Genomic DNA, 72,089 nt, shown 5'->3' with positions numbered 1-72,089 from the left:
CAAAAAGAATGAGTGTTATTGAAAAGGTAACAATGTTTCTATTTACAATGGCAGTTGCGGTGTTAAATCAGGAAGTGGAGGAGAGATTTTAACATTGAGGTCAAACCGTTAGTAGATGTATAAAAGAAGTCCTTAAATCCTTATATTTATTTGTTGTAGAAGTCATAAAACTAGTAGATCCACAATTTACGAACACACCAAGAGATATTGCAATGAATCCAAGATATATGTTACATTTCAAGGTAAGACAATTTGTTTTTAATGTTGTTTAAATGAATATCAAATATTTTATTAATGTAATGATGACTTACAATATTATTATTTTTCCTGTAGAATTATATCGGTGCAATTGATGACACACATGTTCATGCATGTATATCATCTGATAATCAAATTCCATTTATTGGAAAAAAAGGTGTACCGACATAAAATGTTATAGTTGCTTGTAGTTTCGACATGCAGTTTATCTTTGTGTAGGCAAGATAGGAAGGCAATGCACACGATATGCGTGCTTTTCTTGAAGCTATTGACAATAGTAGTATTAAATTTCCAAAACCACCGGAAGGTTGTGATTTGAAGTAAATTGAAGAGCTGGTAATTGAAGTCATATAATATTCTTTTTTAGTTATTGAAAAAAATTAGCATGTTGTTCTTATTTGCGGGCAAATAGTATTTGGTTGAAGATGGATATCCCAATGAGTATGGGTATTTATGTCACTATAAAGGTGAGAGGTATCATTTACAAGAATTTAGACGTCATGGGCAACTAAGTGGTCGGGAAGAAGTGTTTAATCATACACACTCATTACTACGTAACGTGATAGAGCGTTCTTTTGGGTTATGGAAACAGAGGTGGAGAATTTTGCAAAACATGTCTGCTTATCCATATAAAATACAAGTTCATATTGTAGTTGCATCAATGGCACTACATAACTATTGTAAATCGCAAGATGATAAGGTTTTTGCAGAATATGATCGTAATCTCAATTTAATTTTGGATGACTTCTTACCTGATATTGTAGCTCGTTCTGATTTTCAAGGATTGTAGAGGCCTTCACGTATGGATTTTGTACGCAATGGAATTGTAAATAGTTTGATAGGACAATAAAAGAGAACCATAATGTACAAGGATTTGGTCATTTCATTATGTATGTATGTATGTCCTTGTCCTTTTAAGTAATTTCACAATCAAACTTGATACAAAAAACATATTAATCAAACACATGAAACTTTTTTGTTAAACCTCAATTTCAATCACAGTTTTAACCAAACACTTAAATTTTTTAAATAAACCTCAACAAAAAAGATTTTTATGAAACTATTTTTTTTAAATCACAACCACAGAAGCAACCATAGTACCAAACACACCCTAACTTGGCCTATCTATAGCAATAACCCATAATCTCTAAGGGATGGATATGAGATCTCCTTAGAGCAATAGTCCTACAACTCTCTAAGGAAAAGGTCTTAGGCTTCCCTGATGCAATGACACTAACCTTTAGATGATGTTTAAGGGCCTCTTACCAATTCGTTGAGGATATGTTTACAAGACATCCATATTAAAGTAGCAAGATCTCCTGAAGAAAGGCATACATGCAACCTAGATTTCTTCTCGGTTCCAAGCACGTAGCGAGTCCTACAAAGGTTAAGCAAAGTTCAAATCATACCAAAATTCAAAGGCAAGATTTTGAAAAATTTTCTACTTATAAGTGTTGGACTCATACAACCTGCCTAGAAGATTTCCTCCGGAATATTTTTATAGATATGGGCTTTTGAAGATTTTTCTAAGTATGGGCGTTTAAACCATACAAATTGCATAGAGGATTTCCTCCTAAATATTTTTCTAAGTATAGGCATTGGACTCATCCAGATTAAACAACTTTACCAAATATTTCTCAAGAAAAGCATGAAAATGAAAGAGCATTTTTTATAAAACTCTAGTATATTACAAAATGACAAACCTCGCAAGACCAAGGTTCTTTACAAGGCTAAAGAAAGTTAGGGGGTTAAGGCTTAAATATCCATGCCAAACTTCTTAGCCAAGTATTCTCTATGTTGGATAATTGTAGCCCTAGTAAGGAAGACATCTACAGAGTAGGGCACAAGGACTCAATGGAAAGCAACGTTGATGTCCACTTGCATTCCTCTTGACTATTGAAAAAATATAAATTGGACATGACAAATAATATATTGTCCCTAATTATCCCATACAATGTTGTAGACTTTAAAAAACTCATGGAACTCCTCATAAAAGTTCCTCGGAGCCTCCAACCGCGCACAAGAGCACTAAGCTTATTCCCTAGTAGTAAGGAGCTTAACTCTCATAGCATCTTGGGATGTTTTCCTCTTAATTATCCCCTACTTCGGGGAGTCCACTTCATTATAAGGCAAACAAAACTACTTTTTTATGAAGCCCAGCTGAAGGATAACACCTCTCATATCATCCTTCAACATCGTATAAACTACTTTGAGGTTCTTTAGTTCAGACTTCACTGTAGCCTTTTCATCCCTTAGAATTTGAAGGGCAGTCTAGTATGTCATGTGCTTAGCAATGGCCTCCTTCACCTATCTTCTCCCAATCGTCCATCACCTCTTAGAATTAGTACACATCATGAAAGTCTGCTAAAAATGATTGATAGAAATAATAGTTATAAAACTAAAATAATGAGGTTAGATAAGAGAGTTTCTTACATTAAAGATTATTTATCAAGTTAGGGCTAGATGATGATTGTAACTTTCATCATTCATTATCAGGATGTTTGAAGGAATGGCCAAAACCCTCTTCGGGTGCTTAACCACATCTAGGTCATTCTCTCTTAGGCCAGACCTCCTACCAATAACAACCTTAATTACCTACCTTTCTTCCTCAATTAAGGTGGGAAAAACATAGGGTGTTCGACCAAGGACAAGGTTGGTAAAGACATTCTCAAACCCAGGTTGTCTAGCTTTCTAAAAAGCACCTTAAATAAAGGTCCCAACAACCAAAGAAGTCTCTACAACAGAAATCAAAGGTGAGGACATTAGGATTGTCATGACAGGAAAGACCTTTACAGCTAAGGCTACAACGCTAAACTTCACAGGGATGGAGACCTTTTTTCTCTTAAACCAAGTAGCAACACTTACAATCACTTTAAGAGGGGTCAACTGAAGGGGAGTAGTGGCTCCCCTCATTTCTACAAGAGTAGTGGTTCTCATTATTGTTTCCTTAAGAACATTGTCCTTGGGAATAGAAAACTCATCTATGTTGATGGGGTCATGTTCCATCTATACTTTAGTCTAAGCTCCACTTAAGTCAAAAGGATGAAGACCTTTTCCTCAATCCAGATAAGCTCTCCCCTACAAACCTTGCTGAAGTTTCTCCTCTCTCAGCTATTAACTTTGCATAAAAAAAAGTTAGAAATGAGTATTTAGATGTATAAAAACAAGTGATAAAAAGGTTGTATACTTTGCAACAAGGCATGGTAATGCGTTTTATCCATCTTATTGATGTTGTACTCAATTAAGGTCAAGGCCAACGCAACACATGTTTTTTCCTCATCCGAGATCAGACAGGGCTTATTGTTCATCTCAAGAGAAGCTACTCTCTAATAGTGGGCATAACCCTATATTTTACATCCCATCCTATTATATCTCACTACCAGCCACTTTCCCTTTCACTTCTTAACATGTGCAAGCTTGCCCTGCAATGTCCTCTTCATGGATTCATAAGCCCAAACAGATATAGGTCTAGTGAGTTGCAAGACCCAATATTCTTGGTTTAGTTACACACTAAGCCTAATCAGACATGGGTCTGGCAAGCTGTTAGATTCAATATTATTAGGTTCAATTACGCACTGAGTTTAAGTACATATGGATTTGACAACCTGTCAAACCCAATATCTTTGGGTTTAGCTACATACTGGGCTCAAGTATATGTGGATCTGACAAGCTGTTAAACCTAACTTTGGGTTCAGCTACATGCTAAACTCAAATGGATATAGGTTCGGTGAGCTGCCAGACCCAACAACCTTGGGTTCAACTACTAACTGAGCTCATGTAGACATAGACCTAGCGAGATTTCAGACCCAACCTCTTTGAATTCAGCTACATGTTGAGCCCAAGTAAACATAGGTCTAGAAAACTATTAGGCTTAACATCTTTGAGTTTAGCTACACATTGAGCCTAAATGGCATGGATCTGATAAGTTATTAAGCCCAACATCTTTGGATTCGGCTATATGATGAGCCAAAATGGACATGGGTTTAGCAAGCTTCTAGGCTTGACCTCTTTAGGTTTAGCAATGTGTTGAGCCTAAATAGGCCTAACGTTTATGAGTTCAACTATATGTTGAACTTAAGTAGATATAGGATTGGCAAATTGCCAAACCCAATATCTTTTAAGTTTAGCTACGCACTAAATCCAAATACATATAAGGGTTTGACAAGCTACCAAACCCATCAATTGTGAGCTTGGCTTCATGTCAAGTTCAAGTAGGTATAAGCTTGATGATTATTATAAACCCCATGTTGGGCCTGACGATCATTATAGATCCTATGTTTGGCCACTAGACTTCATTGTTTTTTATTCATGTGACTTTTAACATAAAATGTTAATGTAAAAAATACTTTTATCTCAACGCTCCTAGGTGTATATAAGTCTTTTAAGGGCCTACTATATTTTCATCAACAATAATATTGTGTAAGAGATATTTATTCCTCATTAATATTGCATAGGAGATATTTATCTATCATTGATGTTATCATGAGAAAATTACATTTATAACTCCTTCATTCAAGCAACATGACAAGTTTCAAATGCTATAAATACCTCTAGAACCAACCAAGTAAAGGGTTCACAATTTTTCTCTTCAAAATATTCATATTTTAATTCTCAAAGCATTTATCATATAAAAACAAGAACAAAAACTTTTGTTCTTGAAATTTAAAACTCATTCTCTTATTTATTGCAATCTTTTACTAAAAAGTCATTAATTTTATTGTTTAAGGTCCTTAAACCCCACCAAAAGATATTGTTTTGTAGGTTTTGGACTTTTTACCACCAATAATTTACTTTCTAAGTTTCAGATAAAAGAAAATTGACATGAATTAATAATTAATCACTATTCAAACACTAAATAATTTTATTCTTGAGTATATTAGATTTCGAAACATTATCACTTTCCTCTCGAAAACTAATGATGATAATTTTGAAAAAAAATCTTTCAATAATTCTATTGGTGAAGAACACTCATATGGTGGTGAATGAACATGCCTATGTAACCAAGAATTACTTAATAAGTGTGTTTATGGATTGAGAAACTGTCAGTTACAACATCTTCCAAGATACACATATACACTTAACTAGGGTGTGATTAAACATCCCATGAAGAATACGAAGACTGATTTAGTTCAAGTTAAAATAGCATTCTCTTGCAAGTAAACTCATAAATAGCCTGAAAGAAGCTTTTTGGTGCTTCCTCTTCCGGCAACCTAAGAAGGTGAGCTACTTTGGAAAATCCTGCATGTTGCTTAAGATAGGACTCGTCCTCGATCCCTTCATGGTGCATCTCTTCTTTAAAGTCCTTAGGTTTTGATAAAGCCCACTGCATTGCCCATATGGCTAAAGGTCGCATGTAGCAAAGAGACCGATATTGATCATTCATGTCCCAACTTTCTGGAATCTGGAATGAATAACTGTAACCAAAAACAACTACTGTGACCAAAGTATTTGGAAAATGAATGTTAGTGTAAGGAGTATAACACCAAAAACACTATGTTTGGAAGAGAAGTAACTAAAAGAAAATATAGATAGAGCGAGTCAACTCAATTAAAGATGCGATCATATATAGTTATGTGAAGTGTGCCGGTGAGCTATGACTCAACTGGCTTCAGTGTCCTCTCACCATTCAAGAGGTCTGGAGGTCTCGAGCTCGAACTTCTTCCTTGTGTCCAGAAAATAGTTAGGTGCAGTGCGTATGCTAGATATTACCTGACGAATCTATAGGTTACATCGATCAGATTGGTAAGCAAATAGAAAAGATCACTTCATTTCCGTAAAAATCTTTTGTTTTAACTGGTTCCTAAAATGTGGAAGGACTTGTCTAGTTCCGGACCGGCTAAGCAATGTGCATTCTATGAATATACAATAAACTCGATTTATGGCTTGGACTCAATAGCAGACACACCTGCACAGTTGTTTCTGGAGATGAATATTGCAAGAAGGCAAGAGCTCTTTGATAAGGAAAAATGCTGTCTCATCTACGTTGAAAAGTTAAAGAAAATGGTATAAAGAGGAAAACTTACCCAAGACCTTCTTCGGACCATGCTGCTTTGTAGATACCAACTGCAGTCTGAAAAGCCATCTCCTCCATTCCCTCTTGAATCATAGAAGCAGAAAGAGCGTAAGTAACACCAGGCCATATTTCTTTCGTTTGCATTGCCGTCAGATCAACTCTTCCATCTGGTAGCATCCCGTTCACAGCCCCACGCGTTCCTCCTTTCACCTTCAAGACATTGAACTCGTAAATCTTCTCCAATGCCTTCTTGGCTTTGTCCCCATCGACGACCGGTGAAAGGCCACACGCTCTAGCATACCTGTGACATAACCAAGCACTAGTCACGTAAATGGTCCAGTGAAACAAGATCGTGTGCCACTTCAAAGTTATGCACCATTAACCTCGTATCATTTCTGATTGTAGCTCAGATCACATAACTTCATTGAAAAAATCCAGACTTTGACGTTCTTGCGATGCTTAGAAAGCGATACTAGTTTGATTACAAGTCACTTCACATTCTTGTCAATTATTTTCAATTTGCATGTTTTGCGTAGGTGTTCAAGATTAAAATGCAAGATCAGAAGGAGAACCAGAATAGTATTTCCACAACATACTTTTGCTAAGTACCAAACAAGAGAAATCATAAAACAAGCAAGGAAGTTTTGGTAAAAGTAAATTATAAGAACCCTTATGCGTGATAACGATCAACTCAATAACAGCATAAAGTGTTAGCACGCAGGATAGCTTATAGACCAAATGTGAACGTTATTAATTGAATAACAGCAAAGCTAAGGAAATAAAAGACAGAATAGCTAGCAAAGAAGACTGAGATGGAGCCCTGGTAATGCTGACGCAGAAGAAAGTGAACGATTGAGTAATATGCTGCCGAAAGATACCCCACTAGTTGTAAAATATCACAAGAAGAAAAAACAAAAGAGAGTTGTATAATTTGCTGACAGGGGAAAGTGAAGAAAGCAATTAGCCATAAAGCATGTAGAAGACATGAAGATAGTATAGCAAGAAGACATTAAAATCTTAGTTATATATGAACAGTTGGCCTTTCCAGTTAATATAAGTCAGTTTCCCTAATATGCTATCAACTACTTTGAATTTTTGATGCACAAAGTAGAAACTCGATGATTTGTGCTCACCATTGCCCAGCCAATTGATCAGCTTGTATAGACTTATTACCACTGCTGTCGTAGTTGAAGTAGGAACCATTCCATAACTTGCCATAAACAGTTTTTGCCTTTTGATACTTAATCCAGAAATAATTAGCAGATCCATCATCACCAACTTCATGTGCCATGGCTGATGTAGCCTGGAGTGCTGCCACCCAAAGCCCACCACAGTATGCACTTACGCCAGTAACAGACCATGTATCATAGGTTTGATCAGGTATCCCCTCATTTTCAATCATTCCATCTCCATCCTTGTCAAATTGATCCATATAAGCCATTGCAACATATACTGAAGGCCAAACAGCTCGAGCAAAATCTTTATCACCAGTAGCAACCACATCCCTGTACACCTGGAGAACAAATTTACAGTTCAAGTCCTTCCACCTAGCTGTACTGAAAAGGTTATAGGCGTTTATTTCAAACCAGGGGTCATTAAGCCCAACATCATGAGGAACAGCACCAAGAACCTTTCGTGGAACCCACTTCCCATCACTCATAATTTGCATCCTACTAGGATCATGCATCAGTACTGCAGCTGCGAAGTCTCTTTGGAGATTGAGTTCAAGTTTTGGAAATAGCATTACAAGTGCAAAAGATGCATAGAAATGAACATCATAGGTATTCCACATTAGGTATTCAGTTCCTTCAAGATAAAGGAGCTGGCCGATATTTTCTTCTCCATTCTGAAGCAAATTTGCTCCAAAAACGGAATTTGATGATACCGGATTATGTAGTTGTTCATACGTGGATGCCATCCTTTCCAGAATTTCAATAGCCGTGTCATTCTTATGAGCAATACCGTTTACATTCTTGTAACCTGAACTTGACCTTTCAAGAGAAAATCTTCTTTCTCTAACAGCTGTTAAATTTTGCATTGGAGGTGATTCATCTGCAGAAAGTAACATAGGTCATTTTCATTGATCAACAAATCATATTTTTGCTTTTGTACATTAAGCTCAAACCCATGAGTACCTGTCCAAATTGTCCCTCCTGCATTGAGATAATAGAGCTCATTGAAGAGAGTGATAGGGTACCTAGGAAAAAATTCTCAGGTTCAATATTTTTTGAACTACATGGAAGATCTAGAATGCCCTACTTTCTAGCAGGAACTTCATCTAACTCACCATTCAGGAACCCTTTTGTCTTCAAGAATAGGCCTTTGCCATGCTTCTATCTGGGATTCCCAGTTAGCATGCTCTGTTTTCAAAAATAGTAGGAAGAAAGTATTTTATTAAATGTGTATTTTGGTTCCATCTACCTGCATTTTCAATAAACTACTGCTATTTTCATTTTTGTGACTGCACGTCAAACTTCCTTGACTACATTTCAAGATAAGATTCACATTCTCTTCACATCTAGACATTGATACGAAACTTAAGGCAGTATCAAAATTATCAAGAAAGCTGTAAGAATGACGTTCTGGTTCCTAATGTCATGTCAAGAAAGATACACATCTATTTGCGAAGTAGCTCAACTAGCAGAGAAAAATTTTGCATTCCATGAGGTTTTCAAACTATTTCAGAACACAAAAATATTATTATTATTCTCAGTAGATATTCGAGATGCTATCCGAAGACTTGGCTATTCCATAGGTAGATAGTATAACCATTACCAAGAATAGCATCACGTGCAATGTTGGCAGCTGCATCTCCTAGTGTGCCATAGAATTTTGTATAACGCCTGATATTGAGATGTTTTGTTAGTACAAATTACAAAACCATATTACTTCATGCTAAAGAGGTGTGTGCATAACACTAGTTATAGACAACTAAGGCAGTCCACCTGTGGTAACTTCTTTCACTAAATCTTATTTCTGGGATGTCCCATGATAATGAAAATGTGACGGTGCGGATAGAACCGGAAGGAACGGTCACAGAGGCTGCTATGGCTGCTCCAATAGATGATCCTGGTTCTGAAGGTGAAGTTTTATTACAACCAATCTGATCAAATGTCCCGTTCTGCAAGAAATAAAGTTAAGGGTAAATATCTTCAGAAAATTTCCAAGTAATGGACTAGTAAAAATGAATATCAGTCCATACAAAATTTGATTTCCCGAAACAGAAGGCAGTTTATATTTTACAGTTAAGAAGTCATGGAAGAATGAAATGCATATAAACAGTACTGTTGTTGGCTTCATATTAACCTGATAAGAAAAACTTGCATTGAAATGAAAAAATTAGAGAAATATTTCAACAACAAGAAGGCAACAAATTACTTTCTTTTTTCATTGAGAAGCAACGAATGGGAAAAACCAAACCTTTCTAATTACATCCCACATATCTTTTGCTGTGACACTGACATCCTGGGAATCTCCAGATATCAGGAAGCAAGGACATTCAGAAACATGAACATCAGCCGTCTCCTGTGCTGCAATGGCAAAGGTTACCGGAGGCTGTCTATTTGTCATTCTGAAGGAATTACACTTCCCATTAGATATACAAGGCTCAGCTATCAAATCAAATGCATATAAATAAGTGAAAGGGACTCACTTGTGGTGTAACGTGACTGCATGAACTCCATCTTTTGTCCTGGTAAGAGGTCATGATTGAACCAAATTAATAAAATTTTAAAATAAATTAGCAGCATTTAAGGTTACAAAATAAAAGAATAGCATCCACATTCCGGTAAATAAATTTATTCTTACATCATCTTTGAGTTGAAATGATGACCAGAAAGTCCAGAGACCCCACCCACAGAATTCTGAAACAGTCAAAAACAGGAAACTTTTGATTAGGATATGTTAGAAGAAACTTAATTTTTCAAGTTAACCTTGTTTTAACAATAAAAACATGGTGGACAATGCAACATTCTGAACTTACTGCCCATGTAAACATTACGGTGACATCAGCTGAAGTTTTTCCATGATTAGATAGCTGAAACAAGCAAAGGAATCACGTTAGGTTAAAACAATTTGAAGGCAGCTGACTATGACAAAATGGAGTTTCTTACGAGCCCTTTCCTACCGTGAAAGTAAAAACTGATACAGGGAAACTGCTCTCCTTATAGTTGTGGGGAATGAAAGGTGAAATTTGTCGAGAAACAATTGTAAGTTCTGGGTCAGGTGCACCTATTTTTATACAAGTGAGTAAACATACAATGAATGAACAATGGTATTGCAAATCCCAGTCTCAGTATTTGATTGTCCAAAATGTTACTGAAGCTATTACCGTCATAGATTGTCCAAGCCCTGGGAAAAAGAGCATGATATGTACATTTCTGGCCATTCAGATTCCAATCCCAAGATTCAATGCCTGAACCTGTGCTTTCTCTGCACAACACAGTTCTTGAGTCAATATAATTTTGTTGCGTGAGTACTCACGAGAGGTGATTTAAAAAATATTAAAAACAGCAAATGAAATCATAAAGGTGGCTTACTTGGGGATGTCTGGAGTCCTAGAGCATAATACAGAGGAAAACGTTTCACCACTCGGACGGGAAACAAAAGCCTGCATGAAGAGAGAGCATTTAGCTATTTTAATAGTTTTCAAGGAGATTGGGCAGCACAAACTTCACTTCAGAAACAGGAATCAAAGCAGCTATGCCTATGAATTCGAAAGCAACTGCATTGTTAGATTTAAAAGGCAAACACTACTTAGAAATGGTTTTAAGTTTGCCACGTTTTTATTTAAAGTTTGACACCATTTGAGAAAGATAACAGCAACTATTTTAGCAAACTATGATTGACAGGAAACTCATCCTTACAGAAAATTGACAAGGCAAAAGGTATCAAAAGATGAGAAGTAAACTTACGGAAAATTGATTTGCCAAAACTGGGCCTTCTTCACATATTCCAGGGAACAGTCTAAAGTGTTGAAACTCGCCTCTATAGCTTCTTCCAATGCTTCCTGCACTGAAATACTTTTTCCTTAATTAGATAGCCTGATGCTTTCGAATGCCATGGTCGCACTCACATCAGTGCAGATTCTTTGATATTTCTACATCAGAGACTGTCTATACTCTTTCTCTGAAATAATGTTAATCAAAACAAAAGACATTGAATATCAGAAATATGCAAAGAAAGCGATGTTGCGAGCCTACCCGATACCACCTAAAGGGATCCCATGATCACTTGAAAGAATGTGCTTCTTGGAAAAATCAAATATTGTTGCCTGAAATATATAAAGGAAAGGTCGTCTTTATCTGTAAAAGATATCGGAAACAGAGACGTCTTTAGATATATATTGAGAGAGGAGCATTACTCTTTCTTTTGCTGCTTCTTGCTTGATGTGACGCCACAGTCTCAGGCCCATTGGTAACTTTCAAAAAGCAAGAATCATATGAGATTTCATAATTACTATTTAGAATAATGAAGTTATGCACTTGTCTCCAGTAATTTCACATATTCCACTGTCTTTTTTAGCTGGGGATGACTCCAATTTCTACTCAATCAATCCAAGCTCCAATAACCATGATAAGTTTTACTTGTAAAATTGAAAACTTTATAGAAGCCAACAAAGCTTATCTTGGTTCTTCACTTATCATGTCAAAAGACAATCTATAGATAATTGTTCAAGTAGAAAGACAAGAAGCCCCAGAAAAAAAGTTGCAAGCATACCATATGTGATATTTCTCGGAAACTTAGACCGAACTGCACAGGGATTTTCCCATTGCTATTCAATTGCCTTTTCCATGTCAGTGAAGCAGGTTTTCCCGGATCGACCTAATGATAAACAGTAGGGGAAAAAACTAACATCACATATGAGGAAAAACATGTATAATACCAGCATATAGGGTTAGCTATCACCACTCAAAACCTTTTGCAAAGCAAAAGGCATACCTTCTGTGCATGGGTATCGGGAAAAAGCTTCTCTTCACCTTCAGCTGCTGCGAGACCATTCTCCATCGTGCCTCAGGACTAATGGAATATGGATATCTAAATAAACAAGAATTTAAGAATACAATGTTGAGTTCAAAGATCCCTTGCTAAGTTGTCCTTTTACAGGATGCATTTATGAGTAAAAGTTGTAAATTAATAGCAGAATTATCCTTCACTGGGTCAATGCACATGCTTGATCTCAATCTGAAAGTAGAGAACATCACAAGAACACACACAAACACTATTATCTTGAAATATATTTCCAGCAAAATTTGTATCTTCCAGTTTGATTTTTTTTCCTCTAATGCTATGGATTACTGGCCACGCCACTGAAACCCCAAGCAAACCTAATCTTTGAAACAAACTAAACGCCATGCCTGTTCCTTGGCACCTAATCCATCATATGTCCTCACTACTAGGGATGATAATGGAGCAAGTTTGAAAAATACACATTCAGTACCATGTCCGCCTCATGTTCGTTAGGTAATGTTAATGTTTTGATTAATGTTTTAGAATTGAAAAGACGTAGACACTCGAGATAAAAGGGATATGGCATCTCTGTATACTTTCTATTTTAAAAAATAAAAAATCATTTTAAAATTACAAGACATATTTATTTTTATTTTTATCTTTTTATCTTTTTAATTAAACATGTTTACGTATATTCTTTTAATTAAAAAATCTGCATATAGAAAAATCTAATCAGTTTTTTTTTAGAAATATATTAAAATAATATTTTTTATTTTTTATATTAATATATAAAAACTTTTCAAAAAAAAATTCAAAACTTTTTAAAAGCAAAATGTCTTCCCATCCTAATATCCGTCTCTTAGCCAGATGAGCCAGTGGTAGGGGTGAGTAGATATCACTTGGGAGCTGGTCAAGAAATAAGGATTTAAATAAAAAATAAAAAAAGAAAAAGTGTAAATTTTTCGAACCAAAATTTTTATATCATGTTTATTACAGTTATTTTAATTTAAACTAATTAACACGACACAATTAATGTATTTTTTTCACCTAAACAACACCACTATTTTAAAATTTAAGAAATATATCAAAATAACATTATCTAGAAATAAAAAATTATAATTTTAAATTGAGTTGTTGAAACATGGGCAACTTACTAGACCCATAACCTAAGTCTTGCATTCAGTTGACTCCCATGTCTTATTACTATGCTTTTAAGTAGATATAGTGTGTTTGTGAAAGCGATGTAATCATTATTTCATAAAATTTTAATTTTTATTATTATTTTAATATGCTGGTATCAAAATTAAATTTTTAAAAAATAAAAATATATTATTTTTATATATTTTTAAACGAAAAACATTTAGAGAAACAAACTTTATCATTGTCCCAAACACCCCTATAAAAAAAAAATTATAGTTAAGGTCAAGATTTGTGTATGAAACTCATTGAAAAAGCTATAAAAAACAAAACAAACTAGTTTTTATAATTGAATTTCATACATAATTGAGTTATAACTAGCCTTAACCTCAATCTCAATTATAACCAGGGCAGAGCAAGAAAAAAAAATTAGAAGGAGGCAAGAAAAATTTTTAATTACTTTTATTAAATATTTATAAGGGAAGGGTATTTCCTTGTAGAGACCAGACCCTTGCCAATCCCACCTCTCTCTGCCACTGATTATAATCACTAAAATTAACCATATTTTAGTTGATGAGATTGTGGTAATGGTTGCGGTTTAAAGTATTTTTTTATTTAAAAATACATTAATATGATATGTTTTTTTATTTTTTAAAATTATTATTGATATTAACACATAAAAAAAATTAAAAATACTAAAAAAATTTATTTTTTTAAAAAATCAAAGTTTAACATAGTTCCAGACTTCCAGCAACTACGATTGGAGGGACGGGAAGAGTAAAAACTAACAGCATTAAACGGATGCTACGTATCAAATTTCCGAGCATCATTAAGAGAGAATCACAAACCCAAGACTTTTATGCATAAGGAAGAGCTGTGCAGAATTTCTACACTGCATATATTGTAAGAGAGCATAAACAGGGCTCCCTGAACGGCAAGCGGCCGGATATGGTAACCACCGGAGCCATAATTAAGTATTGAAACGTTGTAATATTATGATAACAGGCCGGACGTGCATCAAAGCCAGAGGCGTTTACATGTTGAGAAGACTGACCTGGGAATGTAAACTTGCAGGGCTGCTACGGCACGTAGAGATACAGAGTGTCTGTATTGTTATTAGAGAGTCTCTCTTGATCAGTCCTCTGAGAGGGAGAGATAAAAGGTAGGAGAAAGATGATGGAGAAGGTGGTTGAGATGTGAGCTTTCGTTGATCTAAAATACAAGAAAAAAAATATCTACAGGAACAACGTCCATGTCTTTTGTTTGATCTGGTGGGCCGGGCCGGTTTAGAAAAGATTCGCACGAACAGTTTATGTATAGAAAGAGAAGGAGGAAGTTCACAGAAAATAATATTAAAATTACCTAATTCAATTAAAAAATCATGTGCTTTCACTATTCATATTCATTATGAAGCTCCTTTTTCCTTTTTTATTTTTTTTATTTTTTTTTCTTCTTGATCTTATCTCCAACTTTTTCTTACAATACTATGGGTTATCCGTGTACCTTCCATGTCCCCTAAATCATTGTGAAACAATTTTTTCAAAATTTAATATGGAAAAGAAGTTGATTAAGAGATTTTTTATATTAAATTTTTTTATTAAACAGCCGAGTTTTATTTAGACAAGTTAAATTAACTGGACCGTGTTAGAGCAACTTATATATAATTTAATTTTAAATTTGAGTTATATAAAAAGTTGGGTTGGAAGTTTTTTTATCAATTTTTTTTTAAATTTTATCATTAAATTTAATTTTTTTTTACTAGAAAAAATATTAGCAAATTCCTTTGTTATTAAGTGTACGTATTGTTTATTTTTAGTCAAGTAAATATAATTAAATTAAATTTTAAAAAATATGTCTAGTAAGGAGGGTGGGATGGGTGATAATATTAGTAATAATGAAAGAAAAGTAAACAACAATGACTCGTCCAACTAATATCCCAAAGACTTTATGTTTTTCTTATCTTAGGAAAGTCGTTGTATTTCTAGAGATAATGATGGCTTAGTAAATAGAATAACTAGTTAATATATATATATATATATATATATATATATAGAATATTTGAATAATCAATTGAACAATGTTGACCACGGTAGATTTAGTTATTTTTAAAATTTTAAATTTTAAAATGTTTTTGTTTTTTGTCAAGTATTTTTTTTCTTTTTATATCTTAAAAAAATATTTATAAACACGAAAAACATTTATGGTAATTAAAGAGTGATTACTGATATTTTGATAGTTACTTTTTGAGATTTACTTTAAATAAAGATACAGGTACAAAAAAGATGAAATATAATATAAAATACAAGACTTACAAAAAATAATAAGAATATCTTCACTTATAATTTTATTTTTTAGTTGTATCTTTTTGTTTTTTTAAAATGAATTTCAAGAATAACTAATAAGATGTCACTCGTTATTTCATGAGCATCATAAAATTAGTTATATAAACACGCAAATTAAACATATGAATTTCTTAAACTATTAATAATAATTACTTTTGTTGAAATATAGAGATTTAGTTAAAAAAAAACTAAAAGTCATTATTCAATCTCTAGATATAGATAATCGTGGATTAAAATAGTAAAATAATTATTTTTTCATTCTCAATCAAAATCACAAGTCTTGCGAATATGGGTAAAATCATTTTTTCCATGTGATGAGAAACCGCTTTCCACATCAACATTTAAAACCTCTCAATGACCCTTTAATAATGCAAGGGCGCGTGTAGTCAACGAGTCTTCAATTTACCATTGGCAACATTTTTTAAATTTTTCATTATTTTTTCTCTTCTCCTTGATTCTACCATGGACCCTTCAATAGTTCTCACATGCATCAACAGCATATCAGTATTTTTTAATATAAAACATAAAAGGCCTGGACGTTAGTTTGGTCTTTTTTATATATAATTTAATATAGGTGTTCGAGCCAATTTATGCACACCTCAACTAATTTTATGGGCTCTGAAGTTAACGACCATGTAAGCTTTTAGTGGCCATCATACGAGTAATCACGTGGCTCAAACCTAAGACCACAAAGGAAACAAATCTTTTAATTCCAAGTTTTTACCACTAGGTCACCACCTGGATGGTTTAATTAGGCATTTTTAAAATTATTTAATATATACTTTTTCTACCACACGTGATATATTTTTTTAAACTTCATTCATTCACTATATATTTTTTCGTTTTTAATTAAATAATGTTAGATCTTTTGTTTTTTTTGTGAAATTTTATGGCATTGCTTTCTAGCTGGCATTTTTATTTTATGTTTAGTGAGATGTTTTTGTCGTGATTAAAAAAATTATTGCCGCTAAAAAAATACATTATTGATGGCTACACTTTGTTTTTCTAAAAACAATTATCTATCAATCATGTAGCTATGAGCAGGCCAGCAACCTAGCTTTATCTTGTCTGGTTTGTGAGATGAGACGACCGAGTCTAACTACTACCTACCTACCAATAACGTACAAAGATCCTTAACTGTTTAACTCTCAGCTATCTCATGTCTTCACTATTATCTAATTTTCTTTTCTATAATTATAATTAAATTATTCGAGTCAATTTATATATATTTTAATTAATTTTTAAAATTTTAAAATTAAAAATCATATAAGTTATTAATAATTTTAAAATTTATAAAACTCAAACTTGTAATTTTTAAAAAATAAATTAAAAACCTAACTAGTTAAATTAGCTAACTTTGAATTATATATAAAAGCACTTACTTTATTTAAAAAGAAAAAAAATCACGTAAAAACAAAAACAAAATATGGTGGATGTCATTCATGCTGCGGCTTCCTTTTCTACCGTTGTATCTCCCGTCCTTGCTTCTCCCTCTTTATCTATTTTCCTTTTTCCAAGAGAAGCTATGGCATGTCAATTATATTTTCATGAAATTATTGCATATGAAATTGCAAGAAATAGATAGTTTGATCGAGTTTTGTTGAAAATATGAGTAGCTTATTCTGTTTTGAGAAATTCGAGGTTAAGATTTATAAAACATTAATGTAAATCAAGCTACGATTTATAGATAATTCTTAGAATGTGTAAAAAAGATATATATATATATATATATATATATATATATATATATAGAGAGAGAGAGAGAGAGAGAGAATAACACCACGTATATACTGCATGATTTTTATATACTGTATTGTCTTCTTAATTTAATTACTTGTAGTTGGATTAGTTTCAAAATCATGAAAACATAGGTTACTTGAAGTAATTTTTAGATTTTTTAATGCAATTAAACAATGAATTAAATGAAAATGAGAGGCATGATGAACCAAAATGCATAAAGAACATGTCCAATTAGGAAGCTCAAATCTTGTAAAGCATACGAAATTCATTTTCCGGAAGTTACTGCGGTTATTGTTTAAAATAAATAAATTTTATAAAATATTTTTAGAATAATTTTAAAAATATATATTCAAAGAAAAGCATATTTGATTAAAATTATTATAAGATATATTTTTATATATAATAAATAAATAACATGTTATTTAAAAAAAATTAGTTGTAATTTTAAAAAATACATGTTTTGTTAAGACTGTTATGAAATAAATTTTTACATGTAAAATAAATAAAAAATATATTTTTATAAATAAAAAACCAAACTAAAACTTAAAACATAATTTCACTTGAGATCCAGTTAAAAAGAAACAGAGAAATAATTTAACTAATAAAAAAATTAATGATTGAGTGAAAAAAAAAAACAAAAGCTATCATTGAAGTTGTGTTTGGTATTGTGATAGCTGTTATAGTTGTGGTTTGAAAAAAATTGTTTTATAAAAAGTACTTTTAGTTGAGGTTGGTTTGGAAAAATATATGTTTAGTTAAAACTGTGGTTAAAATTGAGATTAAACAAAAAATAGTTTAATGTGTTTGGTTAAAAGAATACTTTTTAAATTGAGATTATATATATATATATATATATATATATATATATATATATTGGTGGTTTTTAATTTAAATATTGCAAATTTAACTAATACTATTACATCTTGAAATAAATAATATTGATATCAAATATTTTTTATTGTTCCATTAAACTATGTGCAATTTCATCACGTACGAAATATATCCAACAAGGACTAAGGACTATATTTTCCATGGTTTTTTAAGCCCGCAATAACATCAGGTAAAATATCATCAAAAATAAAATTGAGATTGCGATCAAATTCTGCAAATGCTACGTTATCAAACGTTCTCCTTCTAATTTTTTTGAATAAAGCACAATTAAAAATTAAAAAAAATTGAATTTTTTTAACTGGATCGGACCTGGCAAGAACAAAATTGAGATTGCGATCAAATTCTGCAAATGCTACATCATCAAGCAATCTCCTTCTAATTTTTCAAATAAAAAACAATTAAAAAAATAAAAATTATTTTTTTACTGAGTCCGATCCGGTTCAATGCATTACTTTGAACCGAACCGATCCAACTAGAAACATTTCACTGTTCATGTGAATAATAAAATTGTATTCTTCACTGTTCACTTATGTGAATAATGCAGAGTGCAGCTCTTCATTAAAAAAAAAAATTGCAGCAAGAATCATAAAAAAAATTAATTGCACAAAATCGCAGGTAAAACATCAAATTTTTATGGGTCCCATAACCAAAACATGGCTTCTGAAGATACCCAAACATTATGTTATTGAGTTTGACAAAAAAACGCAAAGCTAACGCAGAGCCAAACAATAAACGAAGTATTAATACAAGCCATGCGCTCATCATAATTATCTGCTGACTCATCTGACTTGACAGTAATGTCCACTGATGCATAATTATTGTTTGTTACCTCATGGAAGTCACTGTCAGGTTTGTGTGAGTTTTTATATATCTTTTATTGTCATATTCCTTCTTCTTTTTATTTCAAAAAATATATTTGGTAACATGGTTGAAATTTCATTTTTTTAGTTTTAAAAAAAATTTTATTAATTTTTTTTTATATTTTCATATTGTTTTGATATACTAATTTAAAAATTAATTTTTTTATTTTAATATATTTTTAAATAAAAAACACTTTATGATTCTTACTCTTATAATTATAAACAAATCCTTAATATTATATTTATATAAAAAATGATTAACTTGTCAGCACCGACAACTTTCAACAGGTGAAAGTGATCTTGCAACCGAACATAAACAAACATAAAAAAATATATATAATATGAAACAAAAGTTAAAAATTATTTTAATGAACAATGATAATTATCTGTTGAGGTTGCTGTAAGGAAAAAAAAAAAAAGAAGATAAGAATCAATGTCTAATTCCTACATCCATGGAAGTTCATGACAAGCAGCGGTAAATAAAAAAATAAAAAAATTAATTAAACTTAGAAAATTAAAAAAAATAAAAAGAATTGAATCATAAAAAGACCTGATTAAATCAATTAGAATTTTTAAAAAATCAACCAGTTCGGTTTCAATTTTATAAGCGTGAAACTGAAAAAACCAAACCGAACCGAACTCAAACAAAAAAACTAAAAAAACAGAATCAAAATGAAAAAACCAAGCTAAATAAAAAACGAGTTAAACCAAACCAAATCAAAACCAATCAGTTTAAACTGATTTGGTTTTAATTTTGACACGTCATCGCATCGGCAACGCTGAACAATTCTTTAAGATTGAGATCTCATGCTGGTAAGCCCTGAACATCGTCGACAAGGGACTTCACCAGCCAAAGAAGAAAGTTGAGCATGAGCATCGTAGAGCCTCTGTGTTTCTTTTGAGGTCAAGCTCCTTATATACGAAGTTTGTGAGCTTGAATTCTTTTTAGGAGTTCTGGAAACATTGATGCCTCCTTCTAGTTTGAATTGTCTAGCATTTTTTTAATTTTTTCATAAGACTGCATGTTTGACCACCAACACTTGTTTGATAATGATTTTTTTTCTACTTCTTAATCTTAATTTTTATGTTTATCCTTTCAAAACTTCAAGCGAACCTTTAATTTGTTATTTTTTAAAATTTTATTTTTGTATTTTTTATTATTTATTTTATTTAAAATAATTTATAAAATTAGAGTTATTTTTCAATTTTATCCCTGGTAATTTTTAGTCTTTCAAATTTAATTGTTCTTCTCATTGTTATTTGTTTTATTTAAGATAGTTTTTAAAATTAACTTTTTAACAATCTTATCATCTTTGAGTTTTTCTTTTTCCAGTCAAATTTGATCCTTATTTTTTTATTGATGTTTTTTTACTTTGGTAATTTTTTTAAATTGATTTTTTTTATTTTATCATTTAATATTAAATTGGTTATGAATTGAGTTTTTTTTATTGAATCTGGATTTAGAATTTCACGAGGTGTGAGTATCAAAGATTAATCCAAGTTTAGATTTCGCTCGGATTTGCTTTATTTTTTTTAAAAAAAACTCATGGTTTTTTTAGTTTCACCATTTAATATCTATTCAATTGGAGATTGTGCTGTATTATTTTTATTTATTTTCTTTCTATAAATCTTTTCACAAATTTAAAAAATAACTCCGGTTATTTCAGTTCTTTTTATGTGTTGTTCTTTGATGAATTTTGTAAACCCTCGGTTATAATTTTTCTGGGTATTTAAAAGATGAGAAATTTAACCAATAGTAAAATGAGTTAAATTAAATTAAAGAAACCTAATCAAGATAAAAATAGTGAAATTAATGAAATGAAAAGTGAATACAGTACTAAATCATTGAAAAGAAAAACATTTGTGAGGACAAAATGAATACATAAGATCAAGAGAGGTCAATATTCAAATAACAGAAGGTTGGGAGTTTATGTATAAATGATAAAAAGGGGTGGGGATAAATGTGCAATTAACAAGATGTTAGAACTATAAATATCATTCTATTTTCTCTCTTGGAGGGACTGGCAAGAGTAAGAGAGAGTTTAGAGAGAGGCTAGAGAGAAGAGATATTGATGGTAAATCAACCGACAGCTATAACTCCACCTTCCACCGTTGGATCAGCATGATATTCGGGTATGTTGTTCTCATCCATGTCTTGTACACTTTCACCGTAGGGATTTTCTATATCAGTCCCTGTTTGAGAGATATCGAGGGAGGAAAATATTTGGGAAAATACACCTCTGGACAGTCTTCTTTGCTGTCTGTTTTCTTCTTCGACCACCGTTGGATTAGGCTATAACTTGGATATGTTGTTCTTCCTGATTTTGTCTAGATTCTGAACGGTGGAGATCTGAAACAAACATTTGGTATAGAAGTTGTGTATCTCGTACAGTAGGTCTGCAAGTTTGAGGTCAGTTCGGTTAAACCCATATTTCTGGAAATTTCACCATTTGATGAAGTTAATATTTGGATATGTTATACTCATAATAATGCATTATAACTTGACAGTATAGATTGTTTGGAATATTATTCATTTGTTATTTATGGTTTATAGGAATTGTGTCAAGGATTGTGTTTAGAAGAATATTGTTCGGAAAGTTTGTAAAATAGACAAGAATGTTTTATTTTGACGTTAAGAGGGAAGATTGAAATAAATAAGATAAATTGGCTCTTATAAAGATATATTTTTTATAGTCTTAAACGATATGTGATAGGACCAGGGGATTGAGTTTATAAAGAAAAAGTTAAATTGTGGATGTTGTATGTAAATGGAAAGGTTGATAAATCTGGACAGATTCGTCTCCTAACTTTTAGAGAGAATTCGAGTAGAAGGATGATTGTACTTTTAGATGTTAGCTAACTAAGAAATTGGACTTGCTCCATGTGGAGCTGTAGAACCCCAGCTATGGGTCATCAACCGAGATTGGGTCTTGACAGACCCTGTAGGGTAGTGTTTGTTGATGAGCAATTTTAACTATCTCAAAGGCAGAATTGAGTTCTCCTTCCTTCAAAGAACTTGTAGCCTCGTGTATTAGCTTTCCAACGAGACTAATCTCGCTTGAAACAGAGTTCTATAAGTCTAGATATAGTTAAAAATCTGATGAGTGTTCAGACAGTAACAGTTCAAATGTCTAGACAGTAACAGTTCAAATATCTAGACAGTAAGAGTTCAAAGTCTAGACAGTAACAGTTCAAATGTCTGGACAGTAACAGTTCAAATGTCTAGACAGTAAGAATTCAAAGTCTAGACAGTAAGAGTTCAAAGTGTAAACAGTAACAGTTCAAATGTCTAGACAGTAACAGTTCAAATGTCTAGACAGTAACAGTTCAAAGTGTAGACAGTAACAGTTCAAATGTCTAGACAGTAACAGTTCAAATGTCTAGACAGTAAGAGTTCAAAGTCTAGACAATAAGAGTTCAAAGTGTAGACAGTAACAATTCAAATGTCTAGATAGTAACAATTCAAAGTGTAGGCAGTAACAGTTCAAATGTCTAGACAGTAACAGTTCAAAGTGTAGACAGTAACAATTCAAATGTCTAAACAGTAACAGTTGAAAAAGTCAAACAGTAACAGTTCAAAGTCAAACAGTAACAATTGAAAAAGTCAAACAGTAACGGTTGGAAAAGTCAAACAGTAACAGTTCAAAGTCAAACAGTAACAGTTGGAAAAGTCAAACAGTAACACTTGGAAAAGTCAAACAGTAACGGTTGGAAAAGTCAAACAGTAACAGTTCAAAGTCAAACAGTAATAGTTCAAAGTCAAACAGTAACAGTATACTTTCACGTGAATACTATATAAAGGAATTGAGTCATACGAACACTTGCACATTGAGATACTAACTCTGAAAATATACATGATATATGTATGTATGTTATTATGAGGATATGAACATGCATAGGAAAGTAACATATGAGTAATGGATGAATATGGATTCTCTATAATATCTGCCTGAAGGAATGATAACTATGGTTGGATAAAGGATGACAACATTAATGGGTGTAATGAGAAAAACATAAGATATAAAGAAAGATTTATTAGCTATTGATATGATTATTATAAAACATATCCTTGAATGAGGAAAATTTATGAGATGAGTCTGTGACTGCAGGAGGGACCACCGGTCTGGTGCAACAGCAGTACCAGGGGAGCACGAGTAGAGCTTCTATTGCAGGTAGGTGACTTTCACCTTCCTTTTAAATAATATTGAATAATGAAAATGCTTTATCATGAATATTACTGTATTGTGTTAATTCAGATACCAAACTATCAAATGCTTAAATGTTAACAAATGAACGATTAGCTTCGGCTAAAGGCATCTGAAGAGATGATCTTGAACAATGAAATACCTTATCATGAACGTTGCCGTATTGTGTTAATTCAGATATCAGATTGTCAAATGCTTAAATGTTGACAAATGATTGATTAGCTTCGGCTAATGGCATCCGAATGGATGACCGGGATAAATGAATGATTAGCTTCGGCTAATGGCATCCGAAGGGATGATCGGGACAAACGATTGATTCACTTCGGCTAATGGCATCCGAAGGGATGACCGGGACAAACGATTGATTCGCTTCGGCTAATGGCATCCAAAGGGATGACCGGGATCGGCTAATGGCATCTGAAGGGATGACCGGGACAAACGATTGATTAGCTTCGGCTAATGGCATCCGAATGGATGACCGGGACAAATGAATGATTAGCTTCGGTAATGGCATCTAAAGGGATGACCGGGACAAACGATTAATTAGCTTCGGCTAATAGCATCCGAATGAATGACCGGAATAAATGAACGATTAACTTCGGCTAATGGCATCCAAAGGGATGACCGAGACAAACTGTTGATTAGTTTTGGCTGATGGAATTCGAAGGGGATGGGCGGGGTGAGTGAATAGTTAACCTCGACAAATGATGTCTTAAAAGAATGGCCGGATTTAAGATTATAGTTGATTGCAAGAATTGGTGTATATATATATATATATACCGCAAGTTGTGTATACCAAGAACATGAAGGAACTACAAATGTCACGCTTCAAACATGAGATAATGTTAATGCTTCGTTAAACTGCCAGACCATTTTCTTATTGTTATTATTATTATTATTAATAAGTAATTTCATTTTTGTAAATGTTTTGTACTGCAGTAAGGATGTCATACCAACAAGGTGCCTAGAAAACCCGATACATGGGAGCCTACTTTTGCAAGGAATCATGTAGTTGCATTCTGAATCATGATATATTTTATATGAATCAATGTACTGAATGTATAACTATTATTAGATCCTTTTAGATTAAATTCGTGATGACTATTTGTAGGATATAATACAAACTCATGACTATACATATATATTTTAAATGCGAACTTCTAATCATGTAAACATAATATTATAAGTTTATGTAAGATTCACTTTTAAATGAAATGTTGATTGTTGTTGATGTATGGATTATATATTGATGATGTGAAGGGAATATGTTCGCCAATTACCGACACGATGTGTGTCAAGTAAAAAAAAAAAAAATTTACTGTTGTTTTGGGCTTGAAAAAGCCGGGCTATTACAAATTTACTTTGAAAATTTTTTAATTTTTTTTTAATTTTATTCTTCAATATTAGATTAGTTAGAATTTATTTTAGTGTCATCCTTTAAAGTTGGAGTTTTTTTGAACTATTCAACCATTTAAACCGTTAATGAGATTGTAACGACTATATACAACTATTTGTTTTTGTAAAAAATGCATTTATATAATTTGTTTAATTATAAAATTTAAAAAAGAATCCGAACCTATATAATATAAAAGTTACTTTAAATGCAAAAACATTATAAATTCATAAATCCTTAATTATATTCAAATTAGTGCTGTTAAAATCTTTATACTTTAGTACAAAAATATTTTAATTTTATTTTTTTCTAAATTTAAACACCATTAAATTTTTTAAGTGCTATCTTATAAGATATTGAGATATTGAAAATTGAAAATTATATTATTTATTTTATTAAGAGAATTAATTACGATAATAAAATCATTTTTATAAAAGAGTTAAATAAAAAGGCTTTCGGCCGCATTACCTAACGCATCCAAAGGGGCTTCCCCAGCTGAAACTGTGTTTATCTAGCAAAGCCCGGGAGGATATTCAAAACTCTCTTCCACCGAGTCCAAACTCCATGCTCGCCCGCGTTTCAAAGCCTCGACTCTTCTGTCTTAAGAATATTTTCTTTTTTGGATAAATTTTATTTTGCCCCCATGAGGTTTATAAGATGTCTAATTTCACCCTCAAATTTTAGTTTGAATCATTTTCATTGCAGTTTCAATTTTGCCCTTTGTCTATTTTCTGTCCATATTAACAACGGAAAATACCGTAAATTTTAATATCCTCTTCAATGTTCATGAATTATCTCAGCACACACAAAAAAATATTGAAAAATAAATTAAAAATAATAATAATAATAATAATAATAAACAACAATCATTAAAAAAGAAGAAAAACTTTCATTAATGCCATTTAAAATTACAATTATAGCTTGAGAATATATCTCTTTTTTATCATTTATTTTAATTTCAATTGATGGATGGAAACAGAAGACTATGATAAATGTTGAGGGAGCTAATTGATAGAAAATAAGAGTTTTGAATAAAATTGATACACCACATAAACATTAGGAGGCAAATAAAAATTTACCCTTTCTTTTTTCTTCAAAACCGGTTGCTTTTGATCACAGTTTCAGCAAAACAGAGGTGAAAGAAAGAAGAGAGAAATGGAATCTTCAAATCTCACTTCACTACCTGAAGAAACCCTAGACGAAGAAGATGAACAGCAGCAGCAAGAAAATCAAAAGAATCCACCAGTCCCTGCCTTTTCTTCCGTCCCGACTCGCCCTCCTACAAAGTCAGTTCCGGATTCCATTTCCGTGATCAAGCCTTGTGAATTAATGTTGATTTATCCAAAGCAAAGTCGATTGTCATCAATTAATTAACTAATTTGATTTAAATATTCTTGTAGGAGTTCTTTAAAAAAGTATGTTCCTTTAGAGTGGACAGAATTCTTTGACAAGGAGGAAGATGTCTGCATTCCAGACTCCGATGATGTTAGTTTTGTCTTTGATGACAACATTTTTTTTTGTTTTAAATTGTGTTTTGAAATTTTCTAATGTTGTTTATGAATATAGGTATTTCATGTATACATGGCAGGGACAGAGGGCCCGGTTGTTTTTTGTTTACACGGAGGCGGTTATTCTGGGTATGTTTTATTTATTTATTTGTTTATTTTTCTGCTAATTGTTCTGTAATACCGGCAGTATGAGTTTCGGTTTTCGCATGAAAATGTTTGTTTAAAAATGCTTGGATCGTTGAATTATAGATTTCATTTGTTTAAAAAATGTTAGAATTTGGGGTCCTGGTGAAGATAGATTGTGTGATTTCTTTGGCTAGGCTTTCATTTGCACTCTCATCAAGTAAAATTAAGGAGAAAGCTCGGGTGGTTGCGATGGACTTGAGAGGACATGGAAAGACATCGACCGAAAATGAGCTTGATCTATCTGTTGAGGTATTGGTGATTTTGTTGTTTTTCAATCCATGTGAAAGTGATTGTTTCAATAGTCATGTATGCTAGTTGTTGGGTTTTATAACACGGCAGCTTGATATCTATAAGTGTGTTTTTGAATTTGAATTTGCAGACTTTGTGTAATGATGTTTTTGCTGTATTGAAGGCAATGTATGGAGATTCTCCTCCTGCAATTGTGCTTGTTGGCCACAGGTTGTGCTCTTTTGGCAAATTAGCTTGCTTGTAATAATTCATAATGTGTAGTTAGTTAAGGTACTGCATAACTGGTAATGAAAAACATAAAAAAAGTGCTACCATCTCCACAATCACTAACCAACAGTCAATCCCGTCTTTGTTGCCTGGCCCCAACTTCTACAATTGAAGCTGTAGTGATTTTTAACTTTGACAGATTCCTTAGATGAGCCAATTCTCTGATAATTGCTGATGATACAATCTTCATATCTTTTTTTTTCCTGATTCATTAATAAGAGGCAAAGGAAACACCTTATTCAAATTTTTCTTTTAACTCTTTTCCCTCTATCTTTGCTATTGTTTGTTGTTGAGCTCATTTTACTGTCAAACAGCATGGGTGGCTCGGTTGCTGTGCATGTTGCTGCAAAAAAAGCATTACCTAGCTTGGCTGGACTGGTTGTTGTGGATGTCGTGGAGGTTTGCTTTTTCTGTAGTAGCCTTGTCACTTGTCAGAATTGTTTTTTAATGGTCTTTTGTAACTTTATTTGAATAATGTCATGAAATTTCAGGGAACAGCTATGGCTTCATTGGCTCACATGCAGAAACTCTTATCAAGTAGGATGCAGCATTTTTCTAGCATGGAAAAAGCGGTATGTGAAATTCCTAAGTGATCCCAATCCTTCCCATCTGTTAGTTCTCTGCATATCCTGATTCTTTGAAGATGGTCTTTGAAATTTTTTTTAGCTAAAGGACTTTAGCTTATAAAGAGATGGAAGGATTGGAAAATGTGGTGTATTTCATCTGCTTCTATTAAAAGTATCTTCACTTGGGGATGTTTACTCCATAATTCCTCTTATTAGATGATGAAATTTGTTATTTTGGCATAGTAGTGGTTGATCCTTGTCTGATGTTCATGTCTATATTCTAGTTTCAACTTTACTGGTATCAGTGGCCAAGCCACAAACAAAAGCTATGGTTTTTAGATGATATGATGTTGATGACAGACAAGAGGATTGAAGATATTCATTGTGTTATTAGGATTAAGCCTTTTAGATAGGTGTTTACTTTGCTAGTTAAATGTTTCAAGTTCTGTCAAGCACTAGAAGAAATCGTGTTTTTCCTGTTGCAATACATGCCTCATGGGACTTCAAGAGAATAGACAAAGAAAGGGAGATAAAATGAGAAGATCCAGCAAGACAGACTAAGACTTTGTGCAAGAACCGCAAATGTAGTTTTTAATCTAGATATAAGTTGAAATATCTTGTTTACAGGCTAGAGCTAGGCCAGAAACAACTGGGGACCTGCTCATGGACTTCTCTTTACCAGAAACAACTGGGGACCGGCTCATGGACTTCTCTTTTTAACACCCAATCCAAAATTCTTTTTCTAGAATTCTCAAAGTATCTAAACATAAGAATTTTAGTGCTAGTGTCCAAAGGACTCATACATGGACGTAAATACTGAGTTCATTCTTGGTCTTGCAATCTTCTTGTGGGTCCTGCTGGTCAGTGGTTCATAATTATGGTGCCTTATTCAAGCGATGTGATTTTGTGTGGGTTTGCATTTCCTCTTTTGCTTTAATATAATTGGAGCATTGCTCAATCAACATAACGATTTGTCTTTGTGCTTTAAAGATAATAGACTATCATATTGTGTGTTTTGGGAGGAGAAGGGATTGTGACTTTCTCTGGAATTTTGGTGGGGAGTCTCCTATTTTTACAAGCACCTATCGTGGGGTGCACTGTTTTAATCCTGTTTGTGGTGTTCTGCACTATGGACTTTCAGGGAATTATATTAAACGGCAGTGAAAATTCTTTTGTTTTGGTTTTACAGAGGATGGCGTCCTTAAAATCCATTCTACTCTTTTGATTGTTTCTCATGCTATGCCTTTTGGTGGTCCTTTGAAGTCCTAATTAACCGGAAAAGATTTACTATGTACAGATAGAATGGAGTGTCAGGGGAGGTTCATTAAGAAACATCGATTCTGCTCGTGTATCTGTGCCTACCACATTAAAGTATGATGATTCAAAGAAATGGTGAGTACTTCCACTACTGTAAGTAAATTAAAAGGCCAACATGTAATCTTTGAGAATTTCAATGATTTTTTTATTGTATTTTTAGATCTTGTAAACTATATATTAGCAGCTGCTGTTTTTAATTTCAAATTTGTTTGTACTATTTTCTCAACTGACCAGCACATTGATGATTTTGTTCTGCAGTTATGTTTATAGAACCCGTCTGGAGGAAACAGAACAATATTGGAGAGGATGGTATGAGTTAATTTGTAATTGAAATCCACATAAATAAACGTGTTGTGATGTGAATTGTACAAAAGTCGGAACACTTGAAAATGAAACCAAAGTCTTCACTGTGTACTTCTTAGATATAGGTTTGAATGTCTTTTGCATGGATGCAATATTTCCTCATGTGAATTCTTTATCCTAAAGAAAACCTTTTCTGAGTTGATAATACAATACTTGCTCCTAAGCTTGACTCTTCATAGATACTGGGACTTGTACATGCACACACAAACACAAACACAAACACAAACACACCAAGATCTGATGTTTAGTATCTTTTATTTATTTTCCTTTCATCTTGTCCAGATTTGGTGATAATGTAGTGCCCACAAAAGCACAGCACAGCTAATAAAGGATATGGCTTGAAGTACATCTGCTTCAAATATAAAATTGATTGGTTGCTTTACATATCTTTCAGGTATGAAGGCCTTTCAGATAAATTTCTATCATGTCCCATTCCCAAGCTCTTGCTTTTAGCAGGAACAGACAGACTGGACAGGTTTAACTCAAAGCCTGCCTCAAATTCTCTATAGCTGGGATCCAATAATGTTGCTAAACATGATGCAATTTTTACATTTTATTGTTCTGTTAATGTCACTACCTTTTGTTGTGCCGTCTTTCTGTTTCTGTTTTTGGGGTCAATGGAGTATCCATACCCTCACTTTTAAACCAACTCCGTCCTTAGAACTAACACATTCCGTGATGCCACTGTAAATTCATTTCAAAACCTTTTTTCTGTTCATATTTTCATATTTGAAATTAATAATGAAATTTGGAATGCCTATAATATAATGCAGCTCTCTACTGTCAATCGACTTCCACATGTGAAGCAATTGAAAAGAAGGTGATATGAATTACAAATGGTCCTAGCGGATATTCAGTATATTGGGAATGTTAGTGAAAAACTTAGATAATATTTTTAAATTAGAACACTTGTGTGGTGACTTCTCTTTAGTTAACAGATGATGACAGTTGTAGGGATGATTCACTGGGAAAATAGTTCATCTTGCTTTTGGCAACCATAAATTCAATGGACGTGAACTGTATGACATGAAGTTATAATAAAGAGAGGTGCTGCAATAGGAAAAGATGAGAAGTAATTGAGGCTCTATTTTAATGGTGTTTTAACCCTATATTTGCTTGTTAAGTTTTCTTTAGCAGAAAAGGGATGAACGAGTGGTGATGGGAGACGGTTTTCTTTGATTGCCATGAACGTTAATCCTACTCAAACAGCAATAAAAATTCATTCATCCATCTCGTTTCCTAATTGTTCTAGAGATTGGTTAGGATTACATTATCCATGGTTGCAAAAGCATGCAAATTTCTTGTTGCATTAATTTGTTGAGAATTTTTGAAGTACTGATGAGCATTTCTCGTATCTCCTTTTGCTTTCTTGCTTGTGCATCAGATCTCTTACAATTGGGCAAATGCAAGGGAAGTTCCAAATGGTTGTTGTCAGACATACTGGGCATGCTATACAGGTCCGCATTGGCTATCATAAGTTCACACTGCATTTTTCTGCATTCCTCCCATTCTCTTTGTTTTGCAATTATTACAATCGATGCATCCAAAATTCTTGCAGGAAGACGTACCTGATGAATTTGCGACCCTGATAATTAATTTTATATCTCGTAACCGTATAGGGCCTCACGGGATTGTGGTATGTTTCAATTTCTTTCATCATCATATAACCTAAACTCCCCAGAATAGGCTTTAAACACATGTAATAATTGTTTTGCAGATTCCTGGACTCCGTCGACCAGTACAACCGCAACAATGAATCAATTGCTGGATTGATCAAGTATTTAAAAGCTCCATATACTGGCGATGGACCAATGAAGTTTACAGGCAACGATTCCCATTGAGATAAATATGCTGATATGCGTCATGCATGGATTGACAAAGCTTTAGTATGTAATCTTGTCTCTTCTGAGTGTAAGAAAATCACATTTTAATTTTCTGTTTAATCCGGCCATCGTGTTGGTCTGCTCTTACGTTAGAGAAGATTTCTTTAGTGCTTTTATAACATATTTTTGTAATTTTTTTTTTCTTTTTTATTTTAAGATTGCTCTATTTTATTTCCTCCTATCCATTGATATTTAATCTGCCCTGGATGAACCTAGTGACTTGTCGATATTGTTATTAGATAAACAAGGTGGGAGTTGACTTGGTTTATTAACCCGAGAGGTAAATTCATAATCTGATGATTAGTTAAAACTTGATCTGATATATTTTTTTAAACTTTTTTTTTTGAAATAATAGTTGTTTTAAATTAGCTTATTTAAGTGATTAGTGATGCCAATGGATATGCACGGGTTGAATATTTTTGATATTTATATTCTATTTATTATTTATGATGTAAAAAGTTTAGATATTTATAAATTGTTTATCGGATTTTGGTTATTTATTATCTATTATTATTTATTAATTAATAAAAAATAAAATAGCTAATATATATATATATATATATTTAAAGTATATATGTGAATATTAAATAATAAAATAATAAATATTATATATAGGTGCTTATATTAATATTAAAATATTCTATAAATATATATTCCAACAAGCTAAAAAATTCTTATCTATGCGAGGACGAATTAATATCTATTATTTTTGGATTAAATTGCCATTCCCACAAGTGAACTTGACATTGCATCAGGTTTAACAGCGTTGATGAAATTATTTTTTCCTTGGTAGATTTTCATATATGAATTTAGATTTTTTTTTTTAATTATACCCTTTGAGCCAACAGCAGAGCTCCAGTAGAGTAAGAAAATATTTGGCACCCGTCTGACGTGGACAGTTAAAAGTGTAGAGTGTCCAGCTTACCCGCCAGCGCCACGGATCTCCACACAACTAGAGCTGGCTAGAAAGGCATATTCTCTTACACTGAAGTTTCCGAGCTTCATTTTCACGTCCTTTTGTCTGTCACTGCTCTGCTGTCGTTCAGTTCTGTTTTGATTTTATTCTAATACTTATTACAGATCACTCCTCAATCTTTTAATCTAGTCCAAACCAGTCTAGAGCTTTCACAAATATCTTACACAATCCTACATAGGATGATGGATTGATAGAAAATTAAACGTTGTCGGAGTGGCTTCGTAAGAAATAGATGATTCTTATTGGAAATGGTCTGCTCATATCTCCTTTTCTTTTTATTTATTTGTTGTAAATGGGCAGGGATTGAATTGATTTTTGTTTATATCCTAGGAGCGCAATGCATGAAAAAACAAATCAAGGACCAAAGTAGTAATCTGGACCTCATAGGGTGGTAGATATGTAAGAGTTCAGATTGTTAGGGACTGATATAGAATTAATTTAGAAGTCTCTACACTCATTTGTATTTTATTATTATTTTCTTCCTACTCTATCCGTTAGGCACCCATCTTCTTCTCTTACTCACCACCATCGTTTCTAAAGTATAGAGCTGCTCAATTTTCCCGAGAAAATAAAAACACACTCTTGCACGCTCATTTCATTTTCCGGGAGAATCCGATTGTGATTGCTGCACCCATTGTGATAGAATGATGGATCTGTGGGCAGTTCATGTGAAGAACACAACTGGAAGCCCTCTTTGTTTGAGAAATCATTCAATTCGAGAGAAATCATTCAGTTTTGGGAAATTCAGGGTTTTGGACGTTAGGGTTTTGAAGCGTAATGTTTCTTCTTTTGGGTATCATTCTTTGAGTGTCAAAGCTATGGCTAAGAAGAATGGCAATGATAACTCCAAATCCTCTTCTCCTTCTCCTTCTGGTGCGTTTTTTTTTTTAATTCATAATATTGAACTATTATATTGGTTGCAATCTTGTATACCTTTTGATGATATTATGTGATTATATATTTGTACTGAACAAAGAAGGGATTGAAATTGAATTGATTAAAAGAAATAGACTGTTATTAATGTAAAAGAAGTTTTGATGTTTGTTTTACATGCAATTAAGGATTTTGAAGGCATTGGATAGAGTGAATAGTAGAAGTGATCCATTTGGGTTTGGTTGACTTTCTTAGAAAGTGAGCGCGAGTATTAAAAAGAAGAAAAAATAAATTAGTGAAGGATTATGGAGTTGTAACCGGAGATCTTTATGCATAAGTAAAATGTTATCATGGAAAACCAATTCCTGCTCTGTTTTTTTTTTTTTTTATATATATATATATAATTTATATCAAAGGGTGATTTCAAGTTTCTGTTGATTTGGATGATAGGGACACCTTGACTGGTTCCATAAATATTTTTGTGAAGTTTGGTGAAGGGGATAAGAAAAGTTTTTGTGTGATGACTTTTTTAAGGTACTTCAAGTCATCATGTAAAAGAGTCATGCAAGACTCAGAGGGATATTGAAAGGTTAGAAAAGTAGTTGGGTTGTTTCTCTTTAAGTTTTCTACTATTAGATAAATCATGTTTCTGAAATTTAAACTTAGTGTCAGTTTTTCATAACAAACTCTCATAGCAGACTTTCCTCCACTCAGATGAACTAACATTTTGTGATTTTCAATATATTTGTCATATGTCCCATCGAGAATGTAGGAGAGTCTATTAGGAGGGTTTGTTAGGAAAATAACATTTTTTCAAACTAATTCTCAGGATCAAAATAGATGAGAGCAGTGACATGGATCATTTTTCTCCATCAATTGTATTTGGGACCAATGCATTGTGAGCTACGGTGGTTCTAAATTATTTTTTGCCACTTCAATCAATGCTTTTTGTTTTTTGGTCTACCACACCCTATATCCACAATATTACTTGCACAGTACCGGAATATCAATGATTTGGATAGTCCAAAACATATCAAATCAGTAGATCCTATTCCCTTATATATATAAAAAAATGTGCATTAAATTAGGGTATGAATTTACTATTATTTCCATTCTTTTCCGCCGCATATGAATTCTTATTATTTTCTGACCTTGGGGTAAAAAAGAGAGACTAATTTGGTTCAATCATATGTTTTGGGCAATCCAAGTGATTGTTAGTTTGGTACTGTGCAAGAAAGTCTCCATATGCACCTTCTACTTCAATTTTGTCATTTTCATTGAATATGAATTAGTGGGGTGGAAACACATGGAAGGACTACATAAGAAATTAGCAGGACAGCAGCATGGTGGAGGCTGTGGTAAACAGTATCATTGGGATGCATTGTAGAGGCAGCTATGAGGATATGTTAGTAACCTTTATGTGATACATTGGTGGAATCACCCGTACTTGTTACTGGAATCATGTTTTCCTTGTTCAAGAGGTAAAAGCTTTGGTATCAATTGCAGGATAAAGTTCAAGGTTTATGGCCATTATGGGTGCTGTATTGTAAACGGTATCATTGGGATTTTTCTTCTGTATATTAGGCTAATTTATGAGATTTGATGAATGGGGTTTTTAAGGAAAATTGTAGAGGGCTTCATGAAGTAACAAATTTATCTGAAACTTGATTGCTTGCAAAATAAATTGAGTGACAAACTTGTCAGACAATCCAAAAGAAAGCTAAAAGTTTCTGAAACTTATGTAAAATTGATCTCTTTTATATTTAAAAGTGATTGCAAACATCTGCATCTAGAGTTTTGAATTGTTCTTAGCATTTTGCAAGGATTTGGTTCCTTATTGAAAACTAAGAATTTAACTCCTAAACTAACTTATAACTATTCTGAGTTTAGGAATGAAAAGAGCATTGGAACTTTAAAATATTGATGTGGATTTAGTTTTTCACTGAACAAAATTTAGTCTATACCCAATAAAATTAAAATAAACTTTGACACATAAAATAACAGCCAGTTTTAATGAAGCTAAATCTAATTTACCTCAACTGAAAATCAGATCAAGGTTGCTAATTCAACAATACCATGAAGGTGTGCATATGGCCTTACATTGACTTTAGGGTTTAGAATGTTCTGTTTGCTCATCTATGAGCTCCTTGAGTTGCACATCTCATGCTTTTCAGTTCTGAAAACCAAATAGAATTGTTGTTACTCATTTGTTGTCAAAGAATCTAGGTTTTACCAAGTCAATGGTGTCTCTACCCTGTTGCAAGCTTATTCATCACCGCTAAGGGATGGTTGCATGATTTTTTTTGCCAGCTTTCTCAACAGATTGCCTTTTGTTGTCAGCCTTTTTGTTAGGAACAAACCCCACCCCCCCCCCCCCCCCCCCAAAAAAAAAAAAAAAAAAAATCATCCACTTGCATGTGTATCACCCTGAGGTTGAATTAAGCTTCCCTTCATCTAATGATGAAGTGACTGCTCACTATTGCTTCCTTCTCATTTTATATTTTCTGAGCACTATAGTTTATAATGTTTGTTCAGGTCATATGCATATTGCCTTTTGTATTAACCAATTGTTTGTTTGTTTCGACACCCCTTTCAAGAATGATATTTCTCCCTAGATAAAAAATAGGTAAAGAAAGTGAGTTATATCCTTTCGTTGTTAATTAATTTCTTTATGTATCATTGCTTGCCTTGTTACCACATTATATTAGTTCTGAGAGCATTTTTAATATATGAAAAGCACCTGTCAACATTATTTATTCACAATCATTTGCAGGCAATATCCCATCAAATCACTTGCCTGTTCTTGCTCGTAATTGTTTTGCTATCATCATCACCTTTGTCGTTGATGTTACTATCTTTCACCAGTCATGCATAGTGAGTTTGTTCCAGTGAAAGATATACTATTTTCATTATGATTAAATGAACACTGCCAGGATGTTATATCTGGATGTTGAGTGAAAAATAGCATATTGAATTTTTTGCCGGCTAAATGGAACTTAATTTAATGTGCACAGGAAATGGAGATGGTTCAAAAGGAAGTAACTCTTCTGATGGGAACAAAGCCAATGACTTTGCTTCCCAAAAATCTCATAGGGTAAACTTTGATTGGAGAGAGTTTAGGGCAAATTTATTTGCTCAGGAGAAGGTGAACGTTCTTTACTTATTGGGCTGTATATCTATTTCATTTTGAATGTCATAGTTACAGAGCTCTAGAAAAATGACTTTTAAATGTTATTAGCACTCTGTTCAACCTGTTATTTGTCATCATGGTTGTAGATCTTATGATGGTCCAGGGTAGCAGCATTAATTCCTCTTTGATTCTACCCTGTGTAGCTTGTTCATGAATGAGCTGTTCCATGTAAGGAAAATAAATCGATTTCATGTTTTTTGGAGTAAATTCTGATAGGGTTCTCACTTCTCACATAGAAGGTCTGGTACATCAGAAAAGGGCAAGTAACTTAATTGAAATGGGAAGCACTTTATTTTATTTTGTATGTTCCTTCCCTGTTTCCATGAACAATTGGAAAACGCTAAATTCCCTGTTCATGAATGAGCTGTTCCATGTAAGGAAAATAAATCGATTTCATGTTTTTTGGAGTAAATTCTGATAGGGTTCTCACGTCTCAAATAGAGGGTCTGGTACATCAGAAAAGGGCAAGTAACTTAATTGAAATGGGAAGCACTTTATTTTATTTTGTATGTTCCTTCCCTGTTTCCATGAACAATTGGAAAACGCTAAATTTCCCTTTAGCTCATGACATCTGATGTAGTCAGGTCAACAAAATTTACCTACAGCTTATCATCAAGTTCTTTTGTCCCTTTTTACCCCTCCTGAAAGAAACAGTGCTGTTTTGTAGCTATGATGGATCTTGTAATTGAGGTCGACCAGATGAAGCCATAAAGTATAGTATTGGGGTAGATGCATGACATCCTATCAGATTGGTTTATTCACATAGTGACGAGTTGAAGATGGACTCCATGTCCTCACAACATGAAAAATAAGATAATCAAATTATGATGTTAAATCTATGCTGTATAGACTTCAAAATTTACACTTGTAATGTTTTCACAGGCAGGGAAGGCAGAATCTGATGCTCACAACCAAACTGGGACACCCCAGGAGTCAAAACCCCTTGGCCTGAAATGGGCCCACCCTATTCCTGTACCTGAGACTGGCTGTGTCCTTGTTGCCACAGAAAAACTTGATGGAGTTCGCACCTTTGAAAGAACTGTCGTTCTTCTCCTCAGATCTGGAACCAGACATCCACAAGAGGGACCATTTGGAGTTGTCATAAACCGCCCACTTAACAAGAAGGTCAGGCACATGAAGCCCACTAATATGGAATTAGCAACCACTTTTGCTGATTTTTCTCTTCATTTTGGGGGACCCCTCGAGGCAAGCATGTTTTTATTAAAAACAGGGGAGAAGACGAAGCTTGAAGAGTTTGAAGAGGTAATTCCTGGCCTGTGTTTTGGTGCTAGAAACAGTTTGGATGAAGCTGCAGCACTTGTGAAGAAAGGGGTGCTGAAGCCTCAGGATTTCAGATTCTTTGTTGGTTATGCTGGGTGGCAGCTAGATCAGTTGAGGGAGGAGATTGAATCAGATTATTGGTATGTGGCTGCATGTAGTTCTAATCTGATTTGTGGGGGTTCATCAGGCTCATCATCAGAAAGTTTATGGGAGGAGATTTTGCAGCTAATGGGTGGTCATTACTCGGAACTAAGCCGGAAGCCTAAGCGGGATGCGTAGGTAATTATTATGAGCCATCGGTGTTCCCCAAATCAATAAACCATTCCCGAAGCTATAGCCAGATATATACCTAAGGTAATGAAGCTAAATGTACAGAAACTTACATCTTTGTTAATCAGAATCTCTTTTTTCTCCTCTCATTTCTCCTTAATAACCCAGGCAATTATGGCTCTGTTATGTGACAGTGAACTCTTAAATTATTTAAGAAAAAGTTAAGCAGGTCTTTTTGCTGTAAGAAATACATCTGTAAAAATTTTCAGGTGAAAGTAGCAGTAGGCCTAAGGGCAGGCTTCTTTGGACAATCTTCAACTGAATTTTTTTTTACTTTAATTTACTTAGAGATGGGGATTTGTTGTTTACTTTAAAGCCCTGGATTGTTATAGTCAACTACGAAATAAAAGCATATAGCATCATTAAGCCTTCAAACTGTTGAAGTCCACTCTTAGCAAAGCTGAGCATTGTGTTCATAAAAGAAAATCTGGAATTGAAGTGCCCGCCACTCTCAACTTCCCATTTAAGCCTGGCAAACATATGCACTAATCAATTCACCTGCAAGCTTTGCTGTATAGATTGATAGTACTTAATGTACTTTTGGAGCTCAGATCGCCACCTATTCACTGAACTTTTTCCTAGAGAAAATTCTGTGTCGGTGGTACGGTTGTCAACTCTTGATCTTCTGAAAAGTTGCCTGCATGGATTGTCATCCCCAGTTAAATTAAGCAAAAGCAAACAATGGCAACTGTGAAACTGCTTTAATTTCCCCTTTGTCAACGGGCCTGAACATGAAACTGCCGACAGACAAATGTCCAAACTACAAGCAGCCGGAATGAATTTATTTCTGTTCCAATCATTTCAGCAGTGAGTTGAAAGATAAATTGGATACTTGACTACTTCTGAATACCGTACCTACTTATTAATCAACAACACTATCCACTATACAGAACAAAGTCCTACCTCTTTATGTATTTTCAAAGAAATACAAGAACAAACCTCCCTCCTTTCTCCGTTAAAATGCAGGTTTACTTCAAAACGGCGTCTCACAATCCCCACTCTATCCCAGTGAAGCTCCAGCAGCACATCACATCTGCTTTGTTTGATGGCATGGACAAAGACGCTTCTGACTGGAGGGTAAATTGTTCTGCAGGGTGAGGAGAAAGACACCAAGAGGATGCTTCCTCAAGGCATGATGGAGAAGAATTACCCTTGGCGTCATCTGTTATGATGTAGCTGCTCATAAACGTCAAGGTTATCTTTGGTCCCCGATTTCTCGAGACGTGCTTTACGCACAGCCTGCTGGATCTGTCTCTCGTGCTCTTTGAGTATTTCTTCCATGTTTCCCCCAGGAGGCATCAATGGTCCAGAGTAATGGATCCTGGTTTTCCTGGGAACAAACCCCTGAAACCAGATTTCCTTTTTTGTCAAATGATCAGGCATAACACAATAGCAGTTCAAATTAACACAGAAAAAGAAGGATAAAAAGCTACGTGGGGAAAAATGGAGAGTAAAGAATGAGATATCCACTGTCAAATTTGAATGTCTGACATGCTTGTAACTAGGGTAACATACTATCTAAAACTTGCAATTTGTTTCAAAATCTACATTTATCAATTGTATTGTAATGCATAAAACTTCAACTCCTATTGCTGGACAAGAGTTTGCTGGTAGCGGAAACTATATGAAGAGTCTTAAAATTATGGCAATTTTTCTCGAACTGTTCTCCATGAGTAAATAGCTTCCTTGCACATCAAAATCCATATTAATATGTAAGTGTGGCAGTTGGATGAATGTATCAGTTATGATTTTAACATTTAACTTTGTTTAATATAGAGAAAAAAATTTAAAAGACTGACGAAGGTGGATGATTCTTTACCGCTGAAGAATCTATGCTAGGAGCTCTTTCCTTCTTCTTAAGGGAGGAGCTAGATATCTCCCCTGATTGCGACACGTGAGATTTCTTTGACCTCAATTCTGGATTATTTTCTGTACAATCTACACTCTTATTTAACAACAATCCTACTGCAGAATGGTGAATCACTGAAGCAGAATGCTCGAGACCCTTCGATGCTCTAGGAGGTTCAATTCGGAAGCTAGAACCTCCATCCTCCTGGATATTATATTTATAACTGCTACATATAGTTTTTGGCTGTCCCTGAGCAGTAAATTCTGAAGTGGGAGCTTTCTTAGTATCTCCTGAACCCCTTCTAACAGATTCTGGTCCTCGTCCTTTTACTGCCTCCGCTTTTTGCCTGAAATTTAAAATTAAAATGTGTTTTCAGAATGTTGTTTAAGATTAAATTCGTACTGTTATTGTGTTATACCTGATTGAATTTATTTTACTTGTGAAATTGCTAATGAAAGTTGTGTAAGATTAAATTTTCCCTCAAGATGTTATGATTAATGTTACTTGTCACGTACCTTCTTGCTTCCTGATCTCGCATCTTGGCATCCAGTTCCTTGCTTGGAGGATATTTTGGTAGACTAGATGGATCAGACGGGAGGGGTTCTATTCTGAAGAACTGTAAGTTAAAATTTCAATAATAAATAAATCCATCTAACTCAATCCACTGCTAGCAGGTCCAAACACTCTTCAAAGGCAATCTGTTCATTACAACATTTGCATTTTCATTTCATGAAGCCAAATTCAAGAAGCAACCAGTACAAGTGCTGTCTTTATGCTTTGTTCAGAATATCAAAATATTTTAAACCGAAAAACTCAATTCTATAGGTTTAAGTAAGCTTTTCACAAGAAAATGGTTTGCGAGTCAACTATGTTGCCAGCAATTTTTTGTGTCTACTGGAAGGTATATGATGATAAATTCTTACCATAAGTTTGATGTTCATGACTCCTTATGCAGATTGCATGAAGAAGAATATGATAGGAATCTGGTCTAAAATTAAATAAAACATTAGAAATAATTACCTCACTTCGAAGAGCTGAAGTGGCTGATCCTCTATCTTGTGGTTCCATTGACAGGAGCTTATCAACAAGTGGCAAAGCTGAAGGAGGGAAATTTTTGAATGTCTCAGCAATACGGCGGATGTAAGGTTGCTGAGGCTTGAAACTAGTTGCATGTGGAAACTTTTTTTTCGTCCAGTAGGCCTCAGAGGGTGAGCCACAAAGCTTAAAAATCTTATGCATTTGCTCTACCTGTAATCATTAAGATAGTAGTTCTTAAGACCAAATACAATTCTGTGGACTGATGATAGATAGAAATCACATTGTCTTCTGATTCTCTGTAGGTGCTCCAAAGTCATGCATTGAGAAATAAATGACTCAGAGACACATTTTCTTATGATAATTTCCCGTAGGTGCTTAAATGACCATCTTTAACTTCTGTGAAGATATGAAAATGATGTAGACCATAGAAGGAAGTTGAAGATTCCAAAGCATAGAAGACTTGTAATGCTTGTTGCCTAGTGTTGGCTAAGATGCAAGTAAGATAACCATACATGCAAATGAGCTTACTTCTGTTCTTCCAGGCATGATAGGCTTGCCAAGGAATAATTCAGCAAGAATGCAGCCGGCACTCCACATATCAATAGCAGGTCCATACTCTGTAGCACCAAGCAAAAGCTCCGGTGCCCTATACCAAAGAGTTACTACACGACTTGTTAAAGGCAGACTCTGATCAGGCTGATAAGAAGTTGCCAGACCAAAGTCTGCAATCTTGAGAACTCCATCATTGTTTATTAGAAGATTTGAGCCCTTTATGTCTCGGTGCAAGACACCGTGTTTATGGCAGTGTTCAAGTCCACGTAGAAGTTGTTGCATATAGCACTTTATCTGCAAGCACGAGTAATTTCCTTGTAAGACTAGACATGAATGGCAAGTTGATAAGTTCAATGACTTCCATGGCAGCAGAAACTAAGAGAAGCCATTTTCCAAATATGGAAAAAATCATAAAATTGAACAGATAAGATCATTGGTACCTGAGCTTCTGTATACTTGATGCTAGGATTCGCTGCAAGCCCAGCAAGGTCATGTTCCATATACTCAAAGACAAGGTACAAGCTCCCTGACATCCTCGAAGTGACTATTCCTTCGAGTTTCATAACATTCAGATGGTCAAGCCTGCGCAAAATAACGATTTCCCTAGCCATGAAACGGACACTTTCCGGATCCATATTGACAAACCGCACCTTCTTCATTGCAACAATTTTTCCAGTTTCAAGGTCACGAGCCTTGAATACAGTGCTGTAAGTTCCCTGTCCAATCTGCACATCATTTCATTTTAAAAGCAACACATAAGAAGACCTCAAAATGACGACATGATACAATCTAGACTATGTTTCTTGATCTCCCTCGTGTTTTGTTACTAGAAATTAACTTTGCCTGCACTTATGCAACTAACAGACCAGTATAGTAAAGATTTCCTTCAATCAGAATTTCTGCTCCATAAATGAGTCTCATTTTACATGACTGATACAGCTCTTGTATAAATGATTGTCTGCTTCTTCTCTAGCATCTTAACAGTTTATCTAATCTTTCTTACATTAATTAATTTGGACTGATAGTAATACAATTTATTTCCTTCTAGCTAGTGCTTTCATACGATTATTTTCGAAAGCACATAATAATATTATCCTAATGCTAAATGTTAACAGCAAGAGATGCTCCATATTGCAATTTTGTTCCTACCAAACAAGGAAATAAAACCCTAACAGTCATCGAAAATAAATTATTTCATGTCACGTTATCTAATTCAACAGGCAACTAAAAATAAGTTTTACAAGCTGAACCTTGTCTAGCTTCTCAAATGAGTCTGCTCGTCGAGGCAGCCACCCTTTGACGGCTTCTCCAGCAGCTGCTGTTAACCATTGTGGCCATGCTTCCCTCTCAGCGGAAGGACGCATGCTAATCATCCTACTCATGATACGTGGTTGGTCATCAATGGACTCTGAATCCATTGCTACCGATCCATGATGGCCTTTCTTCTTCTCATCAACAAGTTTCGTTTTCTTTTCTCCTTCTTCCAATAAATCAATAACATTCCCAACATTTTCCTTCGACACATGAAGAGCATCTTTTCGGCCAAGAACATCTACCAGAATCTCTTCTTTAATGAATATTGTGGGTGCAACCAATTGCACAGAAGACTTATCCACCTCTATCTGCCTTTCATTCTTATTGATATTTACATCTTCTTCTTCAGCTCGTTTTGAGCAAATGCTGCCCATAATCTCACCTCAAAAACCACCTTCTATCCTGACAGAAACCCTTCAAAAAATGCCAAAACCACCACCACCCTTTGCCGTATTGCTGCAATGAATTAAATGGGCACTCTTGCATTTATGCTGGGAGCCCAAGTTTACCATTTTTGTCAATCTCCCGAATCAATGGAGCATTAAAAGATCGACAAATATCTCAACGTCTTTGCTCTTAAGAACCAAGATTTGTTTTTACCATTTTAGGAAATACAATCCCTCTATGCAACCTTAATTACAAGACTTTGTGCAAAACACAAGAGCACAGAATTTCCAAATGAGAATGATGTTGTTGATATCAAGAAAGCTATGGCAAGAACATATCAAAGACGAGATTAAAGAAATGAATGCAAAATAAAGACTATTCAAGAAACAAATTCCAAAGAATTGATTGTAAAAGAATTTTAGACAAGGGAAATAAATCTATAATGCAGGAATTCTGGCACGTCGTTCTGGGTTACAGTTATTTTTTTTTCCTCTTCAATTGATTAAAAAATTAAATTCCTAATTTTCCTTTCTTTTTTGGTGAGTTTTAGCTAAGTAGAGATTAGAGACAAAAGGGTGGATATTAATGGAAAATAGAAAGATTTTTCTTCAAAGTATTAAAGAAAAGGATATTTTGAAAGAGAAATACAAGAAGGTTTGGGGAACAGGACAGTCCCTGAAAATGCGAGATGCCAAAGATTTTTGGGATTTGACAGGTTCTGTGTGTGATTTTTCAGTTTTCTTGCTAGCCATCGCCATTAAATATATTCAACAATTTGGCAATTTTATTCTGTTTTATTAAAATAGCCTATAGTTTTAAAAACAAAATAAATTAGAATAGATTTTATTTCTTTTAAAATCTCATTCCGTTTCAAAAATGCAATCTAAATTCTGCTAGGAATATTTCGATTTCTTTCCTGTTATTCTGTTTTGGCTAAATAATATTTTTTTAAAAGAAAAATTTATATATATTTTTTAATTTTATTTTTCATCATTTAACACTTAATTTATTAGGTATTTAATTTCATAATTTATTATGATTTGATTTTTGTTTGGTTATTTCAGTTTCATGATTCATGTCGCGAGTTTAGTGATTTAACCCAATTAACTCGATTTTTTATTTATTTTTTTATTTATTTTGTTTTCAATTTTATCATTCAATATCTTAAATATTTAGTTGACTATAAATTAAGATTTGTCATTTATTTTAATTTGTTTTCCATGAAATTATCTTAGTCTCATGACTTGAGTCACGAGTTTTGTAAATTGATCTAAGTAGACTTAAATCATTAATTTTATTGTGTCTTTATTTTAGATTGATTTTTTTTAATTTCATCATAACTTCATAATTTATTTTTATTTGTTTTATTTTGGGGTTATTATGGTCTCATAATCTGGATTGTGAATTTAAAATGTTAACTTAGGTTGACTTAAGTCGATCTAATATGTTGTTGTCTCAAATTTTTTTTTTTAAAATATTATCTTGAGTGTTTTTAGTCAAATTATATTTTCATTACTCATTCAGGTTATTTTTTGATCTACTAAGTGATTGAGTCATAGTGATTCGAATCCTATTTTTTACTTGTTTTTGAAATTTAAATCAATAATTTTAAGTTAATTTATTTTTTAATTTGAATAAAAATTATATATATATATAAAACTACATGCCCAAAAACTTTAAAATCAAAACATATTATTTTAATTGAAAAAACATAACACCGAAACATTTCTTTATTTCTCTGAATCTCTAACGAGAAAAAACGTGAGAGTTGTTGAGAGGTTTGGTAAAATCTTGAAAAGCCAGGATTGAGAGAGAGAGAGAGAGAGAGAGAGAGAGAGAGGAGAGTGGGGCTGCTTTAAAACACAAACGTGCATAGCACTATGTTATGAGTCTTCAGTTTAACAAGTGACACGTGTATCTTCAAGTCAACTTTAATTTTCATACAACTTCTTGTCTTTCCAAAGCATTATTAAACTCCGCGTCCGCAAGCATGACTTTGCGTCTGTTTTTATTTCGAATTGTTTTGATATTGATTTCTTTAAATTAAAATAATTAAATAAGTTAATTTGTAATTTAATTGATTTAGTTAATCTTAATTAAAAATAAATAATACATTCAAGTTGAGATTAATTAGAGATCCATAAACTTGCAAAACAACAAGTTGCTCAACTCATTAATCAATGATCCGACCCAGTATTTTATTAGCTTAAGACACAACCGTGAAAAACCTAATACAAGTATGATGTTTTCACAACTTCATCATATAATAAGCTTAGTGGGGAATTACGTCAAATATTTGTCTGTAATGTTTGGAGACGATTCTTATAAAACAATGAAGGTGTAGGGAGTTCGTGAATGTGGGAAACTATACGTTCTTATTGATACTAGAAATATTAATTATGTTGTATTTTAAAGAATCATGGACGAGGTTTTTGATAGTTGGAAATTGTTTGAGTTGACTGGAAGTTATGTGAATCCAAAATGGGAAGATGAGACGAGGAAAACAGGCAATTTACTTGGAGGATGAAATCAGTAGAATCAAATAGAAGGGATTTCTAATATGAACATGAAATTAGAGATGAAACTTCGAGGATGTTTTCTTGAACCTTTAAGGGATGCTATAGTATTAGCCATTCTTAAAGATTAATTTTCTGCCATTAATGACATTCTGAATCTATTTATACCAGCTATAAAAACAACTTACTTGGAGCCTTACAACTTCAGCATGGGTTCTGTTATGGCTTAGATGATTCTGAACATCTAATGCTGGCTTCTTCACAACCCTATCTTCCTCTGAATGATCTTTGCGTTGGCCCTTACTACACCTCGTTAAATTTGCACAGAACTTATAGGAACCATACCAGACATTAATTGTTTAAACCCTTCACGATTGCCTCGGTGCAATCTGTTTCTAACTTGACGAAACCGAACCTTCTTCCACGTCTGTTCTCTTCTTAGGCACATACGAACTGACAATCTGTCCATACCTCTTGAAAATAACTTTCAGAGAACTGATAGCTAAGTCATCTGAAAAACTTTCAAGATAGAAAATCAGAATTAAGGCTTACTGTTGAGCGACCAGGGATGAGGTTTTGTGGGTGTTTGTTGTTGAAGTTTTCTATTGGTTGGATGGAAGGATTGGAATCGAGTTCACTGGGGATTGCTTGACCTGCCAAAGCCTATCTGGATTACAGATGTTATCCGAAAAGGGATGTTCGTGCTATCCGGAAATTATGCTGTTCATTTGGTTCGAACCCTCTCCGAGTGTTGTCCAATATGGATACTTACGTGGGAATGGATCCGAGAACATGTGCACACCGAATACATCAGGACTTACAGGATACAGAATTGCTCTTGCATATTTTGGAATTTGATCGAATGAATTCAGAACCATTGCTCAGCAACAGAGAAAATACAAGTTCAGAATTTGTCTCGTATTTTTCAACCTTCTTTGTGTTAGCTATGTCCACTAATAAAAAATGTTTCATGGCTTCGAAGAACAGAATTATATGTTCAAATATGAAAGTTAAGATATGGTGCTGCGGAGTGCCCCCTACGAAAGAACAAGTGGTGATGCATGGATGACAGGTACCATGCAAGAACATCCAAAAGTAATGAGGAAACACACGTGTGCTGATGTTCTTTGTTGCATGCAATTTTGTTGTTGATCATTTAGCACTATATGTCTGTAGACATAATTTTGTAGACATAATTTTGATCACCTGAAATTAAATAAGCACACGTGTAGAAATATATGATTTTATTAAATATATGAATGGGTACAATCTCTATGTAATATATTCTTTCAAAAGAATATGACAATCCTCTGATTCTTCCCTTGGATTTGATGTATGGTGACTTGATTTATTTGAGTAATCAAGCCAAGATATGTGTTTTGCAAGAACGCGAATTTGGGCGTGTATTGCGAAGCGAAATTTGGTGATTTGATGCTTTGAAGAGTACCTTTGATGTGTCTTCAAAGTGTTGTTGAAGAACTCTCATGGGGCGTTTAGGCTTGATCCAACAGAGCTTCGTTATTTGTAGACTTCAAGCGTAGATGAAGGAGGCTTGAGAATTCTTTGAGAGAGCTTCCTTGCTTGAAGAGAGAGAGAGCGAGAGCTTCCTTGCTTGCAGAGCTTGTCTTGAAGGAAATTTGTATCTCCCGGAATCCTTTGGTGATTTGATGCTTTGAAGAGTACCTTTGATTTGTCTTCAAAGTGTTGTTGAAGAACTCTAATGGAGCGTTTAGGCTTGATCCAACAGAGCTTCGTTCTTTGTAGACTTCAAGCGTAGATGAAGGAGGCTTGAGAACTCTTTAAGAGAGCTTCCTTGCTTGAAGAGAGAGAGAGAGAGAGAGCTTCCTTGCTTGCAGAGCTTGTCTTGAAGGAAATTTGTATCTCCCGGAATCCTCTGCCTTTAGGTTGAGGCCCTCTATTTATAGAGATCTGTAGGGGCTCTCATGTCCTTTTCCAATGCCACATGACATAATTTTATTGGTTGATATTTATTGATGGAATCTTGCATTTATGACAAGATATCTGACGGGATCTTGCATTTATGATAAGATATCTTGAATATCTCATCCCAAGTGTCAACTTTTCATTGGCCAAGAAATATATGAAGGCTCATTTATTTTCCATGTCATTTATTTCAATTTTACTTTATCCTTTCTTTTAAAGAATAAAATAACACAAGGTGAAATTTGATTGGTAGAAAATTTGTTTCTACAGATGCCCCCTCGAGACAAGTTTACTTACTTTCGAAACAAGTGGGCATGTCTCGAAAAATATGGTTGAGAGGGTTTTATACTTTCGACTAAAATTTGATTTGATCATATTAGATTTTCACAATAAATAGATAAATCTTATTGTGAAATAAAATATGATAGTCAAAATTGGAAATTTATGGACCAATCTTATTGAAATTTATCAAATCAAATGATAGAGTATCTAAGTTCAAGACCTCATTTGAAACAGTTGCATATTTGAGGACCAAACAAAATTTATCTTTATACCCGAATAGCAATCAATACTTTGACCGGCCTGCAGGAAATTTTTTTTTATCGGAAGTGGTCACTGTAACATCTTGTTTTGAAGAGCTCATTGTTCTGAATCCAACGACGCACTCCGTTCGTGATTCCAGCTAGTGGTTAATGAATTATCACAAATTAAAGATTTTGATTCATATTCTCTTTCTTCTTTAGATATGCGTGCCCTCATTGTTTGATGAATTATTTGCTTGCTTCATTCACGTTCAAATGCTCTTTCCTTTATAATTCCTTGTATTCTTAACCGATTGAGAGCAAATACTAATCAAATGCTTTTCAAGTTAGGAAAGATAGTTTGCCTTTTCAACAGTATAGGAAAACTTTGTCTTGGGTAGCATGTCGCATCTTTTGTTTCCTGAATGAACTGCCGAGAGAGGGTAAATGAAGAGTGCAGAACCGAACAGGAATTATCGCTTTTTTTGCTATGACTTGAATAGGAAAAATTTGCCGAACTAACTAGGAATTATTGCTCTTGTTTCAGAAGAGGAAAAAGCAACTTGCACAGCCGACCTTTCTATCACGGAATACGAGTTTTTTTTTCTTCTTTTGTAATCAGGCAACGGTCTATAGTGTGGCTATAAAAGGCCACTACATTGTCTTTTTTTTTTGTCACCAACTTAGCAGTCCTTCTGTTCCTTCATTAACTGTGTAGCATCCACCTAGCAGCTCAACATCACCGACGGTCCTAGCAGGTATGCATAGCTCTTCAATATTTGTTTTACAACTGCAAGTCTCTCTCTCTCTTTTTTTTTATATGTATGCAGGACACAATTATGAGTTTGTGCAGGTGCAATAAGCTTTAAACTTCTAACCAAAGCTCATGATGATAGTAATTTAAACTCCTCTCTTTTATAAATGCACTTGCATCGTCTTCCTATTTTTGACCGCATGGAGAAAAGTGAAATTATGCATGGCCTAGAATAAAGCAAAAGGGGAGTGACTGCTCAGCAAAATGTTTCCAGCAATTTGCATAGTCTTAAGATGTGACATGGAAAACTTGACAATCCGCAGTCCTCTATTCATTGAATTACATAGTGATGCAGTGAAACTGCATTTGGCCATGTGTTATTTTATCTGCCATGGTCGAATTACATGGAGATGCAGAGATGGTGACTGCTCAGCGACTACAAGGCAACCATTTTCTTTGTGTTGACAGTAACAGTGAGCTATGGATGCCGCAGCAACAACAACAAATTTTTTTTTTTAACTTCACCTTAGCAGGCTCTGGAAAAGTTATTTCACGACTGTTGTTATCTAGATGAAAGAACTCCTTTCAAAGCCTTGGAGCACTGCAGAGTTTCTCGATAGCACATCCAAAGAGAGAGCTTGTACTGGAAGAGAAAATATAGACGCCAAAAATATATTTGGAGGAGTTGTAGCAGCTTTCTTGTTGGGGTTTGCATATTGTTGACATGTGTGTGTTAACCAAAAGCAACCTTTTCTGCTTCTGCAACTGCATGATCGATGGCGCAAGCTTGTTATTGAAATAGACATGACTAAACCTGATTGAGTTGTTGGTGAGCCTGCCTGTTTCTATTAATTAACATCTATTCTTATTGCAGGGCTGCAGGCTTCTTTGGGTGATCTGAATTCTCTTGCCGTAATACTTCACAAGCCTTGGTGCTTGACGAGTTGTTTCTTAAGGGTCACGGTTGCTGTTTTTAACACGTCATCAATTTTGGCAAATCATAAATTTCTTAACATTGGAGCATCACTTTTCTTTAGCTCTTGATCAAGGTAAGTTCTTATTCTCTCCCTTTTTATCATTAGATTTTTTCTTAGGACATACAAATATCATGGATTTATAATCTTGTCCCCCCTCTCTTCTTTCAAATATGCATCTAATTCACGCATTTTTATATGTCTCCTTTTTCTTTTTAGATGGTGCTTTTCAGGAATTCTTCTTCTTCCACTAAAAGATTCTTAGTAATTGATGAGAAGTATCGTCGGACAAGCCTTCGCGTATATGAACCTGCCATTGGTCCATTTGCTAAGAAGCGGTCTTCTGAAAGCATCAAGCATTTGACTTCCTGGTCATTGGAGACTTCTTATGAACTTTATGGTCATGGTGGTTTGCCTCAATCAGTTTTACAACTTCAATCCTCCTTTCCACATTCAACAACTTTTCTAGCTGATCTGCCGTCATTAGACTATCGTAAACGTGATGGAAATGCTACTTGCAAGGATTATTTCCCAATCTCCGATGCACTTGAGTATACTCCCAAGTATTGGGAATGGACAGAAGATATTTTGAAACATTACGAGCCAATCCTCGAGAGGGCACATATTCGAGACACTATTTTTTGCATCCCTTTTTACATATGACTGGCAGATGAATGTTATCCTTTCTTTCTATAACCATTGGAATCCTGCTACCAACACGCTATCTACCCCGAATGCCGAGGAGTCTGTATCCCTTTGGGAGTTAAAATCATGTAGCGGCCTTCCTATTTTTGGTACTTTTTATGATGAAGTCATCCCTTCTGCTAATGAACTTAATGAAGCTGACAAGAAAGGACGTTCTTTTCTTCTAAAGAGCTGCAAGTATCTATTCATCGCTTTTCATAAAGAATGTCAGGCCATTGATGGTGACCATGTAATGACCCTTCAAGATTGGGTAGATTTCTGGTTTCGAGATGATTTGAGATACAAGGTACCCTTTTCTGTGGGTAAGTCTAGCGGATCCAATAAGACTACCTATCCATCTGGCTCAATTGATAAGTCTCGTGTTCGTTCCAGCAAATTCATTCATCCTTTTAAAGAGCTTAATGTCCCTTCTCATATGCAAGATGAAGTTTATTTAGCGGCTTTTCTTTCATGCTGGCTATGCAAATTTGTATTTCCTAGCAAGGACGTTGGTTTCATTCGTCCTAGTACTTTCAAAGTAGCATCCATGATGGCGGTTGGAAGGCAATTCTCTCTTGCGATACTAGTTCTAGCAAGTATCTTCAAAGGTCTAAAGGAAGTCCAATCTGCATTAAGTGTGACCGCACGAGACATCCCTTTTCCTATTCATTTTCTCAGCAGTTGGCTTGCAGAAAAATTTGGCACCCATCAAACAGCCATTAGTCCTGCCAAGTTAGTTGGGATGACAAAATATGCCGGCATGGGGTTGGCAAAACATTTCAATGAATCTCAAGCTAATGCTCTTTTCAGGGATCCCAAGAGAGTCATATTTCCTGCATTACTTCCCCTGGCCAAAGTTGTGGTCTTGTGTGATGATGGCAACTTATCAGTCCTCAAGAGTGACTACTTTATGTGTATTCGATCTGGCTATTTGACTCTTCGTTATGATGATACTTTTATTATTGAGTCTTACTGTCCTGATAGATTCAGTAGACAATTTGGGTTTTGCCAACATGTTCCCCGTGACCTTGAAGGGAGAACTGGAGTTCCAACCTTGGAGGATGTATCCCAACTTTGGCATAGTTTTACCAAACTCAACACTCATTCTCAGTGCAAGCTTCCATTGCCCCCAAGTGATAAACTTCCTTCGGTGACTAAACGTTACATGGACTGGTGGACTCCGAAGTGGTCCAAAGTTTGTTCTTCAGAGGTGAAGATCATTCTCAAAAGTCCTGCTAATGTTGCCATAGTATCTCGAAGGACAAAAGAAAAGAAGAATGACCCTCTCTTAACCAAAAAGAAACGATCTTCTCCTACCTATAAAAGAGACAAGCGGACAGTTGATGTTGATTTAGGCAAGGAAGATGGTACTCAAACATCTGCCCACATAATGAGGACACCACTTGTGATTCCTAGTGTGAAGAGAGTGAGTACTTCAAAAGATCATCTCAATAAGAAATCCTCTAACTCCTCAGAGGCAAAGGAAAGAAGTGCACAATCCTTTTCTCCATAATTGGTAAATAAATACTTGTCCCTTTTTTTATGTGCCTTATTAATTCCCCTTTTTTTTGAGATGCTCATAAGGATATGCATGTAGCAGGAGAAAGAAGGCAATTTTGAAGCAATCTTAAATGTTGAGGATAGTGAGCATGAAAACAGTGATCATCATTGGAAACGTTTAAAACGTACCAAGAAAGTGTTCAATCCTTGCGGCTAGGGTTTGCTTCATGGAGTCCCTAGTGCATCAATCATGCCAGACAATATTGATGAACTGGTTTGACACTTTTTTTTTCTTTTCAATTCATGTTACTTGTCATATATTAACCCCCTTTTTTTTTGTTCTTTATTTCAGCTTGGTCAACAAGACCTGGGGAATGACTTTGATATGTATATTGGGCCAGAAATGAGTGTTGCTTCTGTTGCTAGCCCTAACCCTTTCAATATTTTAGCTGCTGGGATTGGAAACTCTCATCCTTCATTTAGTTTACCACATGAGCAGCCTAATCCACCTCCGCCGCTCTTTAATATAGTGACCAACTTGCATAATCTTGGACCTACTACTGCCTTTGAGCCTTCAGGAGTTACTACGTATTGTGCTGATGACATAATAGGAGAGATAAGATCTGAATTTGCTATCAAGTGTTGGGAGAGCATCAGAAATAAGATTGTTCGTACACCGATCCATTATATTCCTAACCTGGCTGGTGAAGTTGAAAAGATCCTCCACTCCATTGAAGATATAAAGGTTGATTGCTCCTCTATCAGAAGAATGTTGACTGAGGTGATTGAGGATGCTAAAAAGTTTATTCACTTAGAGTCTTCATTATCTCCTATGATGACATCAGAGCAACGAGCCTTAGATGTTGAAAAGCTTGAAGTGCAACTTAAAGATTCAGAAGCTTTTGAAGACGAGGCATCTAGATCCATTTCCACCACTCATGCTGAGATAACAAAAATAGCGGAACAATTGATGGAGCTGCAGAGTAAGAAGACTGAGTTAGAGTCATCTCTCAAGGCGTGTGATGAAAAGCTTTCTGAGAGGAAAATCATCACCTCTGGCATTCGAGCAGAGATCACCACACTATCCGCTTCCCCTGTGATAAGTGAAACTAACGCAACCATTCTTCAAAAATTGAAAGGATTGTTGGAGACCAAACAAAAGGAGTTAGAAGGACATAGCTGGAAACCGTAGTATGATAATGGTTTCTTATGCTTTGAAATTTTTTTGTTTTGGTAACACCGGCTTGTGACTTTCTGTTGAGGCTACATACTTTATGTAATAGAATTCTTCTTTCTATTAATAAAGTCTATATTTTGCCTTCACTTATGTCTTGTTACCTGGATTTCCATGTTATGATTGTGTTTTGAGGTTTACTTATCCCTCTTTTTCCATGTGAACAATTATATTGGCTCAAACAGCTTTAAAGGATGATGTGCAACTATACTTAGAATAAATTCTAAGTTGCCTACGTACCTTTATGGATAAAGGATCAAGTCACAACGTAGTTCAAAACATTTTTTTTTTGTCAAAGACTTTTTTTTTGCGTGACTGTACTCGGAATGAATTCCAAGTTGCCTACGTACCTTTGTGGATAAAGGATCAAGTCATAACGTAGTTCAATTTTGTTTTTTTTTTATGCCTTTCACAGTTTTAGCTCGTGCGGGCCAGGAGCTACATCAGATTTCAAGCATAGTATCTTTTCAAGAATTTGTCGTTGATAGGCCCAATCCTCAATCTATTCTCATCGATAATTTTGTAAGCTCCATTGGTGTAGACTTCTTGAACCACATAAGGTCCATCCTATTTGGAGAGGAACTTGCTGCCCATGCGTTTTGACATGATTATTGGGCGTCGTACTGCCAAGACAAGATCTCCTTCTTGGAATGAGCGTGGTCGCACCTTTTTGTTGAAAGCCCTACAAAGTCGTGCTTGATAACATTCTAATCGCTGTTGTGCCTCAAGCTTCAAGCTCTTCAAGGCGTAGACGAACATTGTCTTCATTGGAAAGTCCTTCTTGGATTGCGATTCTCAAAAATGGAATTTGACATTCTAGTGGAAGAACAGCTTCGACCCCGTATACCAAGGAATATGGAGTAGCTTGAGTTGGTGTTCGGAATGTAGTACAATAAGCCCATAACGCCTCCCCAATTCTCTCATGCCAGTCCTTCTTCGAGCGATTCACCACCTTCTTGAGAATGTTGCATAAAGTCTTGTTAAAGGCTTCTGCCAAACCATTAGCCAGAGCATTGTACATAGAAGAGTTATGTTGTTTGAAGCTGAATTGTGCACACAACTTGTTCATGGCTGTATTGTAGAACTCCTTTCCATTATCGGTTATGATGTATCTTGGTACCCCATAACGGTAAATGATGTTTGTTCGAATGAAGTTTACAACTGTCTCTTTCTTGACCTCTTTTAATGCTGCAGCTTCTGCCCACTTTGAGAAGTAATCTGTTGCAGCCAATATGTAAAGATGCCCCCCAGAGCTTTTTGGCAATGGTCCTACCACATCAAGTCCCCAAGCATCAAAGGGCCAAGAGGCAACTGTCGGGTGTCGGGTGGCTGATGGATCAAATTAGCATGCAATTGACAACTTTGACATTTTCTAGCATAGTCCATGCAATCCTTCACCATTGTTGGCCAGTAATATCCCATTCTTTTGATCCGGAAGTGAAGTTTAGGGCCTGATTGGTGTGCTCCACAGATCCCTGAGTGAGTTTTCTCTAGTGCTTTCGTTGCTTCTTCTTCTCCGAGACAGCGCAAAAAGACTCCGTCAAAAGAGCGTCGGTAAAGAGTGCCTTGAAAGTATATGAAGCGAGAAGCTCTTCGCCTCACCTCTGTCTTATGGCGTAGGTCTTTAGGTAGCTTTCCATGTCTCAAATAATCGATAAGTGGCTGACGCCAGTCTTCTCTTTCAATCTCGTAGACAGAAACTACACCCACTTGTTCTTTCTCTTCTATGTCATGATTTAGTGGTGGAACGACCTATCTTTGACATATAGGAACTTTTATCTCCTCACTACATGATGCTAATGTTGACGCAAGATTTGCTAAGGCATCGGCTTGCTTATTCTCTTTTCGTGGCACATGTTCTAAAGTAACGCAATCAAGTGATGTTATCAATTTAAGTGCATACTTGTGATATGGGATGAATTCCGGCTTCTTGACTTCATATAGTGAGAGGAGTTGTCTGATGACTAATTGAGAATCCCTAAAAACTTTAAGGCGAGACATCTTTATATTCACTGCCATTTCTAACCCAAGAATCAAGGCTTGATATTCGGCCATGTTATTAGAACAACATTCAGTAAGTGAAAAGGAGAAAGGCAAGACCTCTCCTTCTGGTGTGATGAATATAACCCCAGCCCCGGCTCCATCTTGTCGTGTTGCGCCATCAAAGAACATTTTCCATGGTTCTGACATTTCAATATACAAAACGTTCTCATTAGGCAGGTCTTCAGAGAACTTCCATTCATCGGGAATAGGATGATTAGTGAGAAAATCAGCTAGTGCTTGCCCCTTGATAGCCTTTTGTGAGACGTAGACAATTTCAAATTCTTGAAGCAATAAAGCCCATTTTGCCAATCTTCCTGATAGTACTGGTCTTGAGATGATGTACTTGAGAGGGTCAGCTCGGGAGATTAGTCTAACTGAATGCGCTTGGAGGTAATGCCTCAGCTTCTTTATTGCAAACATTAATGCTAGACATGTCTTCTCTATTAGAGAATAATTCAGTTCAGCCCCATTTAATATCCTACTAAGGTAGTAGAGAGCGTTTTCCTTGCCTTCATCATTTTGTTGCAACAACAACACCCCCAAGGAACGTATTTGTGCTGCAATATAGAGGATAAGTGGGCGTCCCGGTACTGGTGCTTGAAGGACAGACGGATTCAACAAGTATTTTTTTATCTTGTTGAAGGCATTAGTACAAGCTTCATCCCAATAGAATGACGTATCCTTATTCATTAAATGGGTGAATGGTTGACATCGACCCGCTAAATTAGAAATAAATCTCCGTATATAGGCCAACTTTCCTTGGAGACTCTTCAACTCATGGATGTTTCTTGGCTCCGGCATTTTTAGAATGGCTTCAATCTTAGACTGGTCAATCTCAATCCCTCGATGTCGAACTATAAACCCTAGGAATTTGCCTGATGACACACCAAATACGCATTTTAGTGGGTTTATTTTTAGCTGGAATCGACGTAATCGTTCAAATACCAGACGAAGATCTTGCAAATGATTTTCTTTTTCTTTTGATTTCACCACGAGGTCGTCAACATAGCATTCAACATGTTGGTGAAGCATATCATCAAAAATCTTCTGCATCGCCCTTTGATAAGTGGCACCTGCATTCTTTAAGCCAAAAGGCATAACTTTATAGCAATATATCCCTTTCGAAGTTCGGAAAGCCGTCTTCTCCTCATCCGCGGGTGCCATTCAAATTTGATTATAGCGAGATGAACCGTCCATGAAGGTTAATCTCCCATGACCTGTGGTAGCGTTGACCATGATCTCGGTAATTGGAAGTGGAAAATCATCTTTGGGACAAGCATTGTTAAGGTCTCGAAAATCCACGCAAACACGCATTTGGCCATTCTTCTTTTTTACTGGCACAATATTTGAAATCCATGTAGGATACTTGACCTCACGAATGAAACCTACTTGGATAATTTTATTGACTTCAACCTCAATCTGTGATATGAGTTCAGGACGAAAGCGACGCTGAGTTTGTTTTACAAGTCTAGCCCCATGTTTTACTACTAGTTGGTGGACAACAACCCTTGGGTCTAAACCTGGCATTTCATCATAGGACCAAGCAAAGACATCTCGATACTCCATCAAAAGTTCCATGTAATTTGCTTCCTCTTCAGGTGATAAGTTTGCATTGATGAAGGTTGGTCGTGGGTTTTCAACAGTTCCCAAGTTAACCTCTTTAAGTTCATCCATTGTAGGCTTATTTTCTGATTCAAGGGAAGGCAGAGCTTCCTCAACATCTTCTTCGACGACAAACTTATCATTATCATCTTCTTCAATAGTGATGTGATTTGAAGTGAGACACATTATTTCATCTTCCTTTTCTTTATTAGAGGGGTTTGTTATCACTATTGTGCGTGTTTTTCCTTTCAATGTCTCCTCAACACTCACCACCCATTCACATTGTCTCTTCATGCGTGAAGGTATTTTGCTACGAAGAACCTTTGAATCACTCATCAAACTTGATTGATGATCGAATGTATGCTTGTCATCTTTTGATATGGATTGTCCAAGTCTTGTAAAGTCTAATGTGCGTTTTATCACCTTTCCATTATTTTGGGTTCCAATCCTGGCAAAAACAGGAGCACGACTTGTAGTTCCACCAAGACGATCCCAGACTGAAGCTCTAAGAGGTGCCGACTGACTTTGTTATTTGTCCTTCACTTCTTCCGCACTTATGTATTGCAAGGCTTCTTTATTAATCTGAAAATGCAGCGGTGTGGAAGACTCGTATCCAAGACCAGCCCTTACAGTTTTGCCAGAAGTTTTCTTCTCTCTCCATGCCTTTCTAGTCCTTGCAGAAACTTGTTTACCTTCAAGTTGAGGAGTATCACCATCCTTTGCTAACTCATTGATGTCCTCATGACTATAACCAGCCATGGCTAAAAACTTATAAGCATTGGGATCAAAGCCATTCGCCCGTTTATCTGGGAGTCTTATAGGATTTATCACCACCGACTCGGTTTGATGAACAAACCCTTTTAATAAAGGTTTTGAGACCTTGTTCAAGGCGAGATTAGTAGCTGGCAAGGTCAAGTTTTCAAGCCCCCTATTGATCTTCTCTTCATCCTTGGCAAAAGAAGATTGACCCTCTTTTCTTGCTGATACTGGGATATATCGGAGTACTGTGGCTTTACGTGGTAGCTTATTGACAACAAAGTTTTCTACCACCTTTTCTTTTCCTTTATTCCTCGTTGGCTGAGACACCCTTTCATTTGCAGATGACTTATGTCCTTTTGAGCTTTTGGAGTCAATTCTTCCCTCTCCTAGATGGTCAGGTGGGGATCGTAGCTCTTCCATCACATTTGACTTGAAATAGAATTTTGCGTCTGCAAAGTGAGCTTCAGTTATGGTGAAGGGGTCGGTGTCCGCCACTATCTTTCTTATTTGTCCATCTTGACAATACTTAAAACATTGGTGGAGTGTTGAGGAGATGATACCATTTTCATGCATCCATGGTCGCCCAAGCAACATATTGTAGGTAGTTTTGGCATCTATGACATGGAAAAGTGCATTGGATTCCATATCTTCTATGTGCATTGCAAGTCTTATCTTTCCAATGGCGTTTTGCCCTCCTTGATTAAAACCTTGAATCATCAAATGACTTGGGAAAAGTTCATCCATAGGAATCCCTAGTTCTTTCATAGTCTTAAGAGGTAGTATATTGACCGCTGAGCCATCATCCACCAAGATATGATTCACCATCTTTTGATCAACATATCCTTTAATGAAAAGCGGTCGATTATGGAGTTTTGATCCAAGCAACAAGTCTTCATCATTGAAGGATATCTCTGTTGTGCATACACCGTGAGATAAATTTGAAGAGTCATCATAACCTTCCTTCATGACAGGTTCAATAGGAGTTTTCTCTTCATCAACATGATAGCAAGTAACAAGTACATTTTCAATCCTTCTCATCTCTATTGGCATGTACTCATTCAGTGTAATGGGCTTTCTTAGACTTTGCGCTAAAAAACCCTCCTTTCTGGCTGGCATGGACTTTCGTTCAGTTTTTCGGCGTATCGGCTCATCAATTAGCTTCCTCACCATTGAGATTCTCATTCTAGTTGGCTTTGTCATCTGCATGTGCTTCCTCCTTCCTCTTTTACGCGTGACTAAAGTCCATCCTTCATCATCATACTTTTCAGACGAATTAGGCTTCAAGTTGTCAATTTGAGGTGCGAGGGTCATGCATGGAGTTAGACTTGAGGATGCAGCGAAACTCATCGGGAAAATGGCATCAAGTTTTATAGGTTCAAAGGAGCCGAAACTTATTGTAGGGAGTGATTGACGTGGTCCTAAATTGATCGTGGTTGTGATATTAGAGGCTGCTATTTCATCATCAAAAATGATATCTCCATTCTCGTGTAGCCTCATAATCTTGTCTTTCAACACAAAACATTTCTCTACAGGATGACTAATTAAGCGATAATATTTGCAATAATTCGGATTATTTACTTGGTTTGCTTCTTCAAGGCGTTTCACCTCTGGCAACTCAATGATATTTGCCTCAAGCAGATCATCCAGCATCCTAGATATGTCTGAGTCAGGGAATGGATACACTTTTTCTTGTCGCTCTTTCAAGGATGGTTTCTTTCTTTCTCCCTTTTGAAAAGTAGTCGGCGTTGCATGATCATTCCTCTTAACTCCAGTTGGTACCCTTACAGCAGCCGAGTACTAATGAACTACTAAAGATTGCTTTCCCTCGAACTTTAGAGTGCTCTTTCCGAATCTACGACCTTCAGGCTTATTTCTTTTAGGCTCTTGCATAGGTAATAATGAACTTTCAGCCGCCGCAATGCTAAGTTCCATATCGTGTGCACGAGTAGCCAATTCTTCAAAAGACTTTGGTTTGATGCCTTGTAGAATGTAGCGTAGTCCCCAATGCATCCCTTGAATACACATGTCTAGAGCAGAAGTTTCGGTGAGCCGATCTCTACAGTTGAGGCTAAGGTTTCTCCACCAATGAATGTAGTTGATGACAGGCTCTTCCTTCCATTGACGTGCATTAGTGAGTTCAATCATGCTAACCACACGACGAGTGTTGTAAAAGCGGTTAAGAAACTCGCGCTCCAACTGCTCCCAAGTATCAATCGAGCCAGACTCCAAGTCAGTGTACCAGTCAAAGGCATTACCTTTCAAGGAACGAACAAACTGTTTTACCATGAGATCGCCATTAGTCCCGGCATTGTTGCAAGTCTCCACAAAGTGAGCTACGTGTTGCCGAGGATTTCCCTTGCCATCGAATTGTTGAAACTTTGGTGGTTGGTAACTTAGAGGCATCTTTAACAGGTCGATTCTTTGGGTGTACGGCTTCGCATACGAATACGAGGGTTGAATTGAGCTTTCCACCTGGTCTGTGATGGCTTCCTTGATGAGTTCTTTCAGTTGATTTGTGGTGAAGATGCCATCAGTAATACCGCGTACATTCTTCACAGCTCCGATTGCAGACTCTTCAATGACATCTAGTTGATCTGCTTGAAAAGCCTTGGTAGTCGAGGTTTGGCCTCCTTCGTTCAAGCTCTCAAGTTTGTTCATCAACTTTGCTATCTCGTGGTCTTTTGCCTTGAGTGAAGTCGAAAACCCCTCGACGAGTTTTGTCAAGTTAGCCACTTGATCCTCCAAAGATGTTGTCTCGGTCATCATCACTGACATGGTGCCAAAACCCGAAGCCTTACTTGGTGATTGACACGGAGAAGTTTCCATAGGTGAATTGTCGAAGTCACCTTGAGTGCCGAAGAGAATTTCACGCGCCCCACTTGACTCTTGTAGTGGAGTTGCTTGTGGCTTCATCTTTAAGGCGAGATCTTGTGCCCCTCTTGCATTCGAAGTTGATGTCAACTTGAGAGTCGGTTTAGTTTGTTCATACAACTCAACGATGGATTTTGTTTTCAATGGCGGGGTTGAAGAATCTTCAATAGTATGTTGGTGACTTGAATCAGTGGCCTTGTTGCTTTTCGAAGCGACAATGGTGATCATGTTCCTCCTAGTTGCCATTGAGAGTTTGTTGAAAATTCTTTCTTGAAAGGAAGAGATGAGAGGTAGAGATTTCCCCAGTGGAGTCGCCAGAAATTTGTAGACACAATTTTGAGCACCTGAAATTAAACAAGCACACGTGTACAAATATATGATTTTATTAAATATATGAATGGGTACAATCTCTATGTAATATATTCTTTCAAAAGAATATGGCAATCCTCTGATTCTTCCCTTGGATTTGATGTATGGTGACTTGATTTATTTGAGTAATCAAGCCAAGATATGTGCTTTGCAAGAACGCGAATTTGGGCGTGTATTGCGAAGCGAAATTTAGTGATTTGATGCTTTGAAGAGTACCTTTGATGTGTCTTCAAAGTGTTGTTGAAGAACTCTCATGGGGCGTTTAGGCTTGATCCAACAGAGCTTCGTTATTTGTAGACTTCAAGCGTAGATGAAGGAGGCTTGAGAATTCTTTGAAAGAGCTTCCTTGCTTGAAGAGAGAGAGAGCGAGAGCTTCCTTGCTTGCAGAGCTTGTCTTGAAGGAAATTTGTATCTCCCGGAATCCTTTGGTGATTTGATGCTTTGAAGAGTACCTTTGATTTGTCTTCAAAGTGTTGTTGAAGAACTCTAATGGAGCGTTTAGGCTTGATCCAACAGAGCTTCGTTCCTTGTAGACTTCAAGCGTAGATGAAGGAGGCTTGAGAACTCTTTGAGAGAGCTTCCTTGCTTGAAGAGAGAGAGAGAGAGAGAGAGCTTCCTTGCTTGTAGAGCTTGTCTTGAAGGAAATTTGTATCTCCCGGAATCCTCTGCCTTTAGGTTGAGGCCCTCTATTTATAGAGATCTGTAGGGGCTCTCATGTCCTTTTCCAATGCCACATGACATAATTTTATTGGTTGATATTTATTGATGGAATCTTGCATTTATGACAAGATATCTGACGGGATCTTGCATTTATGATAAGATATCTTGAATATCTCATCCCAAGTGTCAACTTTTCATTGGCCAAGAAATATATGAAGGCTCATTTATTTTCCATGTCATTTATTTCAATTTTACTTTATCCTTTCTTTTAAAGAATAAAATAACACAAGGCGAAATTTGATTGGTAGAAAATTTATGTTTCTACAATGTCAAAAGCCAAAGCTCCTCCTCCTTATCTCTTAATCTTTATTTTGATTTGGCGGTCATTTCTTGAAAATCAGACTCACCATAATCTTTCAGCCATGGATTTTATAAACTGTGTGTTGAATTGGGTAGTGCCTCCTGCTAGCTTGGTGATGCTGGCCTGTTCATGGCCAGCCTTATGCTTTATCAATAAATGTGAGTGGCTCTACAAATCTTTCTATAGTGAGGATATGGAGGATAAAGTTGTTATAATCACTGGAGCTTCTTCTGGCATAGGAGAAGTAAGTAGCCCCCTTTCTTCTCGAAATCAAGATTTGGCTGAGTAGAGATCGCCCTGTTCCCCCCCACCCGGCCTAGATGTGCTCGTTTTGCAGATTTAAGTATTTTAGTGCTTTTTTTCTATGTTCTTTATTAGATAGCCAATTGAATTCAGGAATTCTATCTTGGGAATCTGATCTTTAAATTCCATTGAAGCAAAAGAGAGGATTTTTATAGGATGTAGATAGGCTATGTCCTTGCTAATCTATTGAACTAAAACTAAGGAATTTTAGCTCATGCATTAGTAGAATCTGGAGATTGGAAGCCACTGCCGCATTGAAGGAGAGGGCTTCGAGAAAATTGACTAGAGACTTAGAGCAAATGGACTTGCTATGTAAAGAGCGTGATTTAATCGAAGTGATTTGATTGGTTAAATATTAAAGCCACAAAGATAGGAAACAAGTATATGTATGACAGGCACTTGAGGGCCTAGCTGCTGTGGTCAATCGTGTGATTTGTTCCGTCCCCGTCCCGGGTTCGACCCTCTATGTGCACGCCTATCACCCCCGCGGTGCCTAACCTGCCCCTGGGCTTGCAGGATGTCCAGTGGGCCGTGGGGAATAGTCGTGGTGCGCGCAAGCTGGCCCGGACAACCCACGTAAAAAAAAAAAAAAGTATATGTATGACAGTTTTTATTTCAACCCAAGAAGTCTTGAAATTGCATGAGTTATCCAAAGAAATGTATGAGGACAGCTTCTGTTACTGCAAAGGTTAAGACTATGATGTGATTTGGATACCAGTTTTCTCTGATGAATTTTTACCACATGCTTGATGTTCGGATCTCACTTTTCCACCATGTTAGTTCATAGCAAAACCTCTACGTAAATTATTTGCAGGGATCTCAGTGATAACCTGAAACCATTGTGATTTTATTATGTCTGCAATGGACACTTTCTGCAAACTCACGATTAATCGTCCATGAAACCAGTAGAAAATGATGTATTCAATTTATGTATCAAGATAGACATCAAAACATTGTTCATGCACCGGAAATTATACTAGCGATAGAATTCTGAACCGTGAACAGAACAGAAGCTTGCTTGACATCATCCTCGAAGGCCATTACCTAAACTAAACTTCTTTATTACCAACTCTTCATTCACAAAATTTTTTCTTCCCATATGCGTGGTCAATATTTTTATTACAGCTGCTAGTGTATTTAAAAGAATCGTTGTAGTATGAATCATGTTATGAAGTTGCTGGTTCCAATTGCAGCAAATTGCATATGAATATGCAAAGAGGAGAGTGAATCTTGTGTTGATTGCACGTAGAGAGCACAGACTCAGAGGGATCCGTGAGAAAGCTAGGCATATTGGTGCAAAGCAAGTCATGATTATGGTAGCAGACGTAGTCATGATTATGACTGCAGGAGATTTGTCAATGAGACCATAAGTCACTTTGGCCGAGGTATGTCTCACTTGTATCGCCGTAAACTAATAAATTTTGACAGATATAGCCAATAGAATCGGTTTTCTTCTAAAAGATTTCTTAGCAGCATAAGTTTTACTCTTTCCATTTAAAAACTAACAGAAAACCAGTCATTCTGCATTTCTCTTTATATTTATTTATTTAATTTTTGTGCAGTGGATCATCTTGTCAACACAGCAAGTTTGGGGCATACCTTTTACTTTGAAGAAGTTGGGGACACCTCTGTGTTGAAACATTTATTGGTAAGGGCTATAAGCTACATGAATGAATGGATAGTTTAGAGTTCTGGATGCCTGCTAATCTTAGAATCTTCGAAACTTTTCCTGAAAGATTCTTAAATTTGATTTTTCATTATTAGGACATTAATTTTTGGGGCAATGTCTATCCAACTTATGTGGCTCTTCCATACATACCATACATCAGAGCAATGGGCGAGTCATCGTTAATACAGCAGTTGAAAGCCGTTTACCTCTACCTAGAATGAGCTTGTATGCTGTAAGTATACATAAATCTAAGTGTACGAAGTTTGTTTTCTCAGATGCCAAAAAGGTTAAATTTTTGTTTTTTTCTTTAAAAAAAGAAAATTCATTCAAACCTTAAGTGAAGGGAAGACAATAAAAATAATTACTCTGATGAGAATCTGTACAGAGTGGTTTCACTGAAAATTTGATATGAAGACCCTTGTACAACTAGGACCCTGGAACTGCTCGTCAGCAGCAACCTTCAGTTGAGTTGCACATAGCTTAGCTCTGCAAGAAACTTCATCCGCGATGATCCATTACTACTTTTATCCGTGACATTAATCTCCTAGGAGTAGTGCAAGGTTACGCAATCATCTTTCACGAAATACAAACACAATAAGAACAATGGCAGGCTAGTGATGCTCAACTTTACGGAGGAATATCCTTTTCTTTTCCTGTTTGAGTGACATAAATCCATGTGATTACACTTTTTCCAGTCTCCTATAATTAATTAACCGGTGCTTGAGAAGAAGCAGAAGCACGCATTACAGGAATATATATATATATATATATATATATATATATATATATATATATATATATATTCATGTGCTGGTTTCATGAACTTTCTTTTACTTTATTCTTTTCACCAAACTCCACATTCAATGCTTCATTGTAAATGGCTGAGGCTTCTCTATATTCTCTTAAATTTAAAACAATTCTTGCTAGGCTGCTAAAGCTGCTCTGGTGAACTTCTATGAGTCATTGAGATTTGAAGTGAGTGGTGAAATTAGAATAACAATTGCAACACATGGTTGGATTGGAAGCGAAATGGGAAGAGGCAAGTTCATGCAAGAGGATGGCGCAGAGATGCTGTGGAAAGAAGAAAGAGAAGTAAGATTTTGCTCTCAAACGTTTTTCGGAATGCTTTGCTAATCTTTCTACTTAGTTAACATTAGCATCTACTGCTCGTAATTCTATATTTTCTTTGTTATAACCTAATTTTTGACTATTTTAATGATGATGAAAAAAATAATGATGATGAAAAGCAAGTAAAATGAAATAAATAAAGAATCGATTAAAATTTAGGTTAAGAGCAACATGATTGGAAGTTTTGAGGTTTAATTAAACTTTGGAATTAATCTAATTAATCCAATCAAGGATTTAATTGGAGAATTGATAAGTTTTGAGACTTAATTGAACTTGAAATTAATTTAATTAATCCAATCAAGGGTTTAATTAGAGAATTGATAAGTTTTGAGACTTAATTAAGCTTGGAATTAATTTAATTAATCAAATCAAGGGTTTAATTGGATAATTGATAAGTTTTGAGACTTAATTGAGTTTGAAATTAATTTAATTAATGAAATCAAGGACTTAATTAAAGAAATATCAAAGTTTGGGGTTTTAATTGGGGTCCAAATTGCAAAAATTAAAGTCCAAAGACTAACTTGTAAAAGGCACCAAAATGCAGGGGTCCAATTACAAATTAACTAAGGGTTTAATTACAAGACTTCCAAAACTTTAAGTACCAAAATGCAAATTGCCATTAAACACTCCACTGTTCATCTCCTCCATCCCGATTCAACAGAAACGGCTGAGAACGTGGGTAACGTTTTTTGCCCACGATGTGCCATTAATACATGCTAGGAGGTGTAAGGGTGTTGGGTGGCTTATAAAGATTGAGCACAGCAAAGAAAAAAGAGGAGGAAAAAACTGGGGCGAAAAAAATCTAGGAGACAGAAAGGGGGAAATAGGGCAGAACCGAGGGGCAGGAGAAAAAAAAAACCCAAGAGAGAGCACGAACCAAACAAAGACTACATAGAGAGGAGTATTGCTTTTACCATTGCTTTCGTCCCTGTAGACAACGAATGACAGAACCAAGGGGCTGAGGGGAGAGAAACAGAACCAGGGAAAATTTTGGTCCATCAACCAGTAGTACCTCGTTCTATCACCATCGTCTTCGTCTTGAACGGAGAATACTGGACAGAGGAACAGGGGAGGAACCACAGAACTGGGGAAAACTGGGGGGAATTGGACTGAAAAGGATAGCGAAAAAACCAGAGACAGGGGATCACAGAACCAGAAAAAAGACAGGAGAGACAAAGAAGGAGCCACGAACGGTAGAAAATAAAGAACGCAGGAGACGGAGAGAACCTGAAGAAAAACTGTGAAGAGGAACCGAGAGAAACCAGAGCAGACTTTCGTTCCCCTGTTTCTTCTCAAAGAAACAGAGAAGGCCACAGAGAAAGGCCACGAGCAGAGGACGAAGAAAAGAGGCAGAAGACGCAGGATACCGAGAGAAAAACAGTGAGCATAAAGGGAGGATACATGCAGAAGGGAAGAACATAAGCAGAGGAAAGCCACCGTGACCAGAACCATTGTTGCTGCTGCCTTCGGTGTTTCCAGAGCCAGGTAAGTAAGCTTCTTTTTCCCTGCTTTTCATTTTAATTCACTTCCTACTGTACATTCTCACTTAATTCCTTGATCTACTAATGCACGCGTGATTTAGTTCACGCGTGCTTCATGTTGCCCAGCCGAGTCACTGGCTTGGACCAGTGACCGGGCTGGGCTGGCTGGGTCTAGCCCAGCCCATGTGGGCTGAGTTGGACCCAGCCTAAAAAAAAATAAAAAAAATAAAAAACAGAAAAGTAAAAAAGGTAGAAAAATAAAAAAATATGTGCATGCGTAAATAAAAATAATGTAAATTTATTGGTTTATTCACTGACGCCAGAGTCAGGAATAAAAATACCGGTTTAAATTTATATTATTTTTATTCGTTGTATTTTATTTTATTTATCTAGAAAAAAAAATATGTGCATGCGTAAAAATAAATTTATTTTTATTTATTTATTCACCGGTGCTAGAGTATGGAATAAAAAATATTGATCTAATTTTTCTTCGTAGCTACGAATTTTTACCAACGTCAGAGTTGGAATTATTCGAGCTCGAATATTCATTGACGCCAGAGTCAGGAATATTATAAACAAATCATCATAGCATAAACTAATAAACATTTAGCAATTTAAGACAAAAAGCAATGCAGTTTGCCTTAGGCAAAACGTTTAAGGGGTGATAATATCTTCCCTTTTACGTAACCAGTCCCGAACCATAGAATCTCTGTTGATCAGTTATGGTTCCTAGTGACCATAATACTAGGTGGCGACTCTCCAAATAAAACATTTTTCCCCTAAAAGAACAAGATGCTAGAAATCTATTCTTTTTCATAATAGAATTATTTTTAGGGCCACCGCGATGTCGGGTGCGACATTCTTATTGAAATTCTCCAACAAATGAGATTCACACGCATAATATAAAGATTTTTCTATGTTTGAATTACTTAAAAGGATAGGGGGACACATTGATATGTTGGGAGGCATTAACTTGCATCAACATGTCATTTTTTACTGTAAATTAACTTCAAACTTTCGATTCAAAAGTCTAAATGGTACAGTGAAATTTTAAAATATAATTTATATTATTTTTTAATATATTTTTTTAAGTTAAAATTTGTTGGAATTAAAACTTGAACATACTTATATTATTTTATATTTAATTTTTATCAAATAAATAAAAATGATAAGATTCGAACTCGTGATTGTTTAGTTATAAAAATTCTGATATCATGTCAAACAACTAATTCAACTCAAAAACTTAGGTTATTAGATAAAATTTTAAAATATAATTTATATTATTCAAACTCGTGATTATTTAATTATAAAAGCTCTGATATTACTAATTCAATTTAAAAGTTTAGATTATTAAATAAAATTTTAAAATAAAATTTATATTATTTTTTAATATTCTCCATAATAATGCTATCTCCTGTCACATTTCCCGTTTGTTTTAGGTAAATGGGACTGGCGGGCCGGTGGCTATGCAAGGAGGATTGTGTCGGGGGCTTGCCGAGGAGATCAGTATGTCAAACACCCAAGCTGGTATGATGTATTCCTCCTTTACAGGATGTTTGCACCTGGACTCCTCAATTGGACGCTTCGAATGTTGCTTGCATCACACGGTTCAAGAAGAATGTCTCTGGCAGGCACGGGGAGACCTTTATTTGAAGGCGGCGCGCAGCAGCAGCCCTCCGAGGAAACTTCTTGCATTCTCCCACCTCAATCCCTAGAAAATACAGATGCGGATACTAGAATAGAAAAGTCTTTTGGCTGGTAATCAACGATGTCGTTTGGCTATTTTATAGCTGGTTTTGTTTACATACTGCCCGTTAGTGTGGTTTTCGCTTCACTTCGGCTTTGTGGCATTTTATGATGAGATTATGCATTTGAAAATGTTGGTAAACTTGTGTTTTTTTAAAAAAAATTTATTAAAATTTATTTTTTTTATATTTTGAATTGTTTTGATGTATTGATTTTAAAAATAAAAAAAATATTATTTTAATGTATTTTAATATAAAAAACACTTTAAAAAATAATCATAACTTCATTTACAAATAGAACTATTGAATTACTTATTGTGTGTAATTACAAGTGTTTTTATCCTTCATTGTCTTTTTATCTTTTTTTTCTTTGCGATGCAAGAATTTGTATTTTGATTGTTCTTTTTAATGTCTGAGAAATTTAAAATTTCTATGAGAAGGTGTTGGGAACAAATTCTTTTTGGTAACGGCTGTTTAATATTGTAATTGTTATTATTTTTTAAATTTATTTTTACTTACAATATATTAAAATAATATTTTAATTTTTTTGCTTCCCCGAGTACCAGCCGTGCTAATGAAGACCTTTGATTTGTAAGGAGACAACGTCATAAAAGATTAGCAAGATAGTTAATTAGATATCTATTTTACAAATAATTATTAATTTAATTACAAATTTAATGAGCAATTATGGTTAATGGATCTTACAATAATATATTTTCCTAAATAGTCTAACCACAGAGGAAAACAATAATAGCAATACGAAGCAAGCCCAACACCTTATTTTCTTTTTCCGAGAATGTTTAGGGAAACTTCATAAAAGTCCCCAAACTTTGAGGCTAGTCTTCATCAGGTCCCTAGCATATTTCTCATCTCAATTAGATCTCTAATATAGATAACAATTCTCAATCATATCCTTCATTCAATTTTAGTTAATAAAATCATTAAGTGATTCATAATATTTTTTTAAAAAAGGTAAATTTTTTAGGATTTTTGCTTTGAATTACGTGAAAATGACGTAGCAGACCAAAATTAAAATGAAAACACAAGGATTTTATATTTATTTTGTATAATTTTATGTTCTATTACATGACATGACATGACGTGAAAAGTTTTAGTTAATTAATAGGTAAAAGGAATAAAGAAAAATTACTTGATTTTTTCATAATTATTTAACCATTATATTAACCTAAACTAACATAAGGGTTTGATTGGGAATTCATTGATACACTTGAGATTTAATCAAGATGAAAAATATGTTGAGGGCCTAATTGAGACTTCCCCTACAGATTGGGGGTTTTTTTTGGCTTGTCAAAATATTTAATTCCTAATTTTCAATTTATTGCCGCAGCTACTGAAACTCCTAAAAGAAAAATTGGTTTATTTTTTACTTTGTTTAGCCCCTGGAGTTGCTTGAATATTGGGATTTAATCCTAGCCACTAGAAGTCTTTCAATTTAGTCCAATTACTCACAATTAATTGGAAGATAATTTATTCTGGGTGTAAACACAAGGCATATCAACATGGGCCTCGATCACGGACCATCTCTGAGGAGCATTTGGTAACCATCCATCAGGCCAAGAAGTAATCTCCATTAATTTTGGAAGTAATCTCCATGAATATAATTCAATTGGTCAGATTTTAAAGTTGTTCTTAAAATATCATTAGTTTAAATCTCACAAATCTTAGAGTCATTAGAAACTTATATGATCGTTAACTTCAAAACTTATTAAATTAATCGAGGTATGCACAAGCTAACTCAGACACTTACATTAATAATAATAATAATAATAAAAATCTCCATTCATTTTTTTTTGCTCCCAGAAATTAAACTAAAATCGACAGTAATTATAATGTCAAACCAAAATATATATTATAAGATGTTATGGATATAATTTTTTATTTAAATAATATACAAATACGTGTATTTTGCTTAAAATATATATGTCGAGACTTAACAAGCAAGCAACAAGAGCAGGCCTGTATGCATGAGCTTGTTGGTTGTCTTGAGCAAAGTAAAATGGAGGGCAAAGTCAGCGAATATTTGCTGCCAGTTATTGTGTTGTTGTGCCATTAATGAATGATGTCGACTTCCTCTGCTTGTTGGAGGGCTTGGTCTTGATATTTGGTATTGATTTGTGGCACTCCATCAGACGCATTAAATTTGGTAATGACTTAGGGCAGGAAGCAGAAAAGAGATATAAAAAAATATTTTTCAAAACAATGGATATTACAATTCCATACAGTATATAATAAAAAAAATGAAAATAAGTATTTTGGATGCTTAAGCTATGCCATTTACATTATTATCAACGTCCACGTTCAAAGTATTGTTCATAAAAGGTTACGAATGCACCGGTTAAAAAATTGGGAAAAAAAGACATAAACAGACGTAGCTTATTATTATTATTATTTTGATAATCCTGGGTGTCTGGGCCGACTAATCTTCGGATCCACTGAACACCTTACAAACCTGGTAGACAGGTAAGACACCGCGGGGATGACAGACGTGCACGTTGAGACTTGAACCCAGTATATAAAGGCAGGGAAACCTTGCCAAGACCGTTGGGCCACAAGCCTCGGTGCAACAGACGTAGCTTGTTGATAGTATATCTGATAGCTTTCTTTAATAAAATAAATTTGAGTTATAATGGCTTCAATTTATTTTTTTATTATTAGAATGGGAGATAGTTAGGCGCAATATAGTGTGCTAATGATTGTTTTTAAAGTTATTTTTCGCTTGGAAATTTATTAAAAAATATTTTTTTGTTTTTTAAAAGTTATTTTTGATATATCAGTACATTAAAACAATTTGAAAATATAAAAAAATAATTAAAATTTTTATAAAACCTTAGCGCGTGAATAATGTTCTCGATAATATATTTTTGTTATCAAAACGCATTTGAGAACAGTAAAAAAAGAGAATTATTATGAATTGTGCTTCATGATTTATTTCAATTTATTTTGTATAGAGTTATAACAATCATAGAAAAATATACTGATATTAGGTTGATGCTGGGGTTTTTGAGCATCTGTTTTTTTTTATCATATTATAAAATAAGAAATGATTAAAAAAACATAATTATTAAGAATTAGACTTCATAATTTATTTCAATTTATTTTTTATGAGGTTATTGTGGTCTTAAAAAAATATTATTGTGGTCACATTAGAACAATTCTTACATAATTTAATTTGAAACTCGAGTTAGATAAGAAATATGGTCGAGAGGTTTTAGGTTTGACTCGCTAAGTTTATTTAATGATACTATTAAAAAAATTTTACATTATCTTTTTTCAAGTAATTTTTTTTATCCTACCACATTGTAGTATAGGGAATTATCTGGTTTATAGCTAAAACAATTATAATTATCATAACATCTATAATCATAATCCGATGTTTAAATCAAATCAAATACAATTAAAGATAAAAAAAAATATAAACAAATATTATAGATTGGAATATAATATTTTTTCTTAAATCATTATTTTTTTTTTAATTTTATCGTTTCATATTATATTTACTAAAATTTGAACATGATGATTTGATTTCTTCAGATAGCTTGCTATGGAATTCTTGTGGTAAAAAAAAGTTCTAGCATTAGGTTTATTTTGATTTGACATAATGAGAGTGTGTTTGGTATTGAGGTTGCTGTTGTGGTTGTGGTTTAAAAAAAGTTGTTTTATAAAAAGTACTTTTAGTTGAGGTTGGTTTGAAAAAATAGGTGTTTGGTTAAAACTGTGGTTGAAATTGAGGTTGAACAAAAAGTAGTTTAATGTGTTTGGTTAAAAAAATATTTTTCAAATTGAGGTTATAAAATATATATATATATATATATATATATATATATATATATATATATGAATGATTTTTAATTTAAATATTGTAGATTTAACTACTGTTATTACATCATGAAATAAATAATATTGATATCAAATATTTTTTATTATTCCATTAAACTATGTGCAATGTCATCACATACGAAATAAATCTATCAAATAAGGACTATATTTTTCATGGTTTCTTAAGCGCGCAACAACAAAAACTGAAGTTTTTGTT

General features: G+C 34.8%; 4 protein-coding genes, 1 long non-coding RNA gene and 1 pseudogene across 5 annotated transcripts; 4 read left to right on the top strand and 2 right to left on the bottom strand.

Moving 5' to 3' along the window:
- Nucleotides 1–5,265: 5,265 nt before the first annotated feature.
- Nucleotides 5,266–14,604, bottom strand: LOC133668558 (uncharacterized). The gene is made up of 20 exons (XM_062088484.1): nt 14,412–14,604; nt 12,212–12,307; nt 11,990–12,094; nt 11,634–11,690; nt 11,473–11,543; nt 11,185–11,284; nt 10,810–10,880; nt 10,602–10,702; nt 10,398–10,501; nt 10,254–10,307; nt 10,079–10,134; nt 9,924–9,962; nt 9,692–9,842; nt 9,217–9,392; nt 9,047–9,114; nt 8,559–8,631; nt 8,407–8,468; nt 7,405–8,323; nt 6,282–6,572; nt 5,266–5,672 (listed from the first exon to the last, which is right to left on the bottom strand). Exons 2-20 carry the CDS (start codon nt 12,275–12,277, stop codon nt 5,393–5,395), a joined length of 2,844 nt encoding a protein of 947 aa, XP_061944468.1. The 5' UTR covers nt 12,278–12,307; nt 14,412–14,604; the 3' UTR covers nt 5,266–5,392.
- A 6,604-nt stretch (nt 14,605–21,208) lies between these two features.
- On the top strand, nt 21,209–24,554 carry LOC133668065 (uncharacterized). The gene is made up of 4 exons (XR_009833625.1): nt 21,209–21,323; nt 21,523–21,600; nt 23,300–23,362; nt 24,335–24,554. It is a non-coding gene; the product is annotated as an uncharacterized LOC133668065 (long non-coding RNA).
- Nucleotides 24,555–25,895: 1,341 nt separating this feature from the next.
- Nucleotides 25,896–31,308, top strand: LOC133706388 (uncharacterized). Its single transcript, XM_062131917.1, has 13 exons — nt 25,896–26,074; nt 26,189–26,273; nt 26,355–26,425; nt 26,617–26,731; nt 26,862–26,941; nt 27,313–27,397; nt 27,490–27,570; nt 28,862–28,956; nt 29,140–29,190; nt 29,639–29,719; nt 30,629–30,701; nt 30,803–30,880; nt 30,962–31,308. Exons 1-13 carry the CDS (start codon nt 25,944–25,946, stop codon nt 30,998–31,000), a joined length of 1,065 nt encoding a protein of 354 aa, XP_061987901.1. The 5' UTR covers nt 25,896–25,943; the 3' UTR covers nt 31,001–31,308.
- A 1,271-nt stretch (nt 31,309–32,579) lies between these two features.
- On the top strand, nt 32,580–38,028 carry LOC133668475 (uncharacterized). The gene is made up of 3 exons (XM_062088347.1): nt 32,580–32,976; nt 35,991–36,121; nt 37,049–38,028. Exons 1-3 carry the CDS (start codon nt 32,748–32,750, stop codon nt 37,724–37,726), a joined length of 1,038 nt encoding a protein of 345 aa, XP_061944331.1. The 5' UTR covers nt 32,580–32,747; the 3' UTR covers nt 37,727–38,028.
- Nucleotides 38,029–38,459: 431 nt separating this feature from the next.
- LOC133668474 (probable serine/threonine-protein kinase At1g54610) lies at nt 38,460–43,711 on the bottom strand. The gene is made up of 7 exons (XM_062088346.1): nt 42,467–43,711; nt 41,657–41,941; nt 41,193–41,510; nt 40,647–40,874; nt 40,142–40,242; nt 39,597–39,972; nt 38,460–39,121 (listed from the first exon to the last, which is right to left on the bottom strand). The coding sequence occupies exons 1-7, from the start codon at nt 42,902–42,904 to the stop codon at nt 38,936–38,938; spliced, it is 1,932 nt and encodes a 643-aa protein (XP_061944330.1). The 5' UTR covers nt 42,905–43,711; the 3' UTR covers nt 38,460–38,935.
- An 18,059-nt stretch (nt 43,712–61,770) lies between these two features.
- On the top strand, nt 61,771–68,032 carry LOC133668304 (11-beta-hydroxysteroid dehydrogenase B-like; annotated as a pseudogene).
- Nucleotides 68,033–72,089: the final 4,057 nt, after the last annotated feature.

The sequence above is a fragment of the Populus nigra genome, chromosome 11 (assembly GCF_951802175.1).
Source record: "Populus nigra chromosome 11, ddPopNigr1.1, whole genome shotgun sequence".
Classification (NCBI taxonomy): domain Eukaryota; kingdom Viridiplantae; phylum Streptophyta; class Magnoliopsida; order Malpighiales; family Salicaceae; genus Populus; species Populus nigra.
This window is presented reverse-complemented; position numbering and strand designations above follow the sequence as displayed.

Bases quoted from the DNA above. Each gene is read 5' to 3' on its own strand.
- LOC133668475 (XM_062088347.1), top strand. From the start codon at position 32,748: ATGATGGATCTGTGGGCAGTTCATGTGAAGAACACAACTGGAAGCCCT. The intron at 32,977-35,990 runs GTGCGTTTTTTT...TAATGTGCACAG, and splicing joins CTCTTCTCCTTCTCCTTCTG to GAAATGGAGATGGTTCAAAA. The intron at 36,122-37,048 runs GTGAACGTTCTT...ATGTTTTCACAG, and splicing joins ATTTATTTGCTCAGGAGAAG to GCAGGGAAGGCAGAATCTGA.
- LOC133706388 (XM_062131917.1), top strand. From the start codon at position 25,944: ATGGAATCTTCAAATCTCACTTCACTACCTGAAGAAACCCTAGACGAA. The intron at 26,426-26,616 runs GTATGTTTTATT...TTCTTTGGCTAG, and splicing joins CACGGAGGCGGTTATTCTGG to GCTTTCATTTGCACTCTCAT. The intron at 29,720-30,628 runs GTTTAACTCAAA...CTTGTGCATCAG, and splicing joins GGAACAGACAGACTGGACAG to ATCTCTTACAATTGGGCAAA.
- LOC133668474 (XM_062088346.1), bottom strand. From the start codon at position 42,904: ATGGGCAGCATTTGCTCAAAACGAGCTGAAGAAGAAGATGTAAATATC. The intron at 40,875-41,192 runs GTAAGCTCATTT...TAATGATTACAG, and splicing joins TCATGCCTGGAAGAACAGAA to GTAGAGCAAATGCATAAGAT. The intron at 40,243-40,646 runs GTAATTATTTCT...TTTAACTTACAG, and splicing joins CTTCAGCTCTTCGAAGTGAG to TTCTTCAGAATAGAACCCCT.
- LOC133668558 (XM_062088484.1), bottom strand. From the start codon at position 12,277: ATGGAGAATGGTCTCGCAGCAGCTGAAGGTGAAGAGAAGCTTTTTCCC. The intron at 10,703-10,809 runs GTAAGCCACCTT...TGTGTTGTGCAG, and splicing joins AGGACTCCAGACATCCCCAA to AGAAAGCACAGGTTCAGGCA. The intron at 9,393-9,691 runs GTTTGGTTTTTC...TATTTCTTGCAG, and splicing joins TGTGGGATGTAATTAGAAAG to AACGGGACATTTGATCAGAT.